We start from the raw sequence: 69917 nt of genomic DNA on the forward strand, positions 1-69917 counted from the left end.
TAATTTTCAAGTCATTCATTTTTCGCGAAATAAACGCACTCTACCAACATGCAACGAACTTTGCTGCTAGAGCCAATGAGGCATGTCCTATGAAGAAATAAGGGATAATGACACAAAATGGTTCATTAACTTCGGTCCAATGTGCAATGTGGTCCCTGAATTTTAGCTAAATGTCCAATGTGGTCCCTAAACTTTTAATTTAATTTTAGGGACCACATTGCATATTTGGCTAAACTTCAGGTATAATGTGTGTCGTTTTCCTAAGAAATAAGTCATATCTTTGAATATGGACCTTTGCATGGGCTACGAGTCGGCCTTTTCAATTTTTTATATTGTGATATAAATTGGGCCGTAACATGGATCAACCACATAAACTCAGGCCCACATGAAGATAAATACCAAGATTCTGTCGCATATGATTCGGGGCTCATCCATCACCACCAATAGGAGGACGACAACCGGCGTCGCGTTGTCTGTCCGTGTCGGTAATCGCCACCCCTTCTTAATAAAACCGTTGCACTAACCTCGAACTTAATCAGAGTTAGGTACTCTTTCAAAATGTCATTAACTTTTAAGTAATATCGGTTTCAGATTGGTGTAAGGCTAGCGTTCCGTCGTGTTATCTTTAATTTTTCTTAGCATATTTTCTCGTTATTTGTTCTTACATCGGCGCATGTGGTCGTACACAGAGGTCGGGAATTGAAAATGTAGATGCAATGCTAATGCAGTATGTTTAATCATTCGTGTTCGTTACAATACTATGACTCGGCCCAAACAACTGATCTAAGAGATATCGCTCGATTTGGTCTTGTGACGTATGCTATGGAGTATTACGTAATAAATTAGGCTTTGCTCGTTCCGTGAAAAATGAGCAATTTAGAAAACCTTTTTCCTAAACATTATCGTGGGTATCACTTCAAATGATAAGTCAATAAAAAAAATTTCATTATCGACAACAATCTTTGTTCTATACATTTTTGTAGATGATGAAAATATTTTTTATTCATTTATTGTTTTAAGTGATACAAGATATCGTTTTTAAGAAAATTATTTTTCAAATCATTCATTTACCGTGAAACAAGCGCGCTCTCAACATGTCAATTAATTGGCTCATTTAGCTAGATGTTAAAACCCAAATAGCTCGTCATACAAATCCTCATTTTAGTAATGAAATCTCCATATATCCATGAATGTCAATTTAGTCATAAATTTTTTAATTCCGTCAATGTAGTCCTAAACCTTTTCGTGAAATTCCGATGCAACCGTTCTGGTCAATCTTCGCCCGAAATCACTGATGTGGCAATCCAGTCATCCCCACCACGTCAGCGACTTCCGTTGAAGACTGATCGGAAGGTCTACATCAGAATTTCGCGTAAAGGCTTAACATTAAATTGGCGGAACTAAAATTCTAGCACCGAATTGGCATTCGTTCTGTGAATTTAGGTTTTGATTGGACAATTTCCCTGCATCTGTAATCTAGACGCGCACGCGAGGAATTATGTTCGGCTCTCATTGCGCATGGAATAATGTGTGGTTCAATTTCTTTCGTGCTCATTTCATTGGGGGGAGATACATAGAAAGAGTTCCCTACGTTTGTTCCCTAAGGGGGATGAATGTCCGAACGGGAGGGGGACATTGCAAAACGATACGGACAAGCCGGAAACGGACGGAGGAAAAATTCTCTGTGGTCCTCGAACTTGAGCCGAATGCCTAAATTTCACCGGTCCGAGACGCTCGAGGACTAGGAGTGCCTCCAAAGTGGTCCAAAGCGTTCAGATTTCGTGAGAACAAGACAACCCTTTTCGTGCATCGACTTGAGGTACGCGTGGTATATATTTCACGATCCAACCATGGCAGAGTCTGGGAGCTATCACAGAGATTTTTTCTGGCTTAGCTTTTGGTCGCTCATTAGTTTCTAACGTCTGCCACCAACATTCCACCTTCTCTCTTATCTTTCGTTGAATGCTCGTTTATCATCCCCAGATACCATGGACAAGATTCGACAAGGTAGTTGTCCCAAAAAACCCTAAATCCACGATGCCTGTCAATTCAGTCCTAAACTTTTATGATTTGCCAGTTTAGACATAAACCTTCGGACCATTTGCCATTGTAATCTTTCCGACCAATTTTGATCGGAAATCGCTGACACGGTGATCACGCTAGGTAGGACGATTGACATCCACGTCGGTAATTTTTTCGGTCAAAAATGGGCCGGGAGGATTACATTGGCAAATAGGAAAAAAATTTGTGATTAAATTGGTAAAATCGAAAAGTTTAGGACTGAATTGGCCACCGTACAACAGGTTTAGGACTTTTTTGATAATTTTCCCCGGTTTGACATATGAACAATCGCTTTGACCATAAGTTTGTGTGGCATTCGATGGCACGGGATCGGATCTACGCCGTACGTCTAAACTGTACCCACAAGTTCTCTCGTTCCTTGAATTGTTCATGCAATTTGACGTGGTTAGTCAGCTCGGTCGATAGTTTTCGTGAATACGAAGACCTAGTCCATTGGTTCCTTTACTAGAGTTGGTTAGACTCTCCATTATCAGGCTTGGAATAGACTCCCAAAAGGTTGTTAAAAAATGAACTTTTGAGTCCTTTACAAGATATAAACGCTAGATCGATACTATCATGTGGAGTATCAAGTGGACGACTCGAAGGTGGTAATATTCAAGTGATGCTCCATAGTCATTCAATCTGAGATTTGCGACAAGCTCTTTCCCTTCATTTCGATAAATGAATGTTGGTGTGAGGATATTTACGGTCGATAAGTTTCCCGTTCGAAACAAATGACATGAACGTGTGAAATAATGGTTTTGACAATGCGATAATCTAATTTTACTTGCTCGATTTTGTGAATAGACGCACATCGACGCTAAAATACGGCCTCGCCGGTCGCTTAGTCGCATTAGACGCTCCGACCGCAATAAAATCAATCGAAAGTTTAGATAAATTGAACAACGGGTGCGTGCTAGAAGAAATCGAGTGGATGAGAAAATCTGTTCTCATGAATCATTTTAGCCAAGCTGTTAAGAGAGTCAAAGTCTACAACTTTTTTTGCCTGACTAGTTAAATTTATTTGAGATTAATCCAAACCCTAGCATGCCACAATTCCATCCACAACTTTAACTGGTCATCCTCATCTTGATCACAAGGTACAAAACCATTTCCCCAATCTAGGCAGAGGACTCAATCCCCTAACCCTAAGTAACAATAGGTGACGGCTTGCAAATTGTCCCACTCGTTAGTGGGACTAAGGTCATTGGGTCACTGTACAAAGTACAATAGTCGTCTCGTAAACCGGTCTCTTTATTACCATCATTATCGTTATCATTATTCGTGCGTGCGATTGTCGTCCCATCTCCAACGACGGCTCACGGAAGCACTCAACGAAGCGTTTGGGACAGTCATATTTGAACATTTTCCCGACATTACATTCAATGTTATCTCCGAAGAATGGGAAGACAGGGTAGCGTCGGCGTCCTTTTGCTTTGAGGTCTCCCTCGTTGCGTCATTCATTCCATTCTAGAGACGGAAAGAGATCGGCTCCGGCCCAACGAATGCACAGCTGAGGAGCAGAGCAGCCCTAACTAATCGCCTACCCGAACCTATAAAAATTGACGGGTTAAGAATATTCAATTTTTTTAGGGAAAGAAGCCGTAAAAAGTTTTTAAATTATACCCACCGGACACATTTACCGTAAACTTTTTCTTATGACACCATTAACACATTCACCTCTCAAACTTTTTTCTGTGAAGCCAAAAATCACAAATTTGTACTTTGTGATATATTCATCCCAAACTTATCCGTCAAAATTCCGTTAATGAACGGCGCTAAAAATCTTACGTGGTTGCACTCATGTGAGAAAAATATGTTAACTCGTCGTATGTTTTTTTTTTCTCTTTCATTTTCCTTTTTTTTTTAACTTCCTCCATTGTTTTCTTTCTTAGTTTAGGGACGGTGAGGACAATAGCGATGATAACAGTAAGGGCGGCGGCAGCAGCAAGGGCTGTGGTAAAGGCGAAGGCGGAAGAAATAAAAAATCTTAACTAAGGGTAAATGTGTCACAAAATTTGAGATTTTTGGTGTCACAAAAAAGTTTAGAGTAAATATGTCACATATATACAATTTTAAGATTTTTTGTGACACGAAAAAAGTTTTGAGTAATTGTATCACACGGCTACAAATTTGGGGCAAATTTGTTACACACACATATAAGTTTGAGATTTTTGGCATCACAAAAGATAGATCGAAGTAAATGTGTCACGATGGACATAATTTAGGGTATTTGGTAACTTTTTACCCTTCATTTAAAAAAAAGATTCAAATTTCGTGTCCACCCTCGTGATTACAAATTTATAAGTAGCTCCATTCAAGGGTTAATTTGGCTATCGAGTGGTAATCGAATTGATCTAATGAATTGTCGACGACGACACGTTAGTTATCCAGTCACCGCAAAGATAAATTATACGTGCAAAGCTAATTTTATAAATTAGACTTTATTATGTTCATCATCTCTCAGACAGACTAGAACTGATGATGGGAGTAACAACACATCCTGGGGAGTGTGGTAGATATGGGTAAAAGATTTGATGCGGGAAGATAGAATCGTAGATTAGGGTTCTTAGCTTTTCTAGGAGTGAAACCAGCGCGAGAAAGATTTGCTTTGGAACTTCTCTCGAAAGTTCAAATCAGATCATCAAGAACAGTGCACGCGAATGAGTTTTTTAAGCAAAAAAAAAAAAAGGGAAAAGAAAAGAGAGCTTCTCGTCCTTAAATGAACCTCCCAACTTCCCCTGTTTCCGCTCTTCATTGGTAAAATCACAGAAGCAGAGTAAATATTACATGCCCACCGGCGCGCCGTTTCCACTTTCTTTGCTTGCACTCTTCTCCAATTCCATCACTCTCTCTCTGTCTCTCTCTCATGGAACTATTGGTATAAAAGCCTGACAAAAGCCTTAGCTGTCTCTGCTCTGTTCTCGAGTCTCTCGACCCTGTCTTCGTCTTCAGAAACAGAGAAGAAACTTTTGCTTGAGAAAAGATGGTGACCTTCGTTACTAGATTTTCAATATTTTGAGTTCTTTCGAATTTTTGGAGGATCTTGTGAGATGGGTCATTGAATTTTCCATGTGGGTGTTGTGCCCTTCTTTCTTTCTTTTTTTGGGTCAGGTCGGTGGTGGTGGTGGTGGTGGGGGTGGTGGGGGTTCAAATATTCCCCGGTGGCTCCGAATTCTCCTCGGAGAGAAGTTCTTCGATCCGTGCGGTGTTCACGACTGTGTGAAGAAGAACGAGAAGAACACGTTTTGCTTGGATTGCTGCGTCAGCATTTGCCCTCATTGCTTGCCTCCTCATCGCCATCACCATCTCTTGCAGGTTCGCATCTCCACCCAAAATTCACCCTTTTTACTACTAAAACAGCGTGTCTTGAATTTTGCTTCAATTCATCATTTCTTTGTGATTTTTTCTCAGATAAGGAGGTATGTGTACCACGATGTCATTCGCTTGGATGATGCGCAGAAACTACTCAACTGTTCCCTCGTCCAAGTAATATCAGAGTCTCTGCGCAGACGCGTGCCCCTAAAATATGCTACCGTTCTTGTTTTTTTCCAATTGAACTTATTTTGATGAATGTATCGTTTTGATAAACAGCCATACACAACAAACAGCGCGAAAGTGGTGTTCTTGAACCAGAGGCCAATGTCTCGGCCATTCAGAGGCTTGGGCAACTTCTGCGTCACTTGTGACCGAAGCCTCCAAGAAGGCTTCCTCTTCTGCTCTCTCTCATGCAAGGTCCAATCCCATTCTTACTAAAACTGAAATTGAATTACTCGAGCTCGACCCCGATTATCCTCGAGCTACTTGGAACTCGAGACGAATCGAGTTCGGTTCGAGTAATGCACGAATTAAGCTCCTGAGCAGCTCGACTCTGTTCAGAACTTAGTTTGGATTAGCTATTTCTTCTTTCTTGGTCGAGTTTCATCTTTCATCCTAAAAATGCAGGTCCACCACCGAATGACCAAAAAAATTGGCCTCGAGAAACGGCTCCAAAACCACAGCTGTGAGCCCCTTCCATCACTGAACAAACCATCCAACGAGGGATTCCCGGAGCTCGAAGATGGACACGTCACCCTCGACTCGGTCCTCGATTTGCCCGTCTCGCCGCCCGCGTCCCCCGACTCAACCCCCAGCACTGAGTTCGTCAGGAGGAAGCGCAGCCGCCCGGTCCCGATGACCCGGGTGACGGGTCGGCTCAGGTGCCTGCCGGCGACGGACGTGGCCGGCTTCGTTAACCGGCGGAAGGGCGTCCCTCACCGGTCGCCCCTGCACTGACCACGTGGCGGGAGACGACTGGGCACGCCCTCCTGACGGATTTCGGCGATCTGACAAGAAACACACCGGCTTCTCTTTTTGTTTTCTTCTCTTTTGTAAAGTGATTATCATCATTGTACATATGTATGCGTGCATGGTTGCATCTGCCGGTGTCAATTAAACGTTGCGAATTAACCCCGTCAGTTTACCATAACTAGCTAGACAGCATTTCGTGTGGTCTTATGTAGGCTGCTGAATCATATCTCTATCCTTTGAACTTTGATCTGTTGGATTTCGTCTGTACAAATGTGTTCAATGCGGAAGACAAAGGGTATCGAAGAGCAGCAACTGTTTTAAATGCGATTCGATGGCCAGCTTGCCGGTGATTTCGCGGGGACTGACTGACTCTTCGCCGCACTGCGCATGAAAAAGTTGAATTTTGGAAACTGGGGGAGAGAGAAAATAATGCGGTTGCCAATAATTTCGCCCCAAATTGAATGACTCCCTCTTTTTTCGGAGTGGATTACTTGCTGATAATAATGGTGTTCATATAATTCAAGGGGCAGGCTCGAAAAGTTCTTTTGGGGCAACATAGTGGGGTCAATTTTGCGACTTGCCAAATGATGGGATGAACGGGGATCGATCGCGCAATCTACAGTGCCTAGTTGAGACTTCGATCACATGCCGAGCTCATTATAGTGTTCTTTTGTTGTCATACATAAGCTTTGATTAGTATTGTAATAGAAACTTGTTTTGAAAGGAGGAACAGAGTTTTGTGAAGAAAGCATGTTTGTTTCCAAATGGATAGTTAAGCTAAAACATCCCACGTAATTCCGAGATTTATATCTTAATTTGGCTTATTAGATTAGTAAAAAATAGTGTCCATACTGTGAGTAGAATTCTTCTTTACACATACAACCCTGTTCACTATTGATTTGAGAGTTACAACTATCCACTCTTCTAGACGAACGGTGGCCGACGCCACATGTGCAAAATATATTCTACATTGGCGGTGTACATTATATTATATTATAATCACTCATAAATCCACCAGTAATTGGGTGGCAGAAAGCTCTCCTATTTGGCACATTTCCTTTCAATTGAAACTTCAAGTATTGACAAACACAAGAGAGTGAAAGAGAGAGGTTGACATTGAATGGCTTGTGGAAACTGAAGATTTGGAGGGAAACGAGTGCTGGAGAAACAACAGCTGGGAGTGACCTGTGAAGGCTGTGGGGCGACCAAGAATCCCTAAATCTGGATCTTGCGGGCCTCAGATTGGGACTGATAAATGGGACCCCAAGACGCACAAAAACAATAGGCATGGCCCCCATATCAAACCTGGAGAACACCACCTGAAAAATACAGAACTGCATCAGGCATCACCTCTCCCCCCACTCTCCTTTTGTTTCTTTCCCCTGCCCCAATTAAGATTGGTTTTACAATATTAACCCGTGAGCCCGGCCGACGTGGCAGACTGTTATCGACCGTTGAACACCGCCGACCTACTTAGAAACCCGTTTGTCCGGCCCGTTAGGATCACGTGTTACACCCCATTATGTAAACACTAAACCGGTCTCAGTACGACTAGCCGGGGCACGCCACCCTGCTTGCCCCCCAACATGACAACATGGGAAAACTCTAGAGGGCATTCAATTTTTTTGGCTCCTCCTGGCCACTCCTTCCTCCTCACACACCTGGTTCTCGGCAGAGCCAGAAAAAACAGAGCCTTTGAATGCCTGCCCCCCAACGAGGCGGAGAAGAAGAAGACAGAACCCCTGTGCCTGCACCCACTTCTGGTGGATGTGATTCAATTCAGGTGCGAACTTAGGAAGACGAGGAAAACATTAAAAATCTAAGGGTGGGGGGAAGATTACCAAAATAGTATTAAACCTATTGCAATTGTGCCAATTAAATCCTAAATCTTTTACATTTATGCAAATTCAATCTATCCGGTCAATTTTTGCCGGCCGGCGCTGACGTGAACGCCGACCGGCACCGGACGTCCAGCTGATGCTGACGTGGCACTTTTTAAATATTTTTTCCATTTATTTATTTATTTATTTCCTTTCTCCATTATTTTTTCTTTCTTTCTTTCTTCCCCAGGGGCTAAGGCCGACAAGGCCACTAGTGGTGCTCGCCCTCGCCGGCACTGGCGAGGGCAAGGCCGTCGCGGGCGAAGTGGCAAGGCTCGACCTCACTGTCGCTGGGCAAGGGCTAGCCTCGCCATGGTTGGGCGACCTCGCCATGGCCAGGCGAGGCTCGACTTCGCCTGCGATGGCCTTGCTAGGCAAGGGCAAGCCTCACCAATGGTCAACGAGGGGAAAAAGGAAAAGAGAAAGGGAAAAAAAGGAAAAAAATAAAAATATTAAAATAATTGCCACGTCATTATCGGCCGAACGTCCGATGCCGGTAGTCAAAATTGACCAAATTGATTGAATTGGCACAAATACAAAAAGTTTAGGACTGAATTGACAAAAAAAAAACTTTAAGATTGAATTGGCATAATTGCAATAACTTTAGGACTGATTTGGTAATTTTCCTAAGGTTGGGGGATGTTTTTGGTACTTTATTTTCCTTTTTTGGGGGGTGATTTTCTTCCTTTAATTGTGTTGGTTTTGGTGGTTCATATCATATGTACTTTGTTCTTCATAAATAATGGTAGACATTTGGACATGCCGTAATTTAATTTTTTTGTCACGTTGGGGTGTCGAGGGTGCCGGAAACTTAGGTGAGCCAATGCTTCGTACGGCTTTTTAATAATGGGTTTATAAGCTTTTAATTAATGCCAACTCGAAACAATTATGTGCACGAAATAAAGCTGCTACCGACTTAATTTCAAAGGAGCATCTATATATTTTTCCAATTTCTTTTTTTAAAACGAATTTCGGTCGAGATTATGGCTCTATTTGTTTCACAGAAAACAAATGATTTGGAAAATATCTTCTTAAAAATGATCGTTTATGTCACTTGAAATTATGAGTCGGTGTAAAACGTTTTTATTATCTATAACAATTTATGTCTAAACTTTTTCACAAATAATAAAATATATTTTTCGTCTGTTTATTTTGAAAAGCGATATGAGCTATTATTTTGGTCATGAAGCTAACGCAAGCAGCAAGCATTAGCAACAAGGCAACATAATTCATGTAGGGACGGAAATTTAGATGTGTGTGTGTGTGTATATATAAAGGAGCTGCATGTTGAAAAACAAGCACCAGTGGTCTAGTGGTAGAATAGTACCCTGCCACGGTACCGACCGGGAATACAAGAAGGGCTGTGACAACCTACGATTGTGATCGCTAACGGATTCATCCTAGGATCAAATATCTCGCAAAACCCTAAGCTTCTTCTTTCTTTGCCCTTTTTGCGATTCAGGGTGGTGTAGGCAGCGGAGGAAGGGGCAGAGTCGTGGGATGTAAATCTATCTGAGATGGTTTTTTTTAGTATATTTTAAATTTGCTAAATACTATATAGTTAAAAAAAGAGGTTAATACCATTGAAAAACCCCAAACTGATACACCTGCGACAAATTTACACTCCGTTACTTTCCATTAAATTTTTCTGTCGAATTGCTAAGTTGGACGACACGTGGTAGTTGACAGGTGTACCAGTTTAGGGTTTTACCCTTCCGTTTGTCATAGGTTTACCAATTTGTGATTTTTCATGGTATTAATATAATTTAATGGAGGGTAAATTTGTCATAAGTGTACAAGTTTTGGATTTTTAGTGGTCAAAAAATTAGTTTGAGGTAAATTTATCACAGGTGTAGGGGTTTTTGGTGGTCAAAAAATTAATTCGGGGTAAATTTGTCACAGGTGTACCAATTTGGGGTTTTCTGTGGTATTAACCCTAAAAAAATTTGAGTTACATGGGTGCGTTTGGATTACGTTTGGGTTGGGTTGGGTATGGATCATCTAAATTGTTTAGAATATAAATGGGTTAATATGAGTTAAATTTGTGAATTTGGGTTAAACCCATTAACGACCCATCCAAACCCAATCCAACCCACCCATTTGACACCTCTAATGTCAATAAAACTCAACCACATCTAACTGGTTGCGCAAGAGTCCCGAGATGTTTTTTTTAATATATTTTAAATTTGCTAAATACTAAATTGTTAGAAAAAAAATGAGTTATATGGGTGGATTTGGATTGGATATGGGTTGGGTTAAGTTGGGTTGGGTATGGGTCATATAAGTTGTCTAAACCCAATCCAACCCACCCATTTGACATCTCTAATGTCAATAAAACTCGACCACATCTAACTAATTGTGCAAGAGTTCTAAGCCCTGCTTAGAAAAGAAAAAGAAAAGAAAAGAAAAAATAATTAAAAGGAGTGCATGGAGGAGAACGTATTTGGTTTGGGTGAAAGAAACAGGAGGGAAAAGAGGAAATCATTTCCCCTATTTTTTAAGGTGTTTTTTCATTGACGGAATATGTTTTTATTGACTCATTTATTTTCCGTAAACCGAACACTGGAAAATCCGAAAAACAATTTCCTCAAAGTTATTTTTCGCGAAACGAACGGAGCCTTAATTTTTTGTCACGCCAGGGTGTTGAGGTGTGTCGTATTAGGTGAACTAGTGCTTCGCATGGCTTTTTAATGATGGATTTATAAGCTTTTAATTAACACAACGTGGAATAATTATGTGCACGAAACAAGCTGCTACCGACTTAATTTCAAAGGAGCATATGTATATTTTTCCAATTTCAATATTTTTAAAATGAATTTCGATAGAGATTATGGCTTTATTTGTTCCGCAAAAAATGAATGATAAAAGTGATTGCTTGTATCACTTAAAATTGTAAGTCGATATGAAACGTTTTCATTACCATTGATAATTTATGTAAGCGATATAAGTTATCGTTTTTAGAAAAAAATATTTTTAAAATTATTTATTTTCCGCAAAATAACGGAGCTTATAGATTGACAGAGGGTTGCTTGGTCATGAGGTTAACGCGAGCAGCGAAGCAGCAGTGAGGAAGGAATATACGTGATGTAAGGACAGAAATTTAGATAAGAGGTGCATGTTAAACAACAAGCAGTAGTGGTCTAGTGGTCGAATAGTACCCTGCCACGATACAGACGCGTAATCGATTCCCAACTGGTGCATCTGAGGAGCCGTGACAACCTGCAATCGTGATTGTTGATTCCATCAAGCCATCCGATCCACCTGAGGGTCATCTCCATCGCAAACCCCCGAGCTTCCTTCTTTTCCCTGTTTTTTGCGTTCTCTTTTCTTGAATTCTTGTTTTTATAATTTTACTGCCTTTTGAAGATCAAAGGACTTTTAAAATCTTTTTGAAAATGTTCACCAAAACCATCCCAATGTCAATAAAATTGGGCAAGAGTTCTCAGAAGATGTTTGCTTTGTTTTCTGTTGGCTTTGCTGTCATCACCAACACAATAATCTCTCTTAGGGAAACGAAGAATGGTGAGATCCATGGGTGGCCTACTTTAGGCACCCTTAATTATTATGGAAACACAACCACAAACATCATCGATGCGAAGGGTATTTGGCGAAGTCCTTGTGCGCTTGCGAAACCAATGTCTCGTCTCCCGCCTCGTCGCTGTACGCCTCGGGTCGGGCGTGCCTCTTCCTCGAGCTCTCCGAGTACATTTTCTTCCTCCATTCTTCAGACGGTTGAGATCCGGTCTGCACCGCGAGCCAATCGTTGTACTCAAACTGTAGATGAAGAAGAAGGAGAAGAAGGTGCAGCTTAGTCAAAATGGTATGAACTTATCAATGTCGAAACATGATTCTTTAACAATCGTCCGAGCTGTTGAAATTTGAAAATTTCTCCATGTATTTCCGCAATGCTTACCTGAGAGTTGGCTAAGTTATGAGTATATCGCTTTGGTACGCCGGAAGCTTCAAGTTGGGAGTAAAAATCTTTTACGTCTTGCATCATCTCCTCCTCCGATGGAAGAGCAATTCTACCGGACAGAGCACCGGCTATCCACTTGCTCTGATATTCAAACTGGGGAAATGGTACGACCTGGAAATTCATGCGAAGAGAATAATTTACAAAGATTAAGAAAAAGAGTCAAAGAAATCAACTACATGAATACGAGGATGATCGGTGCTTGGTATAAACCTTCCATGGCAATCCTACAAATGATAGCCAAGGCGCCAGAAGTGGTGGGAATACGTGCTTGTATAATGGTCCAACACGACTGTCATCTGCGGACACAATTCCATTGGTTTCAAGAAAGGGGAAATGATATTTGTACCTGAAACAAGAAATGAAACCAGCATGAATCGCTTTGTTTTCCATCACATTCAAGAGCATCAGTCAGTTTGCCTTTGTGTCAAAACGTAAGCGGGATCCGTGAAAGAATACCCGGTACAGTGTAGGATGATATCAGCACGTACAGAACTCCTGTCGAGGAAAGTGACTTTACCATCTTCATGGGCCTTTTCGATCTGCACTTAGTTCCGCTTCATTAACATATTGAAAAGACTACTCGAGGAACCGAATTTCACAAGAATATTGCGATGAAAGACGGAGGACAAATTATTACCATGGGATGAAGCCACATATTATCGTAGCCGGGTTGAATTCCAAGAGTCTCGACTTCGTATGATCTAGATGTCACATGAACTTCTTTGGCGACCTTGGCAATGTCCCGAGAGATGTCCATGGCACTTGCAGCGCTCCCTATCAAAACAACCAACTGTTGAGAAGCCAAAAAAATAGTTCTGTTTAGCATGCAATTTGACAATCTTGATCAGGAAAAAAAAACGCACTGAAAAGAAATGGGGAGGGGAGATTAAAATCATCTAGCTTTCTAAATATCATACACAAAAAAAATGCCAGATTGTTCCAACCCTTGAAGAGAGCAGTTCACTCAATTGGGGAGGAGTTAAGTTTATAAAAGATTTACTTATTCTGAGCAGTCTCAGTTCACCCCATCATGAACCGTGAATGATTCAAAATCTTCGCCCCCTTAGTCTTTATGCACCCCTAATCGACATTAACCGCTCCTATAATAAGTGCATCAAATTCAAGAGCATATTCAAAACTATTATAGAGAGAAGCGACTGTAATATATGGGCGTGATAGCAATACGAAGAAATATTAAGACAGTAAACAGAGGACAAGCTGCACTGCAAGAGTAGGTGAAGAAGAAACCTGAAACCTACTAGATCCTGAAATGGCTCGGGTGTACAATAGTTGTGGCTGTGCATTTGCTTCCCTGGCCACAGATCAATGCCTACGCAGAAGGGGCCAAAATCATGATATACGCCAATCCGCATTAACATAATATGACAAATCGAGCATCATAAGCTTGACCTATTTACGGCAAATGTAATGTGCATTATTCCTTTTCACAGTGACGCAAGCAATGATGACTCCTCCGAGAACACATTCCGTTGTGGGGCTAATCTCTCTATGATTAGGCATGATGTACCACAAGTCCATCATACATACTTGCTAAGAGATGACAAGAACATGCAACCAATGTTTCATATACTCAGTTGTCATCTCACAGAACTGATAAGGAGCAAAATGAGAGAACTTTCTTTGATATGCTGTACTTCATATGGTCTCTATATACAAGGTGATCAAATGCAGATTCCAGAGAATCCAGATAGCCGAAGTCTGATGAGTCAAAATGTCCATGCTTTGGACTTTTGGTTGCTACTAACTTCGAAGCTGCTAATTGTAAGAACATTGAACTAGCAATAACAGATGCTGAAGCAAGAAAAAGCAAAATTGTACATTTAACTCATCCCTAAGAAAGAATTTTGAGGACTAAATCATTTGCTTTTGTATGAACCAAGACTCCATCCCAGATCGGGTTAGACATTCAGGAACAGGTTATAATATGTAAAAGCTATGCTTCTTCCACCTGATTCTCAGTTCTTTTCGCTAGCTTCTCATCCATATATCAAGAAAAAGAAAACTTTGCAAATGTGGTCATTGATAGTCACAGCAATTTTTTGAGATAAATAGAGTTAGAACAATCTTCATAGAAGAAGAATTTTGCAGTGTAGAGTCTGAGACCCTCCTCGTTGGAATAGACATGGCTCAATCAAGCAGAGCAAATTGAGGACACCTTCCATTTGATCGGTCAAGCCGAGAACCAAAGCTAACCAGCGCTAGCAGACCTCATAATGCGTGACAAATCCGCTCAATCATTCCATTTCCATTGTTGAACATAATCCATTGTAACTCTAATCAAACATGCTATGTGCAAAGTATAACCAACACAACAACAAAAACAAGAAAAGAAACCGCCAAAAATCAAATCTTTCTATAGCCTGCTGAATCCAATCGAACAGAACATTACCGGGGATTTCGGCAATTTGGGGCTCCGTGTAATGCCCATTACAAACAACCACCGCATCAAAAACCTCCTCTTCTTCTCAGCCGCCGCCATTTCTCATCCTCCACCTCACCTTCCACCTTCCGCCCTCCTCCACCATCCCAACCCCCACGATCTCCTCCTCGAACCTCACCATTTCTTCAAGCCCAAACTCCCTCGCGAAATACTCCAAGTACGCCAGCACCTCCTCGTGACCCGGATACCTCCTCCGGTCGCCCGACCCGTCCGCCCTCGCCAGGAACGGGTAGTCCCCGAACCCCATCGCCTCGCGGGGCAGGTTCGTGCGCAGGGACCTGTAGAGGCTCGAGCAGACCACGGCCCGTGCCGGGTCGGCCTCGGCGCCGGGCGTGTACACCCAGGTGCCGCCGGCGCGAGGCTCGCCCTCGAAGACCACGACCCTGTGGCCCTCGCGGCGAAACTCCCGGGCGGCGACGAGGCCGGCGGCCCCGGCGCCGATGACGGCCACGTGGCGGCGGCGGCGGCCACCATGGGGGGATCACAGCGGCGCAAACTTCGTCGCGCGCGAAGAAACGACAAACGAACGAGTGGCGACGAACGTATGGGCGCGAGGGAGAGCTCTTCCGGCGGCCGGGCAATCTCTTCGGGCCCACCAAATAAATGGAATAAAAAATTAATTAATTTTGATTTTTCCTTCCGTTTTTGGGGGGTGGCGAGGATGATCCGAGAAACTACCGCTGCATGGCATGCAGAGAGCCACGACACGTTTGTCTAGTTGGATCCACTCAGAAGCCGACACGTGGCAGCCTCTTGCAGCAGAAAATCTGAACTCCCCGCCCAGAAGAGATATCGAGAGAGAGAGAGAGTTTCTCCTTTCGTCCTTCCGATGCTTCTCTTTTCGCCTGCAGAGAGAGTGTTCGTCCTTCATCCTACCGCTTAGAGTAGCTCGAACGTCTCTGTTTTCGCTTAGAATCGGGGGCTTCTTCGTCTTCGCTCGACCGCAGCCTCGAAGACCTCCGTTTTCGCGAGGGCGGCAGCTCCTAAGACTGCCGCTTTTGGCTCAGAAGACCTCAATGAAGACCTCCTTGAAGCGGCTGGAGATGGCATACCCGATCCTGGACTCTTGATTTCCAGAGCTTTCGTGCTCTTTCGCGTCAATCCTGTTCTTAGCCGTTTGGCCGCAGAGGGAAGAAAGAAAATGCTCCCAAGATCAGAAAGACTTCAGAAGGGAAGTTGGCATTTCGTGTGGTCTTATGTAGGCGACCGAACCCTATCTCTATCCTATCATCTGTTGGATTTTGTCCGTGTAATGGTGTTCGACGTGAAAGACAGAGTATCGAGAAGCAGCAATGCGCGAAATGCGATTCGACGGCCGGCTTGCTGGTGATTTGTAGGGATTAAACGACTCCCTCTTTTTTTCGGTGTAGATTACTTGCTGACGATAATGGTGTTCATATAATTCCAGGGGTAGGCTCAAAAAGTTCTTCTCGGGCAACACGGGGATCATTTTTTAAGATTTGAAATCGAATTCACGTACCAAATTGTTAAAGTAATTAAATATTAAATCACCCATTCATTTAACGGCTTAAGCTTTTAGAACAGTTGGCAGTAATCCCGCGGATATCAAATCTAAAGAAAGTATAGGAACTAAGAAGGTGTCAGGTAATGACAATTTTGATGTCGAAATGTTCCCCGTAGGATTAACTATCATCTGCGAGTTATCTGCTGTTTGGATAGTAGGTACTTGTGAAGCGAATGATTTTGATTTGAATAAAGTGGAATCGGAAGTCATATGATTACAACAGGTAAAATCAAAGAACCATGAATTGGTAGTACCAGGAGTGACTGACAGAGCAGAAGTGCTAGGGACAAGAGAGCGAGAATCAAATGATGCGATGAACGGGGATTGTCGCGCGATCTAAAGTGCCTAGTTGAGACTTTGATCGCATGCCGAGCTCGTTATAGTGTGTCCCTTTTCGTATTCGATGGTCGATCTTACCTATAATCCGAAGGTTGACCATCATACACAAGCTTTGATTAGTACCGTACTCGAGATTTATTTTGAAAGCGAGACCGGAGTTTTGTGAAGAAAGTCACGTTTGTTTCCACGTGAATAGTTAAGCTAAAACTCCCTACGTAATTACGAGATTTATATATTGATTTAGCTTATTGAATTCGTAAAAAATAGTATCTACACCGTGAGCGGGAATTGTTTTTGTACACAAACAGCCTTATTCACCATTGATTTGAGCGTTATAACTATCCACTCTCCCAAATGGATGGTGCACGACCCCACTTGTGTAAAATATATTCTGCGCTAGTAGTGCTACAATGTATATTACGTTGTATTATAATCACTCGTAAATCCACCAGTAATTGGATGACAGAAAGCTTTCCTGTTTGGCACATTTCCTTTCAATTGAAACTTCAAGTATTGACAAACACAAGAGAGTGAAAGAGAGAGGTTGACATTGAATGGCTTGTGGAAACTGAAGATTTGGAGGGAAACAAGTGCTGGAGAAACAACAGCTGGGAGTGACCTGTGAAGGCTGTGGGGTGACCAAGAATCCCTAAATCTGGATCTTAGGGGCCTCAGATTGGACTGATAAATGGGACCCCAAGACCCACAAAAACGGTAGGCATGGCCCCCATCAAACCTGGAGAACACCACCTGGAAAATACAGAATTCCATCAGGCATCACCTCATCTCCCACTCTCCTTTTGTTTCTTTCCCCTGCCCCAATTAGGATTGGTTTTACGATATTAACCCGTGAGCCCGACCGATGTGGCAGACTGTTATTGATCGTTGAACACCACCGACCTACTTAAAAACCCGTTTGTCCGGCCTCCAATCACGGTCACGTAGTACGCCCATTATGTAAACCGGTCCAGTCTTAATACGACTAGCCGGGGCACGGCGCCCTGCTTGCCCCCCAACATGACAACATGGGAAAACCCTAGAGGGCATTCAATTTTTTTGGCTCCTCCTGTCCTCTCCTTCCTCCTCACACACCTGGTTCTCGGCCGAGCCAGAAGAAACAGAGCCTTTGAAGGCCTGCCCCCCAGCGAGGCGGAGAAGAAGAGGACAGAACCCCCTGTGCCTGCACACACTTCTGGTGGATGTGATTCAATTCAGGTGCGAACTTGGGAAAACAAGGAAAACATTAGATAAAATCTACGGTTGGGGGATGTTTCTGCTGCTTTATTTTCCTTCTTGGGGGTGATTTTCTTCCTTTAATTGTGTTGGTTTTGGTGGTTCATATCGTATGTATTTTGTTCTTCAAAAATAATGGTTGAGATTTGGTCATTCCTAATTTATTTTTTTGTCACGTTGGGGTGTTGAGGGTGTCGGAAAATAATTATGTATACGAAACAAGCTGCCACCAACTTAAATTTAAAGAAGCATCTGTATATTTTTCCAATTACTTCTATTTTAAATGGATTTCGGTCGAGATTATGGCTCCGTTTGTTTCGCGCAAAATGCACGAATTGGAAAATATCTTCCTAAAAGCGATTGCTTCTATCACTTGGAAGTATATGTCGATGTAAAACATTTTTATTACCGACAATAATTTATGTCTAAACTTTTTCATGAACAACGAAAATATCTTTCGTTTATTTATTTTTATAAGCGGTACGAGCTATTATTTTTAGGAAAGTATTTTCCAAAATTTTCATTAGCCGCGAAACAAACGAAATTTATATATTGAGAGAGGTGCTTGGTCACGAAGCTAAGCAACGCATTAGCAGCGAGGCAAGATGAATATTTAGACGAGTATTATTATATACATAAAGCAGCTAATCCTGGAGCAACAAGCACCAGTGGTCTAGTGGTAGAATAGTACCCTGCCACGGTACAGACCCGGGTTCGATTCCCGGCTGGTGCATCCGTGGAGCTGTGACGACTTGCGATCGTGATCGTTGATTCCATCACGCCATCTGATCCATCAGTGGATCATCTCTATCGCAAACCCCTGAGCTTCCTTCTTTTACCTTTTTTGCCCTCTCTTTTCTCGAATTCTTTTTAAAAATTTTACTACCTTTTGGAGATCAAAGGACTTCTAACATCTTCGAAGAAGTTCACCAAAAACCATCTCAATGTCAACAAAAATGGGCGAGAGTTCTCAGAAGATGTTGCTTTGTTTATTGTTGTTGGCTTTGCTGTCATCACCAATACAATATTCTCTTAGGGGAAAAAACGAATGGTGAGATCCATAGGTGGTCTACTTTAGGCACCCTTAATTATTAGGAGACACAATTTACAACATCATCGATGCGAAGGGTATTTGGCGAAGTCCTCGTGTGCTTGTGAAATCAATGTCTTGTCTCCTGCCTCGTCGCGGTACGCCTCGGGTCGGGCCTGCCTCTTCCTCGAGCTCTCCGAGTACATTTTCTTCCTCCATTCTTCAGACGGTTGAGATCCGGTCTGCACCGCGAGCCAATCGTTGTACTCAAACTGTAGATGAAGAAGGAGGAGAAGAAGGTGCAGCTTAGTCAAAATGGTATGAACTTTATCAATGTCAAAACATGATTCTTTAACAATCGTCCAAGCTGTTGAAATTTGAAAATTTCTCCATGTATTTCCGCAATGCTTACCTGAGAGTTGGCTAAGTTATGAGTATATCGCTTTGGTACGCCGGAAGCTTCAAGTTGGGAGTAAAAATCTTTTACATCTTGCATCATCTCCTCCTCCGATGGAAGAGCAATTCTACCGGACAGAGCGCCGGCTATCCACTTGCTCTGATATTCAAACTGGGGAAATGGTGCGACCTGGAAATTCATGTGAAGAGAATAATTTACAAAGATTAAGAAAAAGAGTCCAAGAAATCAGCTACATGAATCGAGAATGATCGGTGCTTGGTATAAACCTTCCATGGCAATCCTACAAATGATAGCCAAGGCGCCAGAAGTGGTGGGAAAACGTGCTTGTATAATGGTCCGACACGATTGTCATCTACGGACACAATTCCGTTGGTTTCCAGAAAAGGGAAATGATATTTGTACCTGAAGAAATGAAACCAGCATTAATCGCTTTGTTTTCCATCACATTCAATAGCATCAGTGTCAGTTTGCCTTTGTGTCGAAACTTAAGTGGGATCGGTGAGAGAATACCCGGTACAATGTAGGACGATATCAGCGTGTACAGAACTCCCGTCGAGGAAAGTCACTTTACCATCTTCATGGGCCTTATCAATCTGCACTTAGTTCAGCTTCATTAACATACTGAACAGACTCCTCGAGGACCGAGTTTCACAAATATGTCGTGATGAAAGACGGAGGATCAATTATTACCACGGGATGAAGCCACATATTATCGTAGCCGGGTTGAATTCCAAGAGTCTCGACTTCGTATGATCTAGATGTCACATGAACTTCTTTGGCGACCTTGGCAATGTCCCGAGAGATGTCCACGGCACTTGCAGCACTCCCTATCAAAACAACAACCTGTTGAGAAGCAAAAAAATAGTTCTGTTTAGCATGCAATTTGACAATCTTGATCAGGAAAAAAAAATGCGCTGAAAAGAAATGGGGAGGCGAGAAAGAAAATCACCTAGCTTTCTAGATATCATACACAAAAAAATGCCAGATTGTTCCAAACTCTTGAATAGAGCAGTTCACTCAATCGGGGAGGAGTTAGCTTTATGAAAGATTACTTATTCTGAGCAGTCTCAGTTCACCCCATCATGATGAACCATGAATGACTCAAAATCTTTGCCCCCTCAGTCTTTATGCACCCCTAATCGACATTAACCGCTCACATGATAAGTAGATCAAATACTAGTGCATATTCGAAACTATTATAGACAGAAGCGACTGTAATATATGCGCGTGATAGCGATACGAAGAAAAATTAAGCCAGTAAACAGAGGACAAGCTGCACTGCAAGAGTAGGTGAAGAAGAAACCTGAAACGTACTAGATCCTGAAATGGCTCGGGTGTACGATAGTTGTGGCTGTGCATTTGCTTCCCCGGCCACAGATCAATGCCTACACAGAAGTGGCCAAAATCATGATACATGCCAATCCGCATTAACATGATATGATAAATCAAGTATTATAAGCCCGACATATTTACACCAAAATGAAATGTGAATTATTTCTTTTGGCAGGGACAGAAGCAATGACGGCTCCTCCGAGAACACATTCCGTTGTGGGGCTAATCTCTCTATGATTAGGCATGATATACCACATGTCCATCATATATCCTTGCTAAGAGATGACAAGAACATGCGACCAATGTTTCATGCACTCAGTAATTATCTCACAGAACTGAAAAGGAGCAAAATGAGAGAACTTTCTTTAATATGTGGTACTTCATTTGGTCTCTATATACAAGGTGATCAAATGCAGATTCCAGAGAATCCAGACAGCTGAAATCTGATGAGTCAAAATGTCCATGCTTTGGACTTTTGATTGCTGCTAACTTAAAAGCTGTTAATTGTTAAGAACATCGAACTAGCAATAACAGATGCTGAAGCAAAAAAAAAAGCAAAATCGTTCATTTAACTCAGCCCTGGGAAAGAATTTCGAGGACTTAAATCTTTTGTTCACCCAATTTGTTCACACAGACTATGGAAAGAAAACAGTAAAGGAAAACCTCTATTTGCTTTTGTATGAACTAAGGCTCCGTCCCTGATCAGGTTAAACATTCACGAACAGGTTATAATATGTAAAAGCTATGCTTCTTCCGCTTGATTCTTAGTGCTTTTCGTTAGTTTCTCATCCAAATATCAAGAAAAAGAAAACTTTGCAAATGTGTTCATAGATAGTCACAGCAATCTCTGAGATAAAAAAGAGTTCAAGAATCTTCATAGAAGACGAATTTTGCAATACTCTAACTGAGAGTCCGAGACCCTCCTCGTTGGAATAGACATGGCTCAATCAAGCAGAGCAAATTGAAGACACGTTCCATTTGATCGGTCAAGTCGAGAACCGAAGCTAACCGGCACTAGCAGACCTCATAAAGCGCGACGGATCCGACCAATCATTCCGTTTCCGCTGTCGAACATAATCCATCGTAACTCTAATCAAACATGCTATGTGCAAAGCATGACCAACACCACAAGAAGCACACAACAACAAAAACAAGAAAAGAAACCGCCAAAAATCAAATCTTTCTATAGCCTGCTGATTCCAATTGAACAGAACATAATTCACACGGACCGCGAATTAAACGCTATACATATCCAATTATATCGAACATTACCGGGGATTTCAGCGATTCGGGGCTCCGTGTAATGCCCATTACAAACAACCACCGCATCAAAAACCTCCTCCTCTTCTCCGCCGCCGCCGCCATTTCTCATCCTCCACCTCACCTTCCACCTTCCGCCCTCCTCCACCATCCCAACCCCCACGATCTCCTCCTCGAACCTCACCAATTCCTCAAGCCCAAACTCCCTCGCGAAATCCTCCAAGTACGCCAGCACCTCCTCGTGGCCCGGGTACCCCCTCGGGTCGCCCGACCCGTCCGCCCTCGCCAGGAACGGGTATTCCCCGAACCCCATCACCTCGCGGGGCAGGTTCGTGCGCAGGGACCTGTAGAGGCTCGAGTGGACCACGGCCCGTGCCGGGTCGATCCCGAGCGGGTCGGTCTCGGTGCCGGGCGCGTACACCCAGGTGCCGCCGGCGCGGGGCCCGCGCTCGAAGACCACGACCCCGTGGCCCTCGCGGCGGAGCTCGCGGGCGGCGACGAGGCCGGCGGCCCCGGCGCCGATGACAGCCACGTGGCGGGATATCATGGAGGCGGCCATGGCGGCGGCGGCGGCGGGAATCGCGGCGAGGGGAACGGGACAACGGAGGCGAAAACTTGGTCGTGCGCGAAGGAGTGGCGGCGAACGAGTGGCGACGAACGTATGGGCGCGAGAGGGAGGGAGAGTGAGTTTTTCCGGCGGCTGGGCAATCTCTTCGGGGCGCACCAAATAATTGGCTAGAAATTAATTAATGGATTCGTTTTTTTTTTTCCTTTATGTTTTTCCATTTTTGGGGCGGCGAGGATGCTCTGAGAAACTGCCGCTGCGAGCAAAGAAAAGAACGACTTGAATTGCCCGGGGGGAAGAAGGAGCGTCGTGTCGCGCGCCTTTGGGCTTTTCTTCTTTTTAGAAATTGCTCGTGTTCCCATTTTCTTCCTCCTCGTCTCCGTACGTTTCGCCGAAAACTTTTCAGCGAAAAAAATGAATTTTTGGAGAAAAATGAGTCGACGGAAAGCCCGTGCTTAAACTCGTAGAAAAATGATTTTTTCTTTGAAAAATCGAAAAATATTTTACAAAATATGACTAGGTATCGTCATTTGGACCTGAAACTCTACACTTCAGCACACAAACCCCAACAATAGTTCCTAGTTCCTCGACATTCAGGGCCAGGTCTCCGGCGCTCGGCCGCCCAGGTCTTTCAAGGCCTAGCCCGAAGCCTTGGTGCCCGTGCCTGATGCCCCCGACACTCTTGCCCAGGTGCATAAAGGGCATGCTCGGGTCCTCGATACTCAAGCTCTGGTCCCCGACACTCAAACATGGGTCCATGAAGGTCGTGCTCGAGTCCTCGATACTGAGACTTGGACCTTTAGTTAATGAAATATTCGTCCTAATAAAAATATTTTCAAAAAATCGAAATTTTTAATTATTTTTATTCTTTTCTTTCGTTTTTTTTTTCCTTCTTCCTCGGCCGATCACCAGCCACAGCGATGGCCATAGGTGAGGGAGGAACTCACCCAAGGCTAGCGAGCGTTGACCTCATCAGCCTCCGGCAAGGCTTCACCTTGCCAGATCAGCGCGCTAGAGCCTCCTCCGAGGTTGCTAGAGCTTGAGGAAAAGAAAAGAAAAGAGAAGAAAAGAAAATTTTAGATTAAGTTAAATTAAATTAATCAGAAAATTTGGAATTTTTTGGTAATTTTCTCCAGAAAAATCAAATTAGCTTTTATATATTAAACAGCGAAAAATATTTTCTAATTCATTTTCAGGTTTCAGCCAAATACAAAAAAATATTATCATTTTCAAAGAACGTCACATTCTCCGCGAAACTGACAGAGCCTTAATACCACCATATTAGCTCAACGGCCCGATCAATGCAACAACATTTCTATATGAGTCGAAATGATCAAGTGGGGAAAGATCGAAGGAAGAGAGAATCCGCGGTTGGCTTCACCGCCGGTCTCGCTCTCTGTAATTCCATGCGAACCAAGCTTCTCTAATTCAACTTTACTAACGTAGTAAAAGATTAAAAAAATAAAAAAAAAGATGCCATTTTTCAGAATTTGGTCATGATCTACTATTATTAAGTATCGTACCATGATACTTTTTTACTCTCTTTTGATTAGCTGTGTTCATCCTCAGATGCAGACCCCTACTCGGGTCGGTTCATACTATCATGACCAATGAATGAATTATCAACCCCACCATAGTCGGTCAACGCATATCACCTTTTGTGCGCCACATCTTTAGCGCATGACAACTAAAAATCATAGATCCCCCTCTAAAAAGCCACGTAACGTCAACCCAACTTTAGATAGAAATCTCGCTATTAAAAAGCTATCGGCCCTATCGGGAAAGAAATCGGGGAGTCGGGATGCTAGTATCACAGGTGCAAGATTCGACTTCCACGCTCTGTAGAGAGACAAAGCAAAAGTCAGAAAGTAGGGAGAGTTAGAGATATGATAAATTAAAAAAAAAAAAGCTATCGTTAGTGGAGCATTTGGGTTTGCGAGCTATGTGTGGATTCGAATTGCTTAAAACGATTGAAAATAGCCATTATTTTAGGCTCCGTTCGTTTGGCGGAAAATATTCTCCTTTTGGAAAATATTTTCTCGGAAGTCATTTTCCTGGAAAATGTTTTCCGGAACATAATTTTCCGGTATTCGGCGAATATGAAAAAGTTTCGGAAAATATTTTTCGCCGGCGGTGGCAGCGGCCAGCGGCGGCCGGCGCCGCAGCGGCCAGCCAGCGCGGCGGCGGCCCGGCCGGCGGCATGGCTGGCAGCAGCTGGGCGGTGGTGGCCGCGACCTTAGTGAAGAAGAAGAAGAAGAAGCTCGGAAAATGATTTCCGCTTTTGAAGAAAGCGGAAGTCATTTCCATAGACTAATTATTTTAGTGACACGTTGTTTTATAGAAGTAGCATTTAAATATTCTAACACTCCGTCTTATGCATAAGATGGGTATTGGACTCAAGACTAGGCGCGGTAACACGTAACAAGCGCAAGATGATTCCTTATATCAAACAATATCACGATTAATATATTGTGATATTTGGAAAATTCACACATCGATTAATAATATATGAAAGAATTTGTATACGATAAATGTCACAAGTGGAGATTTTAGTTGGATTATTAACGTTGTAGCAGTGGAATGTCCGTAGTATATTTTCCGCATTCTTAGTCTTTGAATAGCGATTCCATTAGTATTGAATTATTGAATATTTATTATTGGGTCGATTATCTAGAGTGACGACGAAACGTGTATTGCCACTTTGGTTGTTAACGGAGATTGATGCGCTTTGAAATTACGTATCGGATGAGTGGTAGATTGGAAATTTAGCGAGCCGAGACGCTCCTAGCATCTGGTAATTTTTGCCGAACGTCTTAGCGAGTTTAATATATTTTTCTCACTTTTCGATGTTTAAAACGAACACCGATTTTTTTTGTTTACATACTGATTAGAAATTTCCAACCTACCACTCATTCCACACGTAATTTTGGGAGCATATCAGCCCACGCTAACAACAACCAGAGTGGCGATGTACGTTTCATCGTCACTCTAGATAATCGACCCGACAAGAAATTTTCAGTAATTCAATACTAACAGAATCACACTATTGTAAGACTAAGAATACGGAAAATATAATTCGGACCTTCCTCTAGTGCAATGCTAATAATCCAACTAAAATATCCACTTATGACATGTATCGTCGACAAATTCCTACACATATTATTAATCAATGCGGGGAATTTTCCGGATGTCACATAGATGATGATGGGACCATAGATCTTGTACAATTAATAAAAAGAAAAGAAAGAAAGATTGGAAAGTTGGGACCACGGGTGGGACTAGGAACAGGCAAAGTAACACAAAAAACAATGCCAACATGGCTGGACGTTATCATTTGACCACACACACACAAGTCAAAAAAGGAAAAAAAAAAAAAAGAAAGAGGTTGGAACGTCAATCAATAAATGAATAAATAAATGAATAAATAAATGATATGCTATGATATGATATGATATGATATGATATGATATGATGGTCTTTCGAGCAGGACATAGAAATTAAATATTTTTAAATGTCCACCGTCCGGCTCCGACCATAAAGCAAAGGCAAATGAAGACAACCTGCTCGATTCGGCAGGAGGAGCCCAACAAAGAGCGAGAAAACGTGCGCCTATTCATCTTCCTCAATTGCATTTCGGCACACCCTCCTCCATTCACACGCGTACTCGAACCTCGTTGTTGTTCCGATCGATGATGACCGGCGAGCCCCGTGATCGGCGCCTCGTGGACCCGTCCGGCCCGGATCGATGCCCGGGGAGTCGGGCGTACCTCGTCCGTGAATTTGGACGCCCGAGGAAAGTTCGGTCTTCCACATCATCGAGCGCAGACGATCTCGATACGGTTTCTTGCCTCGCGTCCTACCTTGATTAATGGAAGTAGATAATTATCTCTGGACCCAAGTTTTACTTGCTTAAGCCGACTTTAACATCAATCTGTAGCGAGGAAGCAGCCATCTTAGTAAGATGTCAAATTTTATCCTAGTTGTTCATCCAGTTCCTTATAGCACGTTTACAAGCAAGAATTTTTGACGGGTGAATGAGAACCGATAAATATTTCTGCCGTAAAAAAAGGGTTTGCGACTGAAAACACTTAATTTTTGCGAAAAGTACCAAAAAAGTCTTAAACATACTGCATTAATACTAAGTCAGTTTCTAAACATTTCAATTGGACCAATTTAGTCCTATACCTTTTCGCGTTTGCAATTGAGTCCATCTAACCAATTTAGGTCCAAAATTGCCGACGAGGACACTGGCCATCCTACGTGACACGGCTGGATTGAATTGTTATCAATGTAATAGGTTTAAGACTTTTTTGGTATTTTTTACCTTAATTTTTCTATACTCTTGTCATTGGTCAGTCATTAAGCTTCTCGTATCTCGTCGTGTCCGATCATACAATTAGGAAAACCATTGGGAAACACATACCGACGCCATACACATCACGAGCCTCTTTTTTTTTTTCGGGATGATCCTATGATCTCTACGAGGCATTGCGTCCCTTTACAATCTTTCACCGTCAGATCGAGACGCTATAAATTTCAACTGTCCAAACATATCTCAGCCCGAACTACCGTGACCCTTTTCATTTTTTATGTTTTTACTGGAAGGTGTCTTTTGGGACTCCGACCCACCCCTTATTTATTTTTTCTTTTTTTTCACGAGAAAACGAACGACCAAAGCATCACCTCATCACAACAAATGGGAAGCCTTGGCGAAATCAATCCGGCGAGGAATGGGAGGTTTCCTCTCTGTGTGCTGTGTCGTTGTTGGTCAGGAGGCGCGAAAAGGAAAAGGGGCAGGGCGGAAATGTGGAAACCGCTTTTTGCAGTTGGAAATGGAATTGTACCAACCAAAGCACGGCTGTCTGTGACTGGCCAGTCCTTGAAAAAGCCTTGGAAAATCTTCATGCTAGAGAGAGAGAGAGAGGGAGGGGAATCTTGCCCTATGAAGATCAAGAGAGAGAGAGAGAGTGAAAGAGACAGAAAGCTTTTTTAATCTCTTTTTTTATTATCATGTCAGGACTGAAGTGGAGATAGAAAATTAATAAGTTGCTAAAAAAATAGAAAAGGATTAACACCGTAAAAGAAAGAACTACGATTCGATATAGCCCGTGATAAATTTATTTAAAATTAATCTTTTAATCGTCCGAAATCTCAAATCAGTACATTGAATTTTGCCGTCGAATTGCTGAGCCCGATGATATGTGACAGTTGACGGGAGGCGTACACGGAAGTACTGTTTTGGGGTTCGACCCTTCGTTCATCACAGATGTATTGATTTGTGATTTATTTTGATATTAATTTAATTTAACGAAGAATAAATTTATCTTATAGACGTATCGATTTAGATTTTTTGGTGGCCTGGACAGATCTATCATGATATGTCATGAATGGATGATGTGATTTGGGCTGAGGTTGCCCTCTCGCCCTATTACACTCCTTTTAACGCAATGCAAGCGTTAGAGAGAGAGAGAGAGAGAGTTTCCATCAGCGTGTTTGTCCCCCAAAGATCCGATTCTTTATATCCAATGTTATTCTCTTCCTCTCATCCGTTTCCACACATAATATCTCCAACCGTTGCGCGTGCTCTTTTCATTCATGGGATCATGCGATTTCCTTTGCTCTCTCTCTCTCTCTCCTAGAGAATGAGAATTTCGCCGAGAGAAGAGGAGCGGAAGAGGAGGAGGAAGAAGAAAGCGTCCTCCTTTCTTGAGCTTCAATGGTTCCTGGTACTCTCTCTCTCTCTCTCTGGAAGTCTTCTTTTGGTTTCTTTCGCCTTCTGTTCCGCGTTTGCAGTCTGTGTCTGATCTTGCCCGGTTCCTATTTCATCACCCAGAAGCTTAAAAATGTCCCCTTTTTTTGGGGGTGATATCGTGTTATGCCGTTTTGTTTCGCGTCCGCGCGAGCTGAATGCGGAGTTTGAGGTCACCAGATTTCTGGGTTTTGCTCTTCTTTTCCGTTCTAGCTTTGTGCATTAAGTGCTTTCCTTTCTCTGGGTAGATGTGATGGACTGCAAGTATTAATTGTTTATTGTGGCGTCTGATGTTTCATCGACCCTGTTCAAGGCCGAGCCTCTTGAGTAGAGGAACATCACGTGCAGAGAGAGAGAGAGAGAGAGAGAGAGATGGGTGAATCTGGTGTGTGTATGATTTTGTTGGATCATATGAAGAGAGAAGATTGGCGCTTACTTTGGTAGTTTCTCAACTGTTCCTGACATGGAAATTCGGGTAAGCTTTTCTCCCCCGTAGTGGTTGGGACAGGATATTATGATTTAATGCGTGTTTTGCCTAAGCGATGGATAATAATTTAGACGGTAAGAACGAGAGTGTTCAGCGGTTCCGCTATGGGTCCTATGTCGAGCTTAATTATTGTATGGAAAATGATTCCAAGCGATGGGTTGCTTTTACTTCCTCTCCTGAATCTTTAAAATTGACACCAAAGGATGCTATTTGTGAGTAGTGGGGTATGATTGTTTGCATTAGAGTGGCTTCGCAATTGGGCAGATTTTACGATTTAAATGAATGATACACGCGACATGGATGCAGTAGATAGAGCTTGAGGACTTAAGTATCGGCTGTTCTGAACCTCGAAGTTACTGGAATTGTTTGGACAATGCTCTTTCTCTGAGGCTTCAAGCAATGGAAGAAAGTTAATTCTGTTTACTAATTGAGTTTGGCAATTAGAGGATTACTGTGCGTCCTCCGTGGCTGCAGTCACTTCAGTCTTTTAGATTAGTCTAACTGCCATCACTCGCCAATTAAACTTCAGCCATTCTAATTTCTGCTCTCTGATGCGACAAGAATTGGAACTTCGTCACTGAATTGTTAATTGTAAATGCCTCAATGGTTAGTGATTGTAAATCCGATAGCAGAAAATGCAAAATGTTTGCTCACTTAATTTTCTCATTTTGTCTGCTTGGATGCATAAATCATTCAACCATTTCTTTTCAGAGTGTTTCAGAGGAGAAATCTATGGAGGAGAGGCTCTGACTTGAACAGAAGGAATAAGGGCACTTTTTGAACTTCAGTACGTCAAATTTGAGGAAGAGATGAAGGAACAAGGTGACTTGAACATGAACTTAGTGCTGGGGCGCAGCGATTCACATAGAGAGTATATGAAGCATACAATTATCAACCAGGAGCTCATCTTCAGGAATCAGGTAAGGTGGCGTAGATTCTTCAGTATCCACGTAAGGTAGTGTCTTATGTTGTAGCAATTACCATAATTTGACAAGGTGTTGACGTTTCATCTTGGTCACCTGTCGGGTGAGAAATTTCTCAACTATTGGGGTGTTCTTGGGGGCAATGGCATGACTTTTTCAGTTTTTATAGATGTTTCAGTCATCTTCTTTTATCATTTGTGTCCAAATAGCCCTCCGGCTGTCGGCCGTGCGGGGGGTTCCTGGGTTATCAAAAAAAAAAAAGAAAAAAAGACAACAACTAGATTGCCTTCAAGATTTTTGCCTTCATTTTACCCGACTGAGAAGGTTCTCAACATACCGCTGCCTTTTCTATCTTTTGTCTATTTGTAGATCCTTGAGCTCCATCGATTATACAAGATGCAGAAGATGCTAATGCAAGAGCTCAGCTGGAAAGAGCCCCGGAAATGCAATGTTTGGAAAGCCAGCACTCAGTCAAATCTAACACAACTTACAAGTATAACAAGAAACCCACTGCCTAAGGACGTCATTTTTCATGAAACTCCAAAGGTAATGCTATGAACTTCAAGAAACGCTAATAATGTTTCATTTCAGTCTGCAAGCTTCCGCTTTTCCTTGCCCGCGTGTTTGCTTAGGCTTTTGGAAATTTGCGACTTGTTTGCTAAATATGAGTTTGCCACTACCTCGGATGCATCTGATCAGGATCTGAGCTCAATTTGTGTTCTTTAATTTGACAAATGCGACATTGTTCACAAATGAAATTTAAGGAGGCTTCATAAATATTGCCCAACCAGGCTATAGAGGAATGCACCTCCTCCTGCAACAAGCTTCAACGGAGGCACCTTGATCTCGAGGAGAGGATGATAAACTGCCAGCTTCCTGCTATTGAGTATTCCAATAGCAGTGATGCGCACTGTTTTGAAAAGCAAATTTTAAGAGATTATTTAAAAGAATCAGAAAACGGTCGTCGTTCCCGTGGCGATGATTTTGCCGATCTCAATAATTTGAAGCTTTCCTTGACCAATGGAGAGTGCAGTGAGAAGATGGGAGGCATTTTGACTATATCGGATGCTAAGAGGAGCTACGCCGGTTCCCATGGCATTGCAAATCCTCAATGTCCAATTAGAAGGATGTTCGATGAAAATGATAGACTCACGTTGTTGCCACATGAAAATGATACCAACTTATCTCTTTTATCTAGTCAAAGCATCTCGAAGAGTGCAAAGTGCGATCCATCTGATGGGATCACACACTCTAAAAGCCAACCCAGGTTCAACTTTCTGGATGAAGGTATGGGCTGTTCGATTGTGACTTGTATTGTACCCTTGGTGCTTCTTTTCCCCCCTTGACTAGTTCTTGGGCAAGTTAAAGGGTGTTTCCTCACCATCGCCATGTCCTTTGCAGCTGGGAAAGCGTACGTTGCAAAAGTTCCAAACAATCTCCAGCCCAGGAAGCCTCCTGTTGTCGATCTTAATACAGTTATTGTTGACAGCTCACCTTGTTGCTCAGATGATGTTACCACTGTCACCAATCACTCGACGTCCTTAGCCGGGAAGGTTCGTCCAGACGGTTGTTGTATTTTTGGTTATATCATGAAAGATGACATCAGCAGCTCAGATGAAAGGCATAACATGCTTCAAGGAGAAAGACTCTTGAATATTGCCGTGCTGAACTCCGAGGGCAAAACCAATAGTGGACTCACAGAAAAGAATCACCGTGATGATGCCATTAGAGTTGCTGAGATTAGCTCCATGGATCTTGAGGCTTCATCCAGGAGGCTACCGGGCTTTTTTGAATGTCTTGGCACTAACAATGGTAAGATTAATAATGAATATGTCGAGCTTACATCAGAATCTTCAAATAGTCTTGTCCTGGAGCAGCAGGAGGGTAATGCACGAGCAAAAGATTCTGAGGATGATGAAAAAGACGCTCTGCTTTCTTCACCTGGGAAGAGCTGTCAAGACACAAGTCAAGATGGACACCAGCAGATGCAATGTGGGATCAGAAGTATGGATAGTGATTCAAGTAGCATAAAGACAGCACAATCTGGACACGGAGTTGGAAAATCTAGCTCTTTGATGTCAGAAGAAAAATCAACAGCACGTCAAGCTGTGGAAACCTCATCGAACAAGCAGGAAACAGCACAAAGAATAAGCATTGGACCCGAGAACAGTTGCCCGGGAAGGAAAGATTCACCTGAAGGTGATGAATTGATCCAAGAAGCAGCCGAATCACTCATCCGAATTTCACTTACCGATCCGGCTTGGTTTGAAGATTGTTCTAGGCAAGTGGGATCTAACGAAGCAGAAAAGGATGGTGATAATCCTACGAAACCCCTGTCTTCTTCTGATTCCTACGAGTTGAACGTGCTCATGCTAGAGGAAAGCAATACAGAGGATTATTCAGTTACCTCAAAGGCATTCGACATAGCAGAAGTGTCGGATAAGGATTTCAGCATTAGGCTGAGAAGGGGTAGGAGATTGAAAGACTTTCAGAAGGAGATATTGCCTGGGTTAGCGTCTCTTTCCAGGCACGAGATTCTCGAAGATGTCAACATTCTAGAGGGAGTCATTAGATCGAGGGAATACCGGAAGTTAAGAGCCAAGATGGCTGATGGGGAGATGTTGTGTGCTCCCTTGAGAAGCAGACGGTCAAGATCCTATCACGCAGGACGAAGAAGATATTGTTGACTAATATTGCTTCTTAGATGTTATTTGCATTCCTATGACCGCAAGTGATGTGCCTTTGCACTACCAATTATTGTTTTAGAAGCTTTTTTATGCAAAGAATGTTATTCTGGTCTTGTCGGGGATTTATGAGTACTGTAAACGTTTGATTTTTTAGTGTTACTTTGAACCTGTCTAGGTTCTTCATTGCGGTAGGACAGTTGTGTCGTAAGTTATAAAACAGTCAGGTTTATGCACTTTGTTGTGAAAAATCTCATCAGTGTTCAGAGATGATCTTTGTAAAAGTCATCTTTGCTAATGATTGTCACAATTCAGATTAGGAAAATCCTTCCGGGCCAAGTTTATCTGATTATGTGCGTCTCCTAGTGATTTAGCTTTGTATTCTGATTCCTTGTGCAGTTTCGGTTAGGCGATCCGTGAGGATAAACTCATGCTTTTACTTTTTTAAAGGATAAACAGGAACTTGTCGAACGCTGCTCTTATGCGACTTGATGATCGCGGCTTAAGCGTTTCTGTTGCTGCATAAAGATTCGAGGGATGCTTTGATCAGCCAAGACAGATGGAAGATGGAACGCCATCTATGCATGTTCAACCCCCTAGATTTAGTGATGCAAAAACGAATCATCCCGTGACATTCTCAAGAGGAAACACTTTGACTTATTATCATTGGGAGCTTCAAAACAGCCTTACCCCGATTGGCAATCTGGTTATTCAGTCATTATTTGCGGGTGCCAACCACTGTTCAAGTTAGCGATTATTCTTTATCAGACAAAAATATCGGTGACGTCACCTAGCTTTACCAGGGTAAAATTCACGTTGAGGTGAAAGATCAAGAACGTGACATTGAATACATCCAGAACCTTGAGACTCTAGTGAGGCAAGAGGAGGAGGACCCCCATTTTCTTTTTAGAGTGAAAGATCGATAAAATCTCTCTCTCTCTTGATGTGGATCTGTCCCACCTCACAAGTTTTGTCCTCCTGATTGAACATGTTGGTCATTGGATCCTACTCATGTTGCTGCAAGAGTCAAGGACTAAATCTTTAAAGGAAAATGTTCTGAGATACACTTACGCCCATATTCTACAATGAATCATTCTGGTTCTCATGAACTGTCCAGTGAGTGGACTGAAAATGATGACTTCAGATTGATTCATGAATCGTTGATTTATATGGAAGGTTTCCTCGAACATGAGCACTGACCCTTTGTTTCTTCTCTCTCCTTACAACACTGCAAAGTTATTCCCTCTTGCCTCAATGGTGGGCCCCAGCAATATATCTTACTTTCATCGGCATCATACTGCAATTTTGTTTTATTGAGTCTTATCTTTTGGCGCAGTCCAATCGGCCTGCACGCGCCTCGACTAGTCCACCTCCTCTCAAGAAAATCAAAGCCTCCAAGGGTCGAAATCTCCGCTCCACCTATGGAAAATTCCATCCCTAGCCTAGGGTCTGAGCCCGGGATGGCTAAGACATAGGACACCGGTCTTTACTGCTCGAGCTGAGCCCTTGGCTAGAATGTTTCCGGTAGAGCCATCAAATTTAAGGTATTTGCACGCGAAATCGAAAGAAATAAACTCAACAGAAGGCCGAAAAAGACGGAAAAAAAGAAAACACCCTTAAAATATGTTGTCAAGAGGAGATTGATGGGATGTCTCAGTTGTGGTGTATGCCAATGTTGTAGGTATAAGGTTTGGACAATTAGGTAGGGGAGGGATCTACACTATCTCTTTGGCTAAGATGAATAAGTCCACTTAGGACACTGAAAAGGTTCACTGCGCCTTTGTGGTAACACATTCATCATCCCAAACGAATCTAATCAAGCACCACTTTTTGTCTCTGTTACCAAACACCTCCCACAAACAGCACAGAACACAGTATAATCTCTTGCAAGATCTCCCCCTCTCTCTCTCTCTCTCTCTCTCTCTCTCTGGCCTTTGTAAATGAAAGATGACAATTGATATGTCGGTTGGATCGGAAATTAAATGCACATAATTACAATCCCCCCCCTCCTCCTCCCTGATTCGGCTCAAAAATGAAAAAAAGCGGGGTCCAATCAGTTGGATCACCTAATCCTTGACACGATAATTCGGATTGATGATGCCTACCAAAAGTACCTAAAACCCTCTCTTGTGGTCCTCACCCTATGAACTCTCCATCAAACCCAACGTTCACACCCAAAGCTGATCCGATGCCTATCCATTCATGCCCCCCCCCATCTTGGTTATCTTGGGCCCTTCCAAGGCTAAACAGGGTCGGCGGTGTGGAGTTTCCATCACCTAACCCTCCCAAAGAAATCTTTCCTAATTCTAGAACTCCATAGCTAATGTTATCACCCATTAGTCAAATGGGTCTCATCGACCCTTGTTCGGCTCTCGCGAGAGGAAAAAAGAAAAGATGCGAATCGGTAGGATTCGACCGAGGACGCAACAACAACCGCTCTGCTGAAGTCTCGTCATATTCGTTCGCCACTCGCAAAGATCTTCATCAGTACGTAAACCCGCTTCCGCGATTTTTTCCCTTTCTCTAGCGTGCCTCTGTAGATCGAGGAGACTTCTCATGCTTTCCAAAGTAAAACCTCCGCTTGCGTTGGCATGTAGGGTTTGCGATAAAAGGAGGCCTTCATCTGTCATCTGACAACTCATAATTCCACATTAAATTAAGGCTTCGCTTTCGGATTCTTAGTACAGGACGCTAAGATCCACACAACAATGACTGGTCCTGCTGAAATGGCTTGGCAACCAGAAGGTGTGCACGTTCGGCTCGCAAAGAAAGGAAATGGAAAGAACATCCTTTTCTGGGAAATTTACACCAGATTTTTTTTCCTTTGCTGACTCTCTCCGTCTCTCTCGAATTCCTCCAATCGAACCACCCATCAATTTCTTCTTTTTTATTTTTTATTTTTTTGCTTTCTAATTCGATGCAAGAAAGCAGTGGGTGATGCAAACGGGCAAGAGCAGGACCACAAAATCTAGCTAGATGAAATCTGGCGGCGATTATCAATGGGAAGATCACTTGTTGGGAAGAGAGAGAGAGAGAGAGTGGAGATAGCCATAGTTTTCGTGAGTGTTGTGTGTGAGGCCCTTTTTGTAGGTGTTAATGAATTTTCACTTTAGTGTGTACACACACACACACATATATATATATATATATATATGTATATATATATATATGTATATATAATAGCAAAGTTGAGGTATCGCTGAAACTCCTGCAGCGACTATACGTGGTGCGTCCGTAGTCGCTCCAATCTTAAAAGCCTTCCTTTGTGAATTGTGAGATAGATTAAGGTTTTTTTAAAATAGGTTTTTAAGAAATAATTTTTTTTTAAATCGGTCTAGTTGGAGCGATTTGAGTGGGCGGTTTTACACTTGGAACTAGAAACCGGACCAAAATTCACTGGTTCCAATGGTATGGAACCGAGACCAGATCGGTGCCCCCGGGAACCATCCAGAATCGGCCGGTCCAGTTCAGTCCAGGCGGTTCCTTTTGCTCATACCTATTTTATGTACATCACGCTTTTACGGTACGTACATAACCTATTATGACCACGATTAATTTAATAAACAAATTAAAGAACTCCACAAATGTAATGTGTTAGCTTAAAAAGCTTATATCAATTTGTCCATGGTAAGACTAAAAAATGGGTGATAACGAGTGCATCGATATGCAAGGTGCAGATATACTGAGCCTCCTGCACTCATCTATATAACTTAAGAGTCCACTATGACAAATCCCATTAAGGTGTTGTTTATCCTTTACTATCTAAGACCTCAAATACTTTACGCATGACTATCATGAAAAATAAATCGTCTAGGAGAAATTGACAAATTCTCATGTTTGATAACATTATGTGGGGCGCGTTAAATCCTCGCTCACTTACTAATCCTCGAATCAAGAACGGATGAGGCTGTCTCTTTGAATAGTTGCTGCATGTTCGAATTACTCTACATATAAACCCTCCCGCATACCAACTTATTCTAATCCTTGATGATGATACGCAATCCATTAAGATAATGTAATAAGATAGCGGGTGTCCCTGGTCCAAATTAGTATTTTCTCGTAGCGCGTGAAAAGTTGTAATGCCGATTAATAAATGTTGATTGTTTCACGCGACTTTCTAGTGCTGTAACCATTGATAAATGATATATCAATAGAGTTTCATATGTGACGATGAATGATTACTACCAAACTCGACAAATTATTTTTCACCTCCCGTTGCTGCATATTGTGGATCGAAAACATAAGTGCTAGTGAGTGTTTTCAACGTTCTAGGTGCAATTGAATAAATAAAAATTATAATTTAAGAGTAAATTGCATTTATTTATTTTTATTTTTGCTAGCTAGAAGAGTAAACTAGTTTATTATATAAAGTAATAAGGAACATCCACTGGTAATAGATCGGCATACCTGAATATTTGCATAATGATCGACTTATTATATAGAACCACGATATAATGTGGGATATTGAACTTTTTGGTCACACTCGTAGTACATGCATATTCATTTATTGGGTGATGAAAGCAATCATGAAAGATATCCCACTTATCAAAGTATATTATTATACATAGATCATTGCCCCACTTTATACTTAATTATGATGCATAGATAATCGCCCATTTGCAAAATTATCCACGTCAACGCCGACCGTGCCACGTAAGATGACCGACGTTCACGTTGGTAATTTTCGACAAAATAGGTCGGAAGGACTATATTGATAAATCGTTAAAAGGTTTAAGACTAAATTGACACAATTGAAATATTTAGAACTGAATTAACTTTTTAAACAATTATCCCGATTGACTTGCCAATTAAACTCGCCCATTGTTCCTCTCAAATTTGCATGCTCGACATCTTCATCTCTTTCAATCTTCTTTTTTCGTTTCATGATATATGCTCCATCGCAATCAGTAAAAATTTGGCGATTACAGCTTTTCATATTGAATTATATGAAAATGACGTCATTAGGAAACACATTTTTAAGTCGGTCAATCTGATCAAGGCACATAAAAGTTCAGTCACTGATTATTATTATCATTACCCGGTATTGCCCGATCACCTTCTGAACAGGAAATACAAAAAGCAATAATTGAGAATGGCCTATAAAAGTCATAATATCCAAAACCTAACAATAGCATCTGGGGGTTATTGTCTTTGAGATTCCAATTTTGATGTGTTTTATTATTTATAGGAATTTTCCATAATTTTAAATAATATTCTCATATCTTAAAATTTCATTTAATTTAAAGTATGATTTTGAACCATATTCCAATTTTATTTATTTTATCTTTCTTGTTTAGTATCCTGGTTGAATTTTTAATTCCCTTGGTTCTGTTAAAATTTGCAGTCTGTACATTAGCCATGTCCATTGAAAAACATAGCTTAACCATATTATAGATAAGACACCAAACCATTTTTGCAGCTTGGTGCCGTTGGAGACCGAACCAAACCGCTTATTCTTCTCTCATTTGTTTGCTCTTCATTTTTTTTTTTGTAATTTCATGAGCTTTTAAATTCACTTAACTAGCTTAGAATGAGCATTAATAGCATGGGAAAAAAAAGCAAAATCTACACTCATAACAATTCATAAATATACGAAAAATGAAAACGAAGCCTTCTTCAAATCCTAAAAATAAGCTGCTTCATGCGTGAATGGCGAAAATAATTTTTAAAGCACTAGCAAGTTCTTCAATACGGTTTGAGTCTCGTGAATATCATCAATCTCATAGTATTACCTTGTAGCACGCTTGATCAATGAGCAATGCTTAGACGAGTCGAGTAGAGTATCGAGCCTTCAAGTTCCGATCTAAGCTTGCCCGTTAATTTGTAATATGACATGCCTCAGTGGGTCCATGCTGGTGGGCCCGAGCTTGAGAAAGGGATTATTTTACTCAGGTTCATAGGATTTCTACTCCCGACTTTTTCGCTCGGCAGGATTAGTTTCTGTCAAACTCATGATCGGGTCTATCTCATCTACAAGAAAAAAAAAGAAGAAGAAGAAGTTGTTACGCTTTCCAAATACATTGCTCCTAGCGCTTCTCGCTCGTGCCTATATAAATCAGCAGCAACTTCGATCCTCCTCATTTTTCAAATCTCACCTCCTTCTCTCTCTCTTTCTCTCTCTCTCTCGGTTTCACGGCTCTTTCCAAGCTTCCATCTTTCTTTCACCATTCGCGAAGCATTTCACAGGGAGAGCGACAAATGTCTGCGGACAAAGACGAGGACCCTCGCGTGTCCGGCATCAAGTCCAAAATCCGCGTCGTCCCTGATTTCCCCAAGCCAGGTTCTTGTCTCCTCTCTGCAAATTCCCCCATTTCTCGTTGGGTCCGAGCTTCTGAAGTTCGTCTGCTTTGCTCTGGAGGGCTCGGGCGAAGTTGGGTTTCTTTGTTTCTTTTTTTGTTGGTTCTTCTTCTTCGTCAGGAAGAAGCACAATGCAATATGCATCGACCCATGTCCTCTCTCTCTCTATCCAATTCCCGTCTTTCTGCACCTTTTCTTGTTTCGTTTTGTCCTCTGTTTTCTAGTGATCCACAGATGGTGTTTGTTTTTCTCCTCCTTTCTTCCCTTCTTTTGTTGTCTCTAGTAATCACGAACGCGTTTGTTTTATCTCAGGAATAATGTTCCAAGACATCACTACTCTGTTACTGGATTCCAAGGCATTCAAGGACGCCGTCGACTTGTTCGTTGAGCGTTACAAGGACAGGAACATTTCTGTTGTCGCAGGTAAAAAAACGGGGAAAGAGAAGATTTTGATTCGAAAAGAACCTTGCTTTTTCCTAATCAAAACGTGTTATTTCCCCGAGCTATTCGCAAGTTCATTAGTCAGGACTCAGACATTAGTGAAGGGTCTGTCGAGTCAACGAATCCCCTCGAGCCCGAAACCTCATGGTAAAAGGAGTAGGTTCCACTTTCAAAGTACGAACTTCACTCAGTTTCTGAAGGCTTTCTTGGTTTCGCTTCACGGACAGTCACTCTCGACAAGCGATATTCAAGTAGTAAAATTACGAATCGAAAATCGACAACTTAACTTTCTCTGTTTAATCATTTCGCGCGACTTATTTTTTTCTTTCTCGAGATTTTCTGTTTTCCCCTTGACATGTATTGGATTGGATAAGCGACCATTCTCCCTCTTGGGCTTTTGTTTTCTTCCCCCCGCCTTATTTTTTTCCCATTCAATTTGGCTTTTTATGGTGATTTGTTGCTTGACCATGTGCCGCTGCTAGTGCGGTGTGCCATCAATTGCTTCTTAGAAGTTTTCATCGAGTCGCTTATCTTTTCCTTCTCTCTCTCTCTCTCTCTTTGTAACATTGTTGTTGTTGTTGTTGGGACGTGGTTGGATCCGATTTTGGGCCGACGTCTGATAACGATGTATGCCCACTTACTTAGAAAGTGGACCATGCTGATGTGAGCTATAGCTTGTGCCTGCCCTCCATGAAAATTTCTTACCTTGACTCTGTTGCATCACAATTAGCGGCTGTTGAAATTCGGGTTCTGCGTAATTCGTTTGGTGTTGACATACAACTCACATGATTATTCGATTGTGATTGTGTAAGAGTGTCTCTGCCAAAAAAGAAAGAATTTCTTTTTGCGGTTTCAGGATTAGAAAATGATTTTGGTGTTTGTCCTATTGCTTGTAGATGCTAACAACCGGAGGGAACCGGACCAGTAGCTCATTTCTTTACCCATGTGCTTATTTGTATTCTCTAATAAGCCTTTGTATGGTTATGTACAGATTGGTGACAGATTATCTTGGATTCTTTTGGCTGCTTGTGCTCCTTCTTGTCTATTCATGTTAGCCTGCTTTCTCCGTTGTCCGACTCAGTGTCTTTTTTGCAATTTGTGCTTTTAAGGATCTTGTTTCACAGGACACCCGGCTAATCTTTGTAGAAGACATATTACAAGTTTCGAAACATGCAGAGTTTACCTTTTACACTTTTCTAAAGCTCATTAAGCGTAACTCGGGTGCCTGTTAACTGCATCCTATTTATAAAGGCGTGTCAATTTAATAAAACGTTTTTAACTCACCTGACCCTTGTAATTGGGATGTCGGCTAACTCTTTCTTTGTTTGAATGTACCCTTCGCCAGCATTTGTTCCATTACAGAACCATTGAAGACTTTCTTGTGTCTGTTTTCTGAGGCATTTGCTGTCATTTGTCTGCGTGATGAATTTAATAGCATAAATGCGCGTTTTTGGAATCTTCTCTCTTCAACACCAACAGATGCTCTCAAATGGATAAGTTGCGGCTCGCCACTTTTCAGGATAAGGATCATGTTATCCGACTATATGTCCCATGGATCCGATATTTGCAAAGTGACGTGTGGGATGATGCTCTATGCCGGATATGAGGATGTGAAAATTTTGAAAACCCTGTTCATGTAGTTCATTCTGTGATGACATTGCACTGTTCATTACTGATCAATCTGATTAGTTTCGCTTTGGTTGGTGGTTTCGCCATTCCTCTGCAGCTAAGGATAAAAAAAGACTTAATTGTGTTATAACAGAGAACTTCAGACCATTTTGACAAGTTTGTAATCAACAGAGCTAAGTAATGTGGTTTCGTATTTGTCCAATGACACGAGACTGATCTTTCTCTCCTTTTCTTTTTTCTAGGAATAGAAGCTCGAGGTTTCATATTCGGTTCCCCTATTGCCTTAGCGATAGGAGCGAAATTCGTTCCCTTGAGAAAGCCTGGGAAGCTGCCAGGTACATTTCTAATGACAAAATGATCTGGTAAAACTAACTGTATTCTTATATATGTTGAATTTCATGATCAATATCGGTTGTGTCTGCATCTCTTTTTAGCCATTAGAATTAATAATTCCTTTTTTTACCAAATAATTTCATGATAATGTATAATTCGAAAGGTTTTGTTATATTAGGCTGCCCCTGAACCTGACGACAATAGTCGGTGCCACGGATGAGCATTCTCTTTTATTTGCATTAGAATTATGAGAAATAGAGCTGTCTTTTGGTCTTCGAGAAATGTAGCATGCACATTATTACCTTCTGCTAGTTACCCAGGTTTCAAATTTATTTATTTACACTGTTTCATCTGGAGCAATCCAACAGCTGCACATGTTTACGCTGCATTCTGTTCACATTGCTGTGAATATTTTGTCAGTCTTTTCTTAATTGACTGTCATGTTCTAATCAGCATCCCATGCTCCTGTGGGCTCCTGGGCTTACGTTGAGGCTGCATTTTTCTCAGTAACCATCAAGTACACATTTAGCTCTGTAAAGGTTGCTGCTCCTTGCTCTCTGGCATTGAGAAGATCTAAGAACACAATGAATTTGTCGTCCTGCATGCTATTAAACATTCTTAAGCTGTATAAACACCGCAAATCTAATACCATCTTGGAGTTGAAATTGCTTAATGCTGAGAATGAGCATGTTCTGCATATACAACCGTGTTGCCAGTAGTCATGATAAAGATTCGTCTAATGTCAGGTGAGGTCATCTCAGAAGATTACGTTCTGGAGTATGGAAAAGATTGCTTGCAAATGCACGTCGGGGCAGTGCAACCTGAGGAACGAGCTTTGGTGGTCGATGATTTAATTGCCACCGGTGGTACCCTCTGTGCAGCCATGACTTTACTTGGTATATATTTCTCATTGACGCGCTACATTACTTGCGGGGAAAGGTCTGTGAATTTGGGCAAGAGAAGTAATAGTGTCTCCGACTGAAATTTCTTATACCGAAATGATTCGATTATGTCTTTTGGATGGTTTAATTTACTCTTTTGTGCAATAGTGTCAGTTTGATGTGGAATGTTTTTTTCCCCTTTTAACTTGTTATGGTGGTAAGGGCAAGCCATCTAATATCAGTTGTGTATAATGTTCCTCAGAACGCGTTGGAGCCAAAGTTGTCGAATGCGCTTGCGTGATTGAATTGCCAGACTTAAAGGTGCGCATATCGCATTAGACCTGCGTACCTTTTTCAATTATCAATCTGTTGGTTGATCAAACAGTATCTACCGCTTCCAGTTCCCATACAGTCTTCTCATAGCCGGGTTGCATTTTCTGAATCTACTCGAATTCTGATTTTCTCAGGGTAGGGAGAGGTTGAAGGGAAAGCCTTTATATGTGCTTGTGGAGTCCCATTGATTCTAGCAGCGCGTGTGTTGCGCCCTCCTCGTTGAAACCTTCTTAGACGTACATTAGAGCAATATTGGTTATTGATCACTTCTCATCGGGACTCCCGATCTCGTCTTTGCTCTCTTCCCACCATTGCTGAATTTTGATCGACCTTGGTGATTCATTCGGACCAGTATCGGTAACTTTACCTGGCAAGATCCACGAATGTCGTATCGAAGAGCTTGTTTGGTTCGTGGGTACTTTTAGCTACTGTTTGTCAGGGCAAAAAAATGTATCGACCTAAATCCGTCATCCCAGGTACTATCGATTCGGATCTTCTTATTTGTGGACCGCAGCATTGCTGAATCTCATCTCCAACCTTTGTTGACTCGTAAAATTATGTGGTATCAATTTATGTCTCTGAAATACTGCAATCAACTGTTACTTGGCATTTGATAGTGTTTTTTCTGGGTCAGTAGCAGCAGCAGCAGCAGCAACCTGCTAATGCGAGATTATCATCCCGATCTGTATGACGAGTTGATCAGGCAATGTGAGATTAATTCGGCAAAACCGATCATCCTAACCGGCTAATGCGATATCATAGTCCCAGTTTGTTGATCCTAGGCGGTCTTAAAAACCTTTACCCAGGTCCGTTCGCGAACTAAAAGATCGATTTTTTTTTATAGAAATGATCGAGCCTGTCTCGAGAAGGAGATGATGTGCCCAGACCCGTCAATCTAAAAAAAAAAAAAAAGGGATATATTCACTAGAAGTCCTAAAACTTGTCACGAAAGTGTAATTGAGTCTTAAAAATTACAAAAAGTGCAATCAAGTCCTCAAAGTTATCAAAATCGTTCAAATGAGTCCTAAAGTTAACACCGTCAAATTTATTAACGGAAAATGCTAATGTTGCGCTAACGGGGCTTATTTTAATATTTTATCTCTCATATGTAGCTAAAACGACGTTGTTTTGGCTTAAATTTGATTTTTAATATTAATTTTATTTAAATTAAATATAAAAAATAAGCGAAACTAAAAATTAAAAAGACAAAAAACAAAAAAAAAAGGGGGAGGAGGACAGGCAGGGAGGGAAGGCTCCCGCCGCCGCCGCTGCCGCCATCGCCAAGAGGGGCCGGCGAGGGTGGGGAGACGGCAAGCAAGGTCGTTGGGCCTTGGCCAGGGGCCGGTGACTCTCGCCAATGGCAGGCGAGGGCCTGTGGGCCCTCGACCAGACCTGGCCAACCCCTTCCACTGACGGCCCTAGGCCAGATCTGGGCGAGGGCTGGCGACCCTCGCCCGATCTAGGGGAGGGCCGCGACCCCTTGCCTGTCGTCGGCGAGGGTCGCCGACCCTTGGCCGTGGCCCGGCAACCCCCACCTACCGTCCTCCCACCCTCGCCGGGCCCTCCCGGCGATGGTGGGGCGGCGGCGGGGGGAGGGCAAGCCCTCCCTCCCCGCCTGTCCTCCTCCCCCTTTTTTTTGTTTTTAATTTTTAATTTTGCTTATTTTTTTTACATTTAATTTAAATAAAATTAATATTAAAAATCAAATTTGAGTCAAAACGATTTCGTTTTAGTCACGTAGGAAAAATAAAATATTAAAATAAGCCACGTTAGCATTTTCCGATAGTAAATTTGATGGTGTTAACTTTAAGACTCATTTGAACCATTTTGATAAGTTTAGGACTCAATTGCACTTTTTGTAAGTTTTAGGACTCAATTATACTTTTATGACAAGTTTTGGGATTTCTAATGAACATATCTAGAAAAAAATTATCCGGTCTAGCAAACCGGCCCCAAGTCACCATCCAAACCAGCACATTCGATGGGCGGGTCTGTCGGACCGACAAGCTCATGATCAGGTCTTGAAAATACACCTTTCGGGCCTACGATTGCTTTCCTTCGTATCCGCTTGATCAGGACCTGTGAAGTTTTACTACTGGACACATTTTCTTCTGTTAATAGTTCGAACACTTTAGAGGGTACGGCGTTTGACTATCTCGCTCTGCAAGAGTCTCATCAACTTTCAATTCCCTTCGAAAGAGATTGGCCTGGCCATCACTTGCTGCACATGCAGGGAATTACATTAACATTATCCTCATCCACAAATTAATCCTTCACGAGAAAGTATCATGCCACTCGAAGTCCAAAAGATTTTTCCATACAATGTTATCTTCATCGCGAGCGCAGAATGGCCGAAAGAATATTTAAAGCGAATACCATCTGCATAAAATATCATGAAAATACGAAGGAGACGAAATGTTGCGGGGAGAGCGGCGATAGGTTCTCTCCGGTCCTCGTATGGGGCGGCGCGCTCATCGTGGGTTAAGTGTAGTAGAATTAGGATCCAGCGTATTGGTCGCCGGTCAATCGATCGTGCGTCGGAGATGGCGATCGACGGATGAAAAACCGGGGTCGAGCCCTTAAGCAAGGACTCCACCACCCATCACGGAAGAAAAGCACGGGTAACTTCGGAGCAGGTAGGGTTAAAGAGAAAAGGCAAGCTGGCTTTTTGCATGAAGAGTGCTTTTCTAGGACCGCTCATTCAAAACTTGGACCAGGGGTTCTGGTTGGCTAGAATACCTGTGAATAATTTCGATGGCTTCTTCCACAACATTTGATCAAACACTCGTTCCGAACTCGAAAACCGGCGAGCCTTGGCCTCGTCTCGAACCTTGAATCGGGTCCGATCCGAACGGGCAAATCTTATTCGTGTTATTCGATCGGCTATTTCGAACAGGCAAATCTTATTCGTGTTATTGGATCGGCTATTTCGAAAATCGAACGGTCTAATGAAACGTAGCGCGACCAGATACCATAGAGATCAGACGAACCTAAGTAAGTGTACAAGGCCTGGGAAGTCTGCACTGATATTCAAGATCTGCATTTTCACTTCACACTCGTCGTCAAACCTGATTCGTCCATCAACTTTCCTTCAATCCCATACGATCAAATCCTAAAAGGAAGAAATGGGAACAGAAAATCGAGAACTTCCCTTGGCAATAATGATAGGAGAAACATGGAATGCAATTAAGAAAAATCAATTTTACATAGCGAAAAAATTTGTGGGACATGATGGTTTTTTTTACAACCTATAGATGATGAGGAAACAGGGCAACACCGCCCGAGGATCGAACACTAGCAACTCGCCGTCGTCCCCGCTCACCGAGTCGTACGTGACCCCGCCGCCGCCGCCGCCGCCGCCGCCGTCCGGGAACGGGTCGAGGATGAGCTTCTTCGAGGCCCGGCCGGCGATGACCCGGCACACCAGCATTGCCCTCCTCCCCCTCCCTCCCCCGGCGCTCTCGTGGGCGCGGCCGCTGCCGTCGAACGTGCAGATCGCCGCCCCCTTGCCGGCGCCGCCGCCGCCGCCGACCCCCCGACCCCCCACGCCCCGCCGCAGTCCCACGCGGGCCCCTCGCGCGCCGTGGAGCCCATGCAGCGGAACCGCATCACCTCGTTCCCGTCCGCGGCGCACCGCGCGTCCTCGTCCCGGGGGCCGCCCGACCCGGCCCGCTTCTTCACCAGCTCCCGGTACTCCTCGAACCGGGCCGCCGTCCGCTGCCCGTTCTGCACCTTGAGGATCACGTCGACCCGGCCGGCGAACGGCTTCGGCCCCCAGCTCGTGTGGAAGATGATCTCCACCACGTTGCGCGACGGGTGGCCCTCCGGCAGCTCGGTCAGCGACGGGTACGCGGGCTCCGCCGCGGCGCCCGCACGGGCCCGGGGCGTCGCGCCCGGGCGCGCCTCCTCCGCCTTCGCCGCCGTCCTCTGCGGAAGCCTCGGCGCGGGCGCGGGCGGGGGCCTGGGCTTCTTGGGTCGCTGCTGCTTGGCGATGTCGATGACGTCCTTGATGGTCTGGGCGCTCTTTCTGCAACTGGAAGAGTAGAGCGAAGAAGAAGAAGAAGAGGAAGAAGAGGAAGAGGTAGAGGTGGAAGAGAGCAAGCGTTTCTGGTACTGGCCGTGATGGACGTCGTCGAACGCCCTGGACTTGCAGTGCAGCGACTTCACCCACCCCCCCGCCATTGACGACGGACCCCGAAGCCGGATCCTCCCCCTCCTCCCTCCCTCCTCCTCCTCCTCCTCCTCCTCCGCCGCCGCCGCTAAAGATCGAAACTTTCTCTCTCTCGCTCTCTCTCTCTCTCTCTCCAGAAATGGCGATGTGCGAGCTCTTTCTCTAGAGAGAGAGACAGACAGACAGTGTGGGGAATGCGGAAGAAGTCGTCGGGGTCGTCGTGGCGCGACGATAAAAATGATGTCCTCTCCCCCGGCGCCCGCGAAATGACCGGAATGCCCTCGCGCTGTCGCTGCTGCTGTTTATTGTCGTTTTCCCCCGTCCTTTTTTTTGTTTTGTTTTGGCCGTGAGTATTAATTTTATAATGTCGTCGCGCGTCGCTCCGTTTTTTTTTTAACTAATTTTTGTTTTTGTTGGGGGTGCGACATGGAGAAGAGAACAAATTCCATTTAAGTTTAGTTTAAGGAAACAGAAATTCATGAATGATTCTTGGCATTTGCCTTTGTGGGGGGGGGGCGTAGATCTCGATTCGATGTCGACAGTGTCGCTACGTTCCCACCGTTCGAATTATTTTTGTGATTATGATGCACCGATAGAAATTGATAATAGTTTCGGGTAAATCGACATTCATCTAGCGTTGAGCGAGCGTGCATTTTTTTTTTTCCGGTTATAACAAATGAACCTTCCGGTATGAAACGAAACTGCATAACGATTACACGTTTTGACTTCGTATTCGGTAATTGATTAGCACTGCTAAGTGAAAATGGACATATTGATTACATAAAGATATATGAAGTGAAAGTCTATCCTTTTTATTATTTCGAGTTATGAACTAATTTTCACTATTACATAAAGTAAAGAAAAGCTCCCCCTTTGACGGATTACGGTCATTTTTTCTTCCCGAAAATATCCTCATTCGGTTGTTTTATAAATAATCTTTCGATGGACAAATGACGTAAAGTATAATTCTTTTTTTTTTAAATCACCGGTGCATCTCAATTTTAAATCTTGATTTTTTTCTCTAAATTAAAAAACCTTATTAAAAAAAGCTCAAAATCTTAATACATATTTACATTAATTAACCCTTTAAACATTTGGTGATAATACAATTTTGCAAAATCTTTGAAATATCATTTTTGTGCTTATGCGGGACGCATGTGCACTTGCTAGCATATTTGTCTTGTTATGAAGCTCGCTCACGCGGTATTCTCACGAGAATAGCTACGTGATCTATTTATTATTTTCTCAGGAATATCGTATCAAAATGATAGAAGAATCTCACGTCTCTACATTTATATATTGCTCCTATTTTTCTGTAATTTTCATAAACCGATAATTATCATACACATTAACTCAATGCTTGACTGGAAAACATTGAGCATAACATGTTTCACATACTTTTCCTTTAAAAAAAGATAAGAAACTTGGTTATCACAGTATCTCTTAAAGGCCAAAAAAAGAGTAAAAAACCGAACACTTTATTGCTTTTGCTTTGAATCCGGTGGTCCAATCCAAGTAATAGGAATTGACTTTGTTGAAGGTACACTCATTCCATACTACTTTCCATGGGTTTTTGAAAATTGACCATAGTATAAGCATAAAACCATGTATTCATGAATATCGGAAATGAAATATAAAGTTTCGGTCATTGATCAATTGAGGACTTATGAGGTAGAAAACATCGCTATCAGGTCTCGAGCTCCCCATCGGTGGAATTTAAGTGTCAGAAATGACACATGACTAATGACCAAATATTTCACGTGGAGTTATGTCGAATTTTTTCATGACTTGATTAAGATAATCATAAAAAAAAAAGTCTTATTGTCAAATCATCCCTACATCTCTTGCTATATATACTTTGATATTTATTTTTTGGGATAAGTGCACTCGAAATCCTAAAACTTGTCACCAAAATGCAATTGAGTCCTAAAATTTTCAAAAAGTGCAATCAAGTCCTAAAATTTGTTACGAAGTGCAATTGAGTCCTAAAATTTGTCAAAATTGATCCAAATAAGTCCTTCGTTGATTGCACTTTTTGAAAATTTTAGGATTTGATTGCATTTTGGTGACAAATTTTTTGGACTTGATTACACTTTTTGAACATCTGATGACTCAATTACACTTTCTAGACGAGTTTTAGGGCTCGATTGCACTTTTGCGACAAGTTTCACGACTTCTAATCTTAGTGCACTAATCCCTTTTTTTTTTGGGGGGGGGGGGGGAGTCTAAAGCCTTTTTTTATTACATTATTCAAAGTTTAAATCAATTCATGTTTTGAATAGCTAATGAATGCTTCAAAATGAAATATAAGGATACATAGACAATCATTTTCGTTTGATTTTTGATTTGATTTGATACAATGTTCGTTGACGGTTGCTGTCAAATTGGAAATTAACATTAAATTCTTCACTAACGACGCAATAACTCACAACGTCCAGTTGGTGAGCACCAAATGCTAAGGACACTTTTTTTCTGGTACGCGACTTGACGTGCTCATTGCAATGACCAAAAGCCATAATCAACACAAAAACCTGTCCTCGCAATTGCAACTTTTGTGTGGGGAAAGGTCGGTTTCTTGGTTCCGTATTTAAGCTAACGCATGACATTGGACGGCATGATCCTTTTTCATTTGAAACGAACTGATAGAATCTACGTAACCACTAAAGTGAATCAACGACGTGGCCATCTTGGAAATCTATATATGTCATTGACAAGAAGGTCATTTTTAGGAAATATAGCCGTCTCTTTCGGTTGTCCATATCGCGTATGTGATTCTTGTATCGGCTTATTTACGCACCGAAGGAGCATTAAAAAGTTCGATGCGTGCCCTTTTTGTAACAACCCGATCTGACGAGAACAAAGAGGGCTCCTGACAGGCTTCTAAGATGACGAAGGGGACAGAAATGAACCGAACCGTGCTTTGAATAGTGGGAGAGCGATTCCGAGATGTGTGCGCGTGTGTGAAAACCAGAATTAATTCACGAAGGTCCATTTTAACTTAACAGTAATGCTTAGTTTTGGAACTTAAAAGTTAAGCGTGCTCAAATGAAAACACTACCGAGATGGGTAACCTCTTAGGAAGAGGCCCACCTGTACGTCAAAAGACAAAATCGTGAGGCTCGGTATGGGACGAACTAAAACGGATAATACCTTGAGCGAGTTAAATCCAAAAATGCCACACTTTTGGCTAAGATTTTAGATTACTCGTTCCCTCGTCCCGTGAAAGACTTTCAGTTGAAATTTGTGTTCCCCGACTCGTTTGTACTGTCAACTGAGACGGCGGCGTTTCAGCGCGCGTGAGATGATGTTATCAATAAAGAGAAGAAGGGCATCTTCCCTTCATTGAAATTTCTACCGGGGGTTTAACCGTTAAATCATAGTAAAAGCCCCCAAAACAACATTAGACATAACCCATCCTATAATACCGCCTCGTTGATGTCATGAGCTGTGCCAACAGTTTTCTCTTACAAAACGAAAGGATATATTGGTAATTAATGGGCAGGGGGGAATTTTCGATAAATATATTTAAATCCCAAGCTGGGATGGAAATAAAAAAAGAAAATAATGGTTTAATAGGGTAGGAATCTGACATAGTGACATGGGAGTTTGAAGTGGAGCAGGTGCGAATAGAAGAATAGAAAGAGAATGAGAAGTGGGGCAGATTGAAAACATCCAAAACAAAAAGCACTGAAATTTAAACTACCAAAACGACAACACTTCATAGATTTTCCTCTCATTTTTAAAAAAAAAATTTATATATAATATTGTTTCATCGAAATTTCAAAGAATTGGTGGAAATAGGCGAGACCCATCTCAGCCCTAGCCGTAGGGGGTACAAATTCAAATTAATTTTTGGGTCTCTTTTTCAAGAAGTGAGTGGTTTTGGGGATTTTTCTTCTCTGTGTTTTTTAATTGGGAAAACGGGTCTTCAGATTTAAGAGGAGGAGACAAGACGACATTGAGATTTGGGACAATAATCAGTAGTTGTCTTTGCACTTCGAAAACACGGATGAAAAGAGAGAGAGACACAAGTGGTCCGACGCCTAATGCGATCGACGGGGGACACATTCCTCCGAACCCGACATGATTGCAAGAAATTTTGAATTCGCGAAGTGCCGGAGCGAAGGGACCGTTCCGTTTTCCCAATTATTATCCGAATGATGACGAACCACGAATTGGTGTTGAAGAAGCGCACGTTCCATACGCTTCTCTTGAGGCCATTAGACCGCACACGTCTGTGTCGACGCTATCTACATTTCGAAGAAAGCCCCGTTATATGGGCGTTTTGTAATATGTCGATGGCCCCCCCGCGAATCTGGTAAAGCCATCAGTGTTCGGCTTGTGTTCTCGTGACGAACGAGATCGATGGCTGGTATCGTATCCGACATTTCGTGCAAACGAACAATGAAGAATCTAGAAAAGTCCCTTTGTTTTTTTTTTTTGTTTTTCCTTGAAAGTTTTTGTTGGGTTTTGGCAGAGATGGAGGAGGATTTGCCAGCCTTTGCCTTTCACGCCTGGCTTCTTTGTGATTTTAGTGGAGCTCCGGGAACCGCGTTTGGGATCCTTGGCGTGCTCCTGCCTTCTCTCCAAACCATGACAAGAAACTTCATTAAAAACCTCTCCTTTTTGCTCCAAACCAAGACAAAAAACTTCATTAAAACCTCCCTTTTGCCTCTTTCTATATCTCCCTCTCGCCCTCTCTCTCGATCTCTCGAAAACATGCAACATGCATTAGGATTTTGAATGTATTTGGGGCAAGCAAGTTGTTCGTCTGCCCACGTTTTTGATTAGCAATGTCACGACCAGAATGTTCGGACTTTACATTCCGAGTTCGCGGCACGCGAAAGGATTTCCTGGCGTTAGGGTTTGTTTCGAAACGGCAGGATCGTGACATCGTGTCTCGACGAAAGTAATTTTCATGGGAGAAACTTTGGAAGGGGGGGGGGGGGGGGGGGTTTCGGATAATCGAATTGCGAGTCGAGCGCTTGCAAAAGCTCGGGCACCTAGCCTCGTGAAAAGAGAAGATGAGGAGTTTAAAGTTCAAATACATAATAGCACAACCTCTTGGATGGATGGGATGGCCTCACTGACAGATTAGGTTCGATCAAATTCAAAATCTGGGACTAGCAGGATAGGTTAAATCAATGCAAGAAATCTTGATGATGACGCATTTAGGAGGCGGCGGTTGGTGCAATTTAGTAGGTTTTGACCAACTTCGAGGAATGCGATGATGGGCTGTCTGAATTAGGACAAAGGAGACTTCAACTCGGATTCAATGCGAAGCCCTTCTTCCCTTCGTTTTGCCCCATAAATGCACACGAAAATATTTCTTTAATTCACCACGATCTCACAACGCTATTAATGTCCGGCTCGGGAATCCGCGTTCGCCACCCTCGTGGTCAACCAAATTTATTGGAGCCACATCGCGTATTAAATTTGGCATAGCATAAATTAGGAATCATTCCTGTAGATGTTAGGCAAGAACGGCGGATAATTAGAAAGCCCGACCCAAAAATTTAAGTTAATAGATACAAAGATGCCACATGTATATGTCATGCATATGGACTCCGTTTGTCAAGCGATGCAAGATATTTCAATATCTTTCCTCATCTACAATTTAGATTAGGAATGACGTGTGGAATTTAATCTTGCGAAATAAACTGGGACAGAGCCTAACTCTGATACCATGTTAGAAAGTCCAATGAAAAAACTTAAAATTAATAGGCAGAGGGAGACCAAATGTTTGTACAGAGCATATAAACTCTATAGTCAAGTGAAGCGACGTGGGATATTTCGACGAGACGAAAATTATCCAAAAAGTCTTAAACTCATTGCACTTTTGCCAATTTAGTCCTAAACTTTTTAATTGTGTCAATTAAATCCTAAATCTTTTCACGTTTTGTCAATCGAGTCTATCCAGTCAATTTTGGCGGGAAATCGCTGACGTGGACGCTAGCCGTCCTACGTGGAACGTTTGGAGTTGACGTGAATGCTGACATTTCTACATGGAACAGTCGGCGCTGATGTGAACAATTTTTTAAACTAATATTTTAATATTTTACTAATTTTTTTATTTTTCCTTTTCTTCTCTTTTCCTTCTTTACTTTTTTCTTTTCCTTTTTCCTTTTCTCTTCTTTTCTTCTTTTGTTTTTCTTTTTTTCCCTTTTTCCCTTCGCTGGCGATGGCCGGCAGCCTCGGGCGAGGGCAAACCCTCACTCGATCTAGCGAAAGGCTACCCTTGCTACCTAGCAAGGGCCGCCCTTGCTTGAGGCCGACGGAGGGAAAAATGGAAAAATAAAAAAGACAAAAGAAAAGAAGAGAAAAGGAGAAAAAGAAAAAAAAAAGTAAAGAAGGAAAAGAGAAGAAGGAAAAAATAAAAGGAAAAATAAAAAAAATGAAAAAAATATTAATTTTTAATTAAAAATTATTTACGTCAGCCTTGATCGTGCTACGTAGGACAATCAATGTCTACGTCAGCGATTTCCGACCACAATTGGCCGGATGGACTTAATCAGTAAAATGTGAAAAAATTTATGACTCAATTGGCACAATTAAAAGGTTCATGACTGAATTGACAAAAGTACAATAGGCTTAGCACTTTTTAGACAATTTACCCTTTCGACGAGTTACAACGTTTTTCCGATCAAAATAGTTTGAACATCTGAGATGCGTCGATTACATATATCTAATAGATAAAGGCATGCTTTTGATGTATAATGCTCTAATACGTCCCGTTCACGATTCAAATTCCTAATCATCTCTCTAATCCTTATGGCCAAGTCAAGAGTTCGAGGGGGTGAAGCGAGATTTTCCTCTCTTATACTATCATTACTATCATTATCATTATATAAGGAGACGCTTGGAAGAATCCAAGTTTTCAATGTCCTAATGATGAGAATTCTCTTACCTTTTGGTCGAGTCCCCCCGCTAGTGCCCCGGAAGAAAAGAGAGAAAAAGAGGAGATAGCGGACGGGACAGAAGATGAAATGATTCTCACTCAAATTCTCCAAAAGAGATTTCAATCGATTGCAGAGTGATTTCCGGATCATTCGAAGAAAAAAAGCTCAGCACAATCATCATCCGATTAGGCCCAGTTGGTGCATAATATGCTCGTTAACGGTCCAACATAAACCCCAATCTTGTTCTTGAAGTCATTAATTTAGGGACCTTAATTGATTAATTTCATGTGATGGGCAGTTTATTAATTAATTTCATTTTTCGAGGGGGTCGAATCAATATGCAATTAATACTTTATCGATGCATATATTAATACAAATTACAAACTAATCCAATGTCTAGTAGTAGTAGTAGTAGTAGTTCTCGGGTCAATAGCCTCCCTTGTTCAAATTTTGTGCAGCGTGAGATTATCCTTTCAATTATTACTTCGGCATCATCATATTCGGGCACGATCTCTTCGCTCCGATTCTTTTTTTGAATCCATCAATCATTCGAATCATGTGATGTCTCAAATGATTCGAATAACTATAGTGCTTCGTTAATTATCATCATGGATATTAGCATGGTTTTGATAAGCAATTAAGGGGAAATCACGCCCGAATTAAAAAAAAAAACAATCACATTATTCTCTTGTAATGAATGGCAAATCGTGGATTAAAAAAACAGAAAGAAAGAAAGAAAGAAAGGAACTCCCGTTACGTGATTAAATAGAATTTGAAGACATGTGCACCCAAGTTTAGAGCCTCGGATTTAACCTTGTGGAACTTAAGTACGAGGAAGGAAAGTTGTTGCTTGCAAGTCTCCTGATCTTGGTGCGAACGGCATGCATTCGCCGAGCCGGCCGAGTATTCTCTATCGCAGCTATCGGCTCTATCTTGGTTCGAACTTGTCGACGTACGCGAGAGCGACGAAACATCCGATTCCCGTTATCTACTCAATTTAAATGGGGACCAAGGATCATAGGCTCATCCATTCGCCAATTGCAAAGTCTCTTCTTGTGTTAGATCTTTGACAAAATCGTCAGGTCAGACTAAAGGCATGCAATGTGACTTTTCACATGCTCGAAAACCAAAGGATGAACATGAAAATTGACAATCGACACGATTTCTTTCTATCATGAGAAAGTTTACACCAGATGAATAAACTTGGGATCGACGAAATATTTCATTAATCTTATGGGCTATCTAGAGATTATGGGCAACGTTACACCCGTTAATTTGATGAAAGCGACAACACTTTTGGGCGGAAGATTTCGCAATAATGTCATGTAATCATGCCTTGGAAATTTTTTTTGTCATCGTTTGTAATTACGAGATGGCCCAAAAGAAAAAAAAAACAGAGGAAGGCCCATTAGAATAAAAGTCAAGACTGGGCCTCCCTTGAACATGATTGAGTTGTCATGAACTTTTCTTTCCCCAATCTTTAATCTTTTGCTTTTTGTTCCTCTTCATTATCCTTTTATCTTTTTACTTTGTTCTCGCAAGAAACGTGCCGTGTTCGTCGCCATGGATCGTCCCGATAGACATGTTTTAGTACAAATGCTATGGAGATGGAGTGGGATGGTAGATCTTGCTAGATGAAATGGGCATTTGGATTTCATGTTATGTGCGATCGCGATGAGAAAGATGATGCAAGAAATCAAAGGACTAAACGATAAACCGGCTTAATGACAGTTTTCTGTCCCTGTTTATCTATAAAAAGGCAATATTTCCAAGGGCTTTTTCGGTTTTAAAACTGATACCGATATGGGCCTTCGTGACGGGGACTTGATGAATGGGCCGGATTAGGTCAGGCCCTTCCAGAAAAGAGGCCCAACATAGGCCCGCCCAACTCGTCGGCTTCTACGGGAAAATTTGTTGGGCTGGTCGAGCAGGTCTCGGCCCATGAAGGAAGCCACTTCCTTGGTCCAGCCCGACGGGTCGGGGCGGACCCGGGATCGATGGAGCTTATTCAAAACCTTTCATCTATTTACGAAATTGAATCTAAGACAATCCAAGAGTTAGAACGCAGGATTAGAGGTTTATTGGAGGGGGCACTTAATTATACTACACGTGGCATGCTGACATGGTGCTAATCATTTAGCATCGGAATGTATAGAACTGTGACTGACTTCTAGTTATCCGCTCTCAAACCTATTGGTTTGCTCGGAAAATTTAAACCCGTTGGTTATTAAAATGTTAAAACGAAAAATATTGCCTTTTCTTTTATCCTCTTTCTTCCCTCGTTTCTCTTATTTTTTATCTGTCCATATATAGGAACATTTACATGCTCTTTGAGCATGGCATTTTTTTCATCCAAATCAATCACTTACTATGATACACGATAGTTTTAGAAGAAAATAAAGAAAATGTGTTACGATACCCCATATAGAAAAAAAAGAAAGAAAAGAAGATACGATTAAGAAACGATCACAACATTCTGTACATCGCGATCATTTCGACTGGACAGAAACATCTTGCTGTAGCAAATGTCGTAGCATCACTTTCTAAGGTCGATCTGGGGGACTTTTCACCGTTTTGTTTTTGTCATTATGTCCGTATTGACCGTAATATTGTAATGATCCGGAATCGGACGAAACTTGCACGAGATGCTAAACTTTTGGAATCATCCCATAGAAAGAGCAAACGGAAATGAAGCCAACAAAACTAGGTGCTGTCTCAGTATTTCGAAACCGATTCACGAGATGCTAAACTTTTGGAATCACCCGTAATATTGCTTAACTAGCGGAAAGCAAAGAGAATAAACCCTAGCTTTGGTGGATTTCTGCCAATGGAAATAGGGCATGCTGCAGATTAACATGCAGCTTGTCTCGAGAGGATGAACACCATTCAATATATTTTTATGTACGGACAAGTTAAATGGATCCAAATATTTTTTGTTTGATGTATATAGTTGAGATTGAGAAGATGGTATGTACTCCTTGAAGCACGTGCCTTCGTGGACTCATGGGATACTCCAGTAAAATAATGATGATATCACAAGTTACGCATATTACATACTTAAAGGAACATGGAAAGTATAGCAACGCACTTTGCAATATAGTAGAAGAACTTATTAGGAAAAGATAAAGGTTCCATGCGAGATGGGTCGTAGAGTACACCGTAGTTTGGTTCTCATAGAATTTCTGGTATCATCTAAGCTTGCCCTTTTTTTCCCTAGCCTAAATCACAAATAAGGAACATTTCTCATGCCCTCACACCTCACAATCACACAATCAGAAATCAAGTCTCAACCTAAACACGTTATTCGAACCCTAGAAGTTAAAACCACTAAGCCAAAAATCACAAAGGATTTAAAGTGAAATGACCCAACAACAACTTCAGTTAGTGCAAGAGACACAGCAACAACAACAAGAACAACAATGTAGCGTGATGTGATCATTGATCAGTTCTTGTTAGGCACATTGGAAGTCAGATGGAACGTTCTTGCCACAAGTGTTGATGAGCAAGCTGAGGGAAATGGGGATGTTGAGGTTGATCCCGAGAATGTTGGCCTTAATGGCGGTGCAAAGGCAAACGGCTGCTTCAAGATCAAGAAGGCCCTCCAGGACTGAGCAACAAGGCATGTCTGGTGGTGTTCCGATGACGGCATTGACCGGTCCATTGAGCACTTTGGCGCATACGCCCAGCTTCAGCGCATCTCTTGGGCAACTGGAGCCTCTCGAAGAGAAAGGGTTAGGGATACGGTTAGGGTTCGGCGTCTTCGGCTGAACGCAAGTGTTGCAGCCGCTTGCTAGGGCAAAGAAGAGGAGGTTGAGGCAAAGGAACAAAGCAGCTGATGAGGAAGATATCTTGGAATCCATCTCTCAGCAAGAAAGGAAGAAGTTGGTGACTTGGGGTAATTAATGCGTGTGTTGTTGTTGAGTTGAAGGTAAATGAGGGAGGATGGCGAGTATTTGTAGGGAAACTTTGCGTCAAATCAATAAAATAAAACTATCTAGCGATAAACTCCAAGAGATTGATCAAATCGGTAATTAAGATGATGGGGTTATGTCACAAGGAATAACTCTCTTCAATCGCGGATCAAAAGTGTCTTTGGTCCTATGGTAGAAGTGGATATAAACTAATGACTCATCAACAAAAAAAACATTAAGGTCCGTTTGTTTGGAGAAAAACGGTTTCCAATTCCGATATTTTGACGGCGGAAAACTAGTTAAAATAACTACTCCAGCTTTAGCCTACTGAAATGAGGTAGTCCATTGTTCTATGCTCGATGAAACTCAAGTAGAGCATATACGAACTAGTAGAATAATGGAAATATACATATAACTAGCAGGGTGAGTGCATACCCTGAAATCCTAATGTTTGCACATAATGAACGGTGTGACCATTAAAGGGGGCATATTCAACTTAAAATGGAAACATTAGTAACTACTCATGTTTAATATGTGTTCAAGTCGACACCCGAATCTTTAACCTGACCGGTCGATTTTCCGTGTAATACATAAGACCTAGAGAAATAAGTTAAGATGCCGCAGTTATAAGGGGATCGTAGTGTAACAAGATGATCATATTTGACCCCGATTTCAAGAAAACAAAAGACGCCCGGAATTTGGGTGTTGTCTCGCACGTGACTCAGTACCCACATGAATGCCAAATCACCTCGGTCACTTCTTTTCAAAACCATATATTCATTCAATCTATGTAGACCGATACCATCATAACCATTGAATATGTGCGCTTCAGATAGACTCTTTGTAGCATCTTTCCTGTCTCACTCTCTGATGTTCATCTATTGAAAAACAAGAAGAAACTGTAGCAAGAGTTAAAGAGCGAGAAGGCATGTGAAGCACGGGCTAGCCAGATCTTTGGCTAACTAGTGGCCAGGCAGGAGATTCGGCACCAATTAAGGGAACAGTTGCACAAAATTCTTGTCGACATTCGAATTTCATTGCATTTGATTATTCCTCTGTGGATCACGAGATTGACCAATCGCCATGCTAGGTGCTCCCCGTGAGCTCTTAAACACAGCTTGAAGACACAGACAGCAGTGCATTGAAGATGTGGATAAATTATTATTAGTTTTTTTTTATTTCAGTTTAGCTGCTCTATTTATCCACGTTTGTTTACCGTCCAATTATTGTTCTTTCTGCATCTTGATCTTCCCAAAGTAATCTGACTTTCAATGTAGATACATGCCAATCAACATATTGAGGGTTTTAGGTTTTTTCCTCTTCCAGTATTTGTGATGAAGTGTTTCGAGTGATTTTTAACTTTAGCCTTTGAAATTTGACATTTATCTACTCTTAAAAGCCTCAAGTATTTCAATTCATATAAATTTTTGTATTTGAAGTTGTGCCATAATCTTTTATAAAATGAAAGGGTTGTAAACGATGTTAAGATATAAAGTATATTTCACACCGTTTTCCTTCTCTTTTTTTACCAATTGAAACTTTTAGAATAAATGTTTGCATACTCAACTTTTACTTGTTACCATTGAATGTGTCAACTTTTACTCTTTTCCAACCATTCTTGGGTTTCCTTGTTTTATAAATTCATTTTTATAAGTTCCTTCATCTGACTGTATCAAGTTGACATGCTCGAGGAATCGTCATTCTACCCACATTCGCACACTTAGAATCAGTACCATTGCTACGAAGATGATGAATTACTTGACAGTGAAGATGCGATCAATAAAGTAGTCACTGACTTCAGAACATTCGATCAAAGAGCTGGAGCTTCTTATTACAATGAATGTGCTAACTTTAAAAATGACATGATACACGAAAAATAGTATAATACTTGCTTGCGAACTCTTTTTCCACCTAACTTTGTTGAAACATATTTATAAATTAAAAAAAAACTAGAATTTGAAGTTTGGGAGGGGGAAAATAAAGTATGTCGTTTAAAACATTAATAGTAAACATATTTTAAGCTTAACATGCATACGAAGCGACATGATATGATAATGTAGTGGCCTAACCATGTCTGATAGTGCATCTAGAGAGATTCACCTAGTATATGACTATAAGCTATTATACATATGTCCTTTAGAAACATAGTTGGCAAAAAAATTTCCTAAATCGAAACTATTGCGCTGCATTTCGTGCAAAGATCGATGTGAGAGAGAAAGAAAAAATAACTTTTATTATGTGTGATTTTATTAAGCTACGGCACATAATGTCTTTTTTATTGCGTTCAAATTCTCATTTGACCTAAACAACTATTTAGAAAGTCTACCACATCATTCAGTAAACAGAACCGAAAGTCGATCTAATTCCTACAGTTATTCCGATCGAGCGAAATGCTTGGTCCACACGACGAAAGAGCCGACATATTTGATGCGATGAATACGACAGCTTCATAGTGGCTTTCATTGTCTACCAAAAAGTTTAAGAACCCCTCCCATTATATTTGTCAGATAAAGGTGGCGACGGCAAATCTCACACGAATAACTTATCCAAATTGTGGGGAACCAATATGTACGTAGGGTATAGCATATTCCTTTTGCAAGTTTGCAGCATGGAGGATGCCAAATAGCGGTAGGTTGGCATTGGAATCTCTCCCACATGTTCTCTTCATAAATATTCGTGAAGGTCGTGCGTTCTGTTAAAAGACAAGCAAGGAGTTGATCCCATAATGTCGGCCTAGCGGCTAAAGATCGGGCTCGATTTCTTTGCATCGCCAAAGATAAACAATTTTATGTGTTAATGCGTAGTCTGTAAAGTTATTACAGAATTTCATGGGCTCGGAGCTTACCTACTTAACATAAGCTTCCTCATCTGCGAAGCAAGAGACATGCCAGTACCCCGAGTTCAAACAGTTTTCAAAACAATAAAGCAACACGCATTATCAGAAAACAATGGATGATCAGCCGTCTTCGTCAGCTTGACCTTAGTGAGAGATTAAGCTCTCACCCCATGATCAGAGCAGAACGTCTTACTGTCAAAAATGGAGTTGAAACAGTGGCGCAAGTTCTAATCCATCTGCCGCTTCTCTGTGATAAAGAAGATAAGCATACATGCTCCGCGTGTTTGCGCTCGCATGTGTGTTGTCCGTGTGAATGCATAAAAGGAAAAAGCTTGGCCGAGCTCGTGATGCGACGAATCTTTTTTTGGAATTGTGTCATTTCATGATTTTCCATGCGAAGGGTTGAAAGTGTGGATCCCATCGCATGTTCTTAAGAATGCTCGTGACACCCCATCTCCAAGCAACTTGCATTCGCAACACGCCAAAATATTAAGTAAAAGAAACCAAATCCTCTTGATATCAACTCTGCTAATTACCTTCTATTTCTTTAATTTAACTGTTGCCATAACTATGTACGTATATTTCCTTCTTCTTCCTTTCTGCCCTATCAGCACGAAATTTCATTGACGCGAACACAAAAAGCCAGTTTAATTATCCAGTATGCTAACTAACCCTTCAATACGCATATTGCTTAGATCTTAATAGTCTAAACCAGAAAGATTAATGGTTCTTGAAGTTGTTTCAGTTGTGGAAGTGTAAATAAGCAATTAAAAAGGAGTTATTGAAACGATAATCGTCTCGTCAGCTGAAAGACATGGCCCCAGGAAATGGATCTCCACTGAGCTCGAATATCAATAAATTGAGGGGAAAAGCAATACTTTCAGTTAATCAAAACTATTAACGATTGAGACAAAAGAATGAAAAAAAAAAAAGTTTGGTTGTCATTACCGACAACTTAGTAGTGGGAGACCTTGAAAGTTTGTGCCTGATAAGAGTCAACCCCTTAAATCTTGCATATTGATTGCATATGGGAACTAAATCTTTGCTGTCCTGACTTTAATAACACGGATTAAGATTTGATCATCTGAACCTCATGAACCAAAGACAGTAAAGATAGAGCTATCTATGTACTTCTGGAAAAAGATAGAGCTATCTAGCAGATTAATTAGCTAAGACTGAATAAGTATACTTGCAGTTATTGAACTGATGGATTTTCAATTGGTGGCAACAAAACTTGAGGTCCAAAGCTAAGTAGGGGACATAAACATAGATTTGGTTCGTGCAGCAAAATGTACACATCTCTATGGATGAGTATTGACTATGGACAGCGATTGCTTTTGCGTCGTGTTCTATCCAAACCTGCAAATGATGATATGTACTTTCCATTTTTCTGTTCTTCTAGCAGTTCCGTGACTTGACTGAACCATGACAGGTTTTAGGTGTATTTAACCACGTAATTACAACCTAGCTAAGCCGTAAATTTCCCTAATGTCAAGCTCCCAATCTAGCTCTTACCCATCCGTGTGGACTTTTCTGAAGGCGAACACTTAATTAACATCACAAAAATCCATCAACACATTGTTATTTATCAGCACCAAAAGATAGACCCAGAAATCTTGATGCTAGACAACAAGAATTAGATAGAAGTTGCCAGCCTCCCAGATCACAAACATCCAAAACATCGCCCCCGGTTTCGCTTGCTAGTGCCAGCTAAAATCCCTAGGTCACACATGTGGACTGAATTGTACTATACATCTTAACCCTAATTCAGCAAACTTTTTTGTTCTATTGCCTTGTGCAATTATTCTCTCTCAACATCAACTCAAACCCACCAATCTTCCTCCGCGTAACCCCAATATAAATACCCCACCACCTCTCACAACTCGCACCATCCCACAAACACACAAAACACTCCTCTCCTCTCTCTCGCTTTAGCCACTGAAGCCTCTCTCATCAACCCCTTAGGGTTTCTTTTGTTTTCTTGAAAGAAAGAGGGAGAGAAGATGGCCTCTTCAAAAAGCTCTGCTTCTGTAGCCCTCTTCCTCGCCCTCAACCTCCTCTTCTTTGCCCTAGTCTCCTCCTGTGGGACTTGCCCTAGCCCAAAGCCCAGGCCCAGGCCCAGGCCAACCCCAAGCCCAAGCCCGTCCACGGCTTCATGCCCTAGGGATGCCCTGAAATTGGGGGTGTGCGCTGATGTGCTAGGGAGCCTGCTCAATGTGACTGTGGGCACACCCCCAGTGACCCCTTGTTGCTCTCTCCTCAATGGCCTCGTGGACCTTGAAGCTGCGGTTTGCCTTTGCACTGCCATTAAGGCCAACATTCTGGGCATCAATCTCAATATCCCACTCTCTCTCAGCTTGCTCCTCAATGTTTGCAGCAGGACCGTTCCTCCCGGCTTCCAATGTGCCTAAATTATAAGAAAGACACACCTCTATTTATGCTTATGTTTTGGTTTCAATTGTTGGTTGTAACACATTGTGCTTTTTAGGAAAAGTTTCTGTGCGTGTGTGTGTGTTTGGGGGCCAGTGCAAGTGGTGGCAACTTTTTGTTTCCATGTATTGTTCTTGTTGGGTTTGTGGGGGCCGGTTCCAGAAGGAATAATTTACAGCTTTCATTTATGATGTTTTATGATGTAATTTGATAAGAAGTGGGTAATTATCAGTCTTCCTTCTTTGTAGAAACCTCAATTTCCAACTTCTCTTCATCATCGTTTGAATTAAAAAAAATGTTAAACAATTAAAAAAGCTTATTGATTTTAAGCTAAGTCCATTCCGTGATATGATACTGTCTTCAATGGATGATTACTTTCAAAAAGCCACCTCCACTCAGTTAATGGAGCAAAAAGTTCATATAGTCACCATTTTTTTTTTACCTAAGGTGTCGACCTTTCCCTAAAACCGATGATCATGTTACATGAATCAGATGCTCTAGATCAAGACTTTATGAACAATCCCAAATGCTGTAAGATCAAAATGCGTCAATGAGCTACGAGGCCAACTCTCCTTGGTTCCTTCTTTTTAGTTATATGATGCTATTATAATTGGCATCAGACTTGCCCAGAAAGGTTATTTAGGGGCCTCTTTTCCTTTTGGTTTTATGCACTTTGTATGAGGAATCCAATGCGTCCTGAAATGCTCCATTTCATCATAGACGTGCAGTCATCTCAATGTTGGAACGTGCATGCTGTTTATGGTGAAAACGATAGGCAACCGAGACTAATGGTAATCGGATTAGGATTTTACGCGTCAAGATTCATTCGAACTCAGTTTGGTTCCTGTTTAACTTAACCTTCTAGAAACATGCTATCTGAATTCTAAGATCTTTAGATTCCAAACAAAACCCTATAGATGAGATAAGATGCAAGTCCAAAATGGAATGACCGACCCAAATATGAGATTATTTGTAGTCAATTGTGCACCCATCTATTCCACAAACACGTGTTCCTTAACCACTTAGTAAACTCCATCCCATCAAAAGAAAGGATCTCGTATAACAATTTCACCACTGATGCAACGAAATAGAAGATTAAGTGGAAGTTCGGTATAATTCTTGCTCTTCTATTTTACAAGATTACAGAGAATTTCGAATCCGACACTTTGGATTTTTATAAACACATATACATTAGCATTCAAATTAGTCACCCAAAGTTTTTCATTATACGTGTGCACAAATGCGACTTATTTAGAGGCTTATAATCCGAAAGACACATCCTCCAATTACTTAAGCTTTAATATAATAAGCTACTGTCTAGGTGATGATTCGAATGACTTTAGTGGTCGACGTTAAGGGAAGGTCCACCGTGCCATATCCAAGAGAGTTGGTGACAGCAAGTAAATCTTTTAGTCGAAAGTTAGCGGCCAGGGAAGGGCCCATGCAATATTGAGAAATCATCATGGAAAGAGGACGAGATCGAACACAGTGAATGAGTCCGTGAATGAGAATCTTGTATTAGGCAAACCTGCTTTTCACATACATAGAGAAAAGGTAAAACTATTTCGAAAACTTCCTGTCACATCAACCCTTTAAATTTTTAGATCGGACTCGTAAACGCTTGACCTCCTCTCCACATATCATGTGAAGTTCCATGGGATCGTTCCAACAAATATAAGAGTTTAATCTGTTAGATGAAGACATAATAGATTCGGAAAGTGGGCATGGTTTCAATCCTCACTTTAATAGCTTAAGGTGTCTCTATTGATCTAATCACACAGTTGACGCTATTATTCAAGCAAAGATATTATCGAATGCACAATTTCCAAGCTTCAAAGTAATGGCTTTCCAAGGAAAATGGGAGTTGTTAAACCCTAAATATTCCATGCGTGTGATCGAGGGATATTAGCAATATAGGTTGAGATTAAGTATGGCATTCTCGCATTCACATGCAAAAGTCAAAACCTATCGATTGAAAGGAGCACACACATAATGTTAAAGAGATTAAAAGACCGGTCTTATAGTAATATCATTGGTAGGAATTAGGAATGTAAATAGCATTTGCATGTGTTCTCGGTTGACGTTTATCTCCGTTTTCAACACACAATTTACTAATTTGAAGATCAATATATATTCATATAGATGCACAAGCTACGTGGTTTTATTATATGCCTAGATAATTGTACGACCTAATTTCCCGAAACTTTTGCTTGATCTCTTTTTAATGGTGTTCATCAAGGGGGTCCCTTGTTTGACCCCACCGTTCGCTCCCGTGAACCTCTTTTGGCTTCATTCTCGAACTTTCAGGAAGCTTTTTTATTATTTTATTTTCCCAGCAATGATCGAAACCTACTATCGAATTCCAGAAAATGTGCCACAGTTGTCCTGCGGCTTGCTGTACCACGCGGGATTTTGGAACTTTGCGTGTTCTTGGAACATCAGAAGATGGGCATGCATGTGGGGGGCCACAATCAAGTACTCCTATTTCGATATTGTACGAGTTACGGTGCACGAAAGTGACCATGTGCTGTAGTTGAGGCTTTGTCGTTTGCCTAGGATCTGATCTTGTGTTCACTCCGAGTTCTCGTTTTCTCATCCCCTCGTCGGATTGTGACTTGAGTATAGTGATGCCTTAAACCAACTTCTTACGAAAGTGTAATACTTAAGTATCTTCACGATACTATGGAGAAGTAAGTGAGTTACAAGATGATACGACGGAATCTTATTGGTATTAAAGATGATCGTTTATTTCATATGCAAACTTATGCAATGTCAATCGTGAACCGATTTCGTCATCGTCAGACGATATTAAGTTCGTCTGGAGCTCTTCCGAAATTGGATCACACTGTGGTGAAATTGAAGATGTTGTGTCACTCTTTTCAATGGGTTGCTCTTACCGAATCGATTAATCTATTGAATGTAGCTTCGGTCGTGCTAAATAAAGATCTCACATTGACATGTTGATGTAAATGTATGAACCCCTTTTTTTTTTAGCTCGTTAAGTCGTGTCGCAATTTTTTCGATAATTAAAGTGACGAAAAGAGAAGGATACAACCCACCCATGGGTAGCTAAGTTGGTTAGGGCGTACTTGAGATTGTGTGGTTAGGCGCACTGGTCCCAGGTTCGATTCCCCAACTGAGCACTTGTGATTTAAGTGGGGGGCCATGGTGGTGGGTTGCTGTGCTAGTCTCCCCTGAGGAATAGTCGAGGTGCGCGCAAGCTGTCCCGGACACCTCGGTTACCAAAAAAAAAGAGAAGGATACACGTATAAGTGTACATATTGGGGGAAGCCCACACGAGCCCAACACGAAATAGGCCAAGATTTAGAGGAGACTTCGAGAGATTATCATTGCGACAAGCCTAACTTTGATATGATAAAATTGAGTCTAGTACTTAGGGCACTAATTATGAATAAAACTTCTCTGGCCTTCTCCAACCCGCCAACGAGTCTAGGCAATCTAATTCGTTTATAAGATTGGCCCTTCTCATTACGGTTTGAGAGAACAAGTGGACGCAATGAATTATAGTGTATACCCGATATTGCATATATATATATACACACACTTGTGCGAGCAGCAATTGAGGATATCATGCAGGTATACATTGCTTCACCAACCTAGAAAGAATTGCATAAAAGGTCTCAATTTCTTTGTTAGAGCCCAGCGAAATGCACTGTGATCTTACTTCGGTGTAGCATGAGATATCAAACTAGTGTATCAGTTCATTATTTGAGGGCCTAAAATCGACTCGTCATTTCTTACATTTATCTTTCCTCGTGGTGCGGCCGAGTAGAAACATGCATCCATATATGCATGCATGCATGAACGCATCCAAAGACACCAACGCAAAGTAAACATTGTTTTGGACATGCGTCCCCATATTCTGAGACCCTGCTGCGATTGTCCCGAAGCTTAGGCGCATCGAGCTAGGCATGAGATGACAGATACGAAAAAAAGAAAATGAAAATGACGATAGAAGTGTTTGGGTCCTGAGTAAGTGCGAACAAGAATGTTTTAGCTCGAGACTAGAAGTTATTACTACACTAGGGAAACATCAAAACAAATAAGTGAACCGAGCACATGTACCCTCAATCTTCAAAAGCAAATGGAGGAACTAGAAGATTTCACCCGAACCCTAAAAAGATGAATTAGGACTAGCCGGTAGCCAACCGGCATTTATGACCCTAAACATCCACTAAGCACTACAACAACACACCCCTTCTAAGTCCTAAAGACTCCATCGCTACTTGATTTGTATCTGGGGTACTTACGCTGAACTTATCTAAAGAGGAGGGCATACAAAACCAGGAGGAGGGGTTACGCCACAAGTGACTAGGACTTGAAGAGCGAGAGGAATGAATATGTTGAGGTTGAGTAGCTTCAGCCTTATGGCGGTGCAGAGGCAGATCGCCGCCTCGAGCTCCAGCAGCCCTTGGAGCACGGGGCAGCACACGTTCTCGACCGGGTTCCCGATCCCAATGTGGACCAACCCGCCCAGCACGTCCAAGCAAAGCCCTAGCTTGAGAGCGTTTATAGGGCATGTTGTGGGCGTGGTCGGCGGGCTCGGGACACCACCGCCTTTGCCGCCACCGCCGGGAGGACCACCGCCATAAGGAGGGTAGGGCGAAGATGGCGGTGTTGACGGAGGGTTTGTTATTGGAGGTGACATGCCAGGAGGGTTTGTGATTGGAGGAATGATGCCGCCGGGAGGGTTAGTAATAGGAGGAAGGAGGCCGGGAGGGTTAGTGATAGGAGGTGGATTCACTATTGGTGGCAGAACAATGGGCGGATGTGGAGTCGGCACTCTTGGAGTACAACCGCCGCCGCAGCCGCCTCCGCCTCTGCTCCCTCCGCCTCCGCCTCCACTCCTGCCACCACCGCCTCTGCCGCCATGGTGAGGCGGGCCAGGATGGGGGTGAGTGCCGGGCCGGCGGGGGACCGTCGGGGTCGTTGGGCCATGGTACGGCGGGTGCGGGGGCGCGCAATAGCCACAGGCGTGTATCGGTGGCAGGGACAACAGCATGAGGATCATGAAGATGAAGAAGGTGGCCATGATCATTGAGCCCATGTTTTTTTTTTCCTTGGGTTCCTCGGTTCCTGGTTAATCCTTCTTGGGTTTGTCGGCAAGTTTTGATCGTGCCCAGGACTTATATATAGGTGATAATCGCGAACTATATGAGCAACCCGTGACTGTTCTCTTCTCTCATGACACATGGAAGATAAATTGGAGAGCTGATCTTTAGATATACACTCAAGAAAAGGAAGCATGAAATTGATAATTCCACACCAAAGTTGGTGATTTTTGGACTGTTTTTCCAGTGAATTGCGAACTCCAAAGCTCGATCCGTGAATGTTTCGCTGTGATCCACGAACGTGTTCCACTTCAGAGCGAGTCTCACTTCCCCATACAACAGTAAATTTTCAGGCCACCCTTCTTTCTGTTCGCTTTTGTTTACCCTCCCTTGATTTTTCTCATTCTTCTCATTCTCTTGCTAATTCGGGGTCTCTCTCCCTCCCTCTCTCTCTTTACGTGTAAGTGAGAATTGAGATTTGCATGGTTTTGAGCAGTATCACAGAAATTACAGCGAGGCATGGGCTTTCACCTTCTCTTGTCCTTCGCTCCTGTGATTTCTGCTGGTAATTGGTACGATTGCGTCGCGCTTCACGATGCAAACCCGTGAGCCTCTCGTTTTCCTATTATGTCTTTTGATGCCTAATAAAAAGGAGTCGAATAAAATTTGCACAATTTGATCTTCGTTGGTACATTGGCACAATACAATGTTGGCCACGAAAATAGCACGCTCAGGATCACCATAATTGGAAATCGAAACACGTTAATGAAGAAATTATCGATTCTCGTACCTGATTTGGAATCCATCGAACTTGATGCGGAACTTACGACGGTTTCCGAACACGAACTCAAGTGCTTCTCCCCTATATCCTTGCTAGAACACTGGCCTAATGAGATTGCCACTCACGAGAAGAAAATTCTTTCTAGATCCGTATGTGAGTCAGATTGTGCATCATCAGGTTAGGAGAGGGACTTGAGCGCTATTTATAGAGTCTTTGATCACAAGCCCTCTCATTACGGGCCGGGCCGTACTCGGCCCACACTAGCCAGTCCCATATTAGACTTATTAAGAATCCATATATCTTACCTTTATTAGACCAAACTAATTCAGTTAATTTCAATTAATGAAGCCCACATTAGGAAATTCTTACATTTTCCTACTTGGGCGATATTAATTGAAACAGAACTGTGTGCGCACCCTTACATTGGTCTAGAGATTATTCTTAATAGTCAATCCGATCCCATAAAGTCTCGAACACCGAATCATGGCGGTAACTGCATGTACTCACGCAGAGCCTTCCATGGTCACGAGTGATTTCAACTTTACTGATATGGATTCAATATGGTAGTGTGTCAAATGGACAATACCTCATAATGAGTGATACTTCATGTGTTGTCCATTTTGTTAGTCCAAATTCTCTCTCCTTGAGTGTCACAAAACCTAGTGTGTCACCAGAGAATATTCTTCACGGTTCCAACGAACCTGCATATGTCTTACCTTGATAGTTAACTGTACTTTATGTATAACAAGACATATCGTTAAGGCTAATACCAAGAATGCCCCATAGCCTGTATTCAAGGTTTACACAATGCCTCGAGATTTTCATCAAATATGTGTACTCAACTTGATAAATTTACATTCACAAATACCTCATTGAATGCAAAAGAGTTGATACATATTCAAATATTACAAAATATAACAAAATCAGATACAAACTCCATAAGAGCAACATAAAACTAAACAGCTCCCACTAATTAACAGTATCTCATGATACTCCTAAGCCCATGTTCATGACATGTCAATCAAATACACAAGGGCGAAGGCCTTTAGTTAGCGAATTTGCAATCATATCATCTGTTGAAATGTGCTCTACTACAATGTCACCATTCTGAACTTTTTCTTTTATAGTCAGGTACTTGACCTCCATATGCTTAGACCCCTTGAGACCTCTGCTGTTGTTAACAAACAACACTGCAGAGTTATTATCACAATACAACTGTATGGGCCTATCCACAAAATCAAATACGGTCAATTCCTTAATGGGGTTCCAGAGCCAAATTGCCTAAGTAGCGGTCGAAAAGCATGTTACAAACTCCGCTTGCATGGTAGAGGATGTCATTGATTTCTGTTTCTCACTTTTCCATGATACTGCACCTCCTGCTAACTTAAAGATGTAACATGTTGTCGACTTCTTTTCATCCTGACAGCCAGTAAAGTCTGAATCCGAATACCCAACCAGCTATAGGTCCTGAACATGTTTGTAAATCAGCATATAGTCTTTTGTCCTCGTTAAATACCTCAAAACCTTCTTGGCAGTAACCCAATGATCGTGTCCTGGATTTGACTGATATCTGCCTAGAAGTCCTATTGCAAAAGCAATATCTGGTCTAGTACATACTTGAGCATACATAATACTCCCAAGTGCACTAGCATAAGGTACATTCTTCATTTGGGCTTTCTCAAAATCTAAA

General features: G+C 42.0%; 7 protein-coding genes, 1 non-coding gene and 2 pseudogenes across 8 annotated transcripts; 5 read left to right on the top strand and 5 right to left on the bottom strand.

Annotated features, from left to right (window-relative positions):
- Positions 1-4622: 4622 nt before the first annotated feature.
- Positions 4623-6556, top strand: LOC115686547 (protein RGF1 INDUCIBLE TRANSCRIPTION FACTOR 1-like). The gene is made up of 4 exons (XM_056304624.1): positions 4623-5379; positions 5476-5550; positions 5656-5796; positions 6007-6556. The coding sequence occupies exons 1-4, from the start codon at positions 5134-5136 to the stop codon at positions 6334-6336; spliced, it is 792 nt and encodes a 263-aa protein (XP_056160599.1). The 5' UTR covers positions 4623-5133; the 3' UTR covers positions 6337-6556.
- Positions 6557-11670: 5114 nt separating this feature from the next.
- LOC115669018 (flavin-containing monooxygenase FMO GS-OX-like 5) lies at positions 11671-15143 on the bottom strand (annotated as a pseudogene).
- A 3284-nt stretch (positions 15144-18427) lies between these two features.
- TRNAG-GCC (transfer RNA glycine (anticodon GCC)) lies at positions 18428-18498 on the top strand. Its single transcript has one exon. It is a non-coding gene; the product is annotated as a tRNA-Gly (tRNA).
- Positions 18499-18732: 234 nt separating this feature from the next.
- On the bottom strand, positions 18733-22458 carry LOC115669433 (flavin-containing monooxygenase FMO GS-OX-like 4). Its single transcript, XM_056304670.1, has 7 exons — positions 21818-22458; positions 20528-20598; positions 19904-20056; positions 19724-19806; positions 19480-19615; positions 19208-19381; positions 18733-19067 (listed from the first exon to the last, which is right to left on the bottom strand). Exons 1-7 carry the CDS (start codon positions 22362-22364, stop codon positions 18879-18881), a joined length of 1353 nt encoding a protein of 450 aa, XP_056160645.1. The 5' UTR covers positions 22365-22458; the 3' UTR covers positions 18733-18878.
- A 5450-nt stretch (positions 22459-27908) lies between these two features.
- Positions 27909-32538, top strand: LOC115686510 (uncharacterized). Its single transcript, XM_030611838.2, has 5 exons — positions 27909-28096; positions 29318-29526; positions 29899-30075; positions 30321-30816; positions 30931-32538. Exons 2-5 carry the CDS (start codon positions 29416-29418, stop codon positions 32214-32216), a joined length of 2070 nt encoding a protein of 689 aa, XP_030467698.1. The 5' UTR covers positions 27909-28096; positions 29318-29415; the 3' UTR covers positions 32217-32538.
- Positions 32539-38282: 5744 nt separating this feature from the next.
- Positions 38283-42719, top strand: LOC115686524 (adenine phosphoribosyltransferase 4-like). The gene is made up of 6 exons (XM_030611856.2): positions 38283-38493; positions 38823-38933; positions 40823-40915; positions 41660-41809; positions 42057-42115; positions 42262-42719. The coding sequence occupies exons 1-6, from the start codon at positions 38412-38414 to the stop codon at positions 42313-42315; spliced, it is 549 nt and encodes a 182-aa protein (XP_030467716.1). The 5' UTR covers positions 38283-38411; the 3' UTR covers positions 42316-42719.
- Positions 42720-45313: 2594 nt separating this feature from the next.
- Positions 45314-46365, bottom strand: LOC130135411 (uncharacterized; annotated as a pseudogene).
- Positions 46366-56292: 9927 nt separating this feature from the next.
- On the bottom strand, positions 56293-57128 carry LOC115686515 (14 kDa proline-rich protein DC2.15-like). The gene has a single exon (XM_030611844.2). The coding sequence runs from the start codon at positions 57055-57057 to the stop codon at positions 56650-56652; it is 408 nt and encodes a 135-aa protein (XP_030467704.1). The 5' UTR covers positions 57058-57128; the 3' UTR covers positions 56293-56649.
- A 4686-nt stretch (positions 57129-61814) lies between these two features.
- LOC115686533 (14 kDa proline-rich protein DC2.15-like) lies at positions 61815-62625 on the top strand. Its single transcript, XM_030611867.2, has one exon. It carries the CDS (start codon positions 61948-61950, stop codon positions 62353-62355), a length of 408 nt encoding a protein of 135 aa, XP_030467727.2. The 5' UTR covers positions 61815-61947; the 3' UTR covers positions 62356-62625.
- Positions 62626-66368: 3743 nt separating this feature from the next.
- Positions 66369-67767, bottom strand: LOC115686477 (36.4 kDa proline-rich protein). Its single transcript, XM_030611791.2, has one exon. It carries the CDS (start codon positions 67440-67442, stop codon positions 66657-66659), a length of 786 nt encoding a protein of 261 aa, XP_030467651.1. The 5' UTR covers positions 67443-67767; the 3' UTR covers positions 66369-66656.
- Between the last annotated feature and the right edge of the window lie 2150 nt (positions 67768-69917).

This window comes from Syzygium oleosum, unplaced genomic scaffold, assembly GCF_021117445.2.
Source record: "Syzygium oleosum isolate NSW1041296 unplaced genomic scaffold, Sole_v2.1 Sole_v2.32, whole genome shotgun sequence".
NCBI lineage: Eukaryota > Viridiplantae > Streptophyta > Magnoliopsida > Myrtales > Myrtaceae > Syzygium > Syzygium oleosum.

Excerpts from the sequence above, each read along its gene's own strand:
- LOC115686524 (XM_030611856.2), top strand. The coding sequence starts at position 38,412 with ATGTCTGCGGACAAAGACGAGGACCCTCGCGTGTCCGGCATCAAGTCC. Across the intron at positions 38,494-38,822 it reads CCCTGATTTCCCCAAGCCAG|GAATAATGTTCCAAGACATC; the intron begins GTTCTTGTCTCC and ends GTTTTATCTCAG. Across the intron at positions 40,916-41,659 it reads AAAGCCTGGGAAGCTGCCAG|GTGAGGTCATCTCAGAAGAT; the intron begins GTACATTTCTAA and ends GTCTAATGTCAG.
- LOC115686477 (XM_030611791.2), bottom strand. The coding sequence starts at position 67,442 with ATGGGCTCAATGATCATGGCCACCTTCTTCATCTTCATGATCCTCATG.
- LOC115686515 (XM_030611844.2), bottom strand. The coding sequence starts at position 57,057 with ATGGATTCCAAGATATCTTCCTCATCAGCTGCTTTGTTCCTTTGCCTC.
- LOC115686547 (XM_056304624.1), top strand. The coding sequence starts at position 5,134 with ATGTGGGTGTTGTGCCCTTCTTTCTTTCTTTTTTTGGGTCAGGTCGGT. Across the intron at positions 5,551-5,655 it reads TCAACTGTTCCCTCGTCCAA|CCATACACAACAAACAGCGC; the intron begins GTAATATCAGAG and ends TTTGATAAACAG. Across the intron at positions 5,797-6,006 it reads TCTGCTCTCTCTCATGCAAG|GTCCACCACCGAATGACCAA; the intron begins GTCCAATCCCAT and ends CTAAAAATGCAG.
- LOC115669433 (XM_056304670.1), bottom strand. The coding sequence starts at position 22,364 with ATGGCCGCCTCCATGATATCCCGCCACGTGGCTGTCATCGGCGCCGGG. Across the intron at positions 19,616-19,723 it reads ATCGTCCTACATTGTACCGG|GTACAAATATCATTTCCCTT; the intron begins GTATTCTCTCAC and ends TCATTTCTTCAG. Across the intron at positions 19,068-19,207 it reads ATAACTTAGCCAACTCTCAG|TTTGAGTACAACGATTGGCT; the intron begins GTAAGCATTGCG and ends CTTCATCTACAG.
- LOC115686510 (XM_030611838.2), top strand. The coding sequence starts at position 29,416 with ATGAAGGAACAAGGTGACTTGAACATGAACTTAGTGCTGGGGCGCAGC. Across the intron at positions 29,527-29,898 it reads AGCTCATCTTCAGGAATCAG|ATCCTTGAGCTCCATCGATT; the intron begins GTAAGGTGGCGT and ends GTCTATTTGTAG. Across the intron at positions 30,817-30,930 it reads GTTCAACTTTCTGGATGAAG|CTGGGAAAGCGTACGTTGCA; the intron begins GTATGGGCTGTT and ends TGTCCTTTGCAG.
- LOC115686533 (XM_030611867.2), top strand. The coding sequence starts at position 61,948 with ATGGCCTCTTCAAAAAGCTCTGCTTCTGTAGCCCTCTTCCTCGCCCTC.